A 71,463-nucleotide genomic window follows, 5' to 3' on the forward strand; every position below is an offset into this window, starting at 1 on the left:
ATGATGGATAATCCTTTTAACGTACTGTTGGATTCTATTAGCCAGGATCTTGTTGAGGATTTTGGCGTCCATATTCATTAGGGAAATCGGTCTATAATTTTCCTTTTTGTTGGGGTCTTTGCCTGGTTTGGGGATCAAGGTAATATTGGCCTTATAGAATGAGTTTGGTAGCTTTCCTTCTGTTTCTATTTTTTGAAATAGCTTTAGGAGAATAGGTATTATTTTTTCTTTGAATGTTTGGTAGAATTCCCCAGGAAAACCGTCCAGGCCTGGAGTTTTATTTTTTGGAAGACTGTTTATCACTGACTCAATCTCTTCATAATTAATTGGCCTGTTTAAAAAATCAATTTCTTTCTGTTTCAGTCTTGGTAGTTTATGGGTTTCCAGGAAGGCCTCCATCTCTTCCAGATTGCTTAATTTATTGGCATAAAGCTGTTGAAAAAGTTTCTAATAATCCTTCCAATTTCATTGGTGTTGGTTATGACCTCTCCTTTTTCATTCATAATTTTATTAATTTGGAAAAGCAGTATTTTTAATGTCTGCTTGAGAAGCTTCACTCTAGGGCCTATATTCAAACATGCATCATGATCTAAATTTAAACCAGGGGTTGGCAAACTTCTGCCTACAAGTTGGAGGTGGGGAAAAACTTTCCCTGTTTAAAAAAAAAAAAAAAGACTTATTGAGCAATTACCTCAAAGTTGCAGAATTCAAACACGGTAGTTTGGTATAAGAAAAGATGAGAGATCAATGGCCCAGGACACAGAGCCCAGAGACAGACTCAATCGCATGTATAACTTTGCATATGGTGTTAAAAAAAAAAAAAGTGGGAAAATATTTACAAGATCTGTATGGAGGAGTTTATAACAGAAGTGAAACATTGACAGCCTGGAGAAATTATATCACGTTTACAGATAAGAAGACTCAAATACCACAAAACTGTTGTCGGTTGTCTCTGAGTTGATCTGCATAAAGAATCAAAAAATCTCAACAGTTTTGGGGGGGGATTGACAAGCTAATTCTAAGATTGATATGGAAGTGCAAAGACCCAAGGATAAGGATGACATTCCTTAGAGGGAAAACTTTCCTAACAAGTATCAAGACTTCATATAAAACTTTAGTAATTAAGATGGGAATGTGTGGAAATGGCACAGACCAGTTGGCCAATGGAACAGAATAGAGTGCCCAGAAACTGAACATATATACAGAAACATGGGTAGGCTGTTTCTTACCTACAGGAGTACACGTCAAAATCACCTGGAAATCTTTAAAACCTAGGTCACAGCCCCACCTGTACGTAGAGGATAAGGCTTCTCCAGGGATGGTGCCCTTAAACACCCATGACTAGGAACCACCGTGAAATACTTCATGATACGGAAATAGTGGCCAGTGAAAAGTTACCTCTAAAACCAACCTCCCTGGGACGCCTGGGCGGCTCAGTCAGTTGGCGTCTGCCTTCGGCTCAAGTCCTGATCTTGGGGTCCTGGGACTGAGCCCTGCGTTGGGCTCCCTGCTCAGCGGGGAGCCTGCTTCTCCCTCTGCCCCTCTTCCCTGCTCATGCTCACGCATGCACGCTCTCTCTCAAAAACCTTCAAAAATTAATAAAACCCAACCTCCAACCTAAGGATGGACTCGCCTCTCTTCTGGGTGGCTGATGGAAGAAGCAGCTCACTCTTCAGGAAAGCCTTCACCTCCTACCCAGAGAGGTCTAGGCTTACCATCAAGGCATCAACAGGAAAACCGCGAAGATTCAAATTTCATACAAGACACACTTAGCTACTTAGAGTTGAGAAAGCAAAGAAGCCCATCAGCTGGGACCTGGTCTGGCACTTAGGGCAACAATGCCTGGTGGTGTGAGAAGCTGGACTGGCCCTCCCAGCCAGGCCAGCGTGTCCTCCCCTGGCACCCAATCTCACAAAACACCAACATCAGGCAAGGTCGCTCTGTGCCTATGATGAAATGAGACAACACAAGATCACTTGACAGGTCTGTCTAAATACAGAGACAAGACCACGTGCAAACCACTCAATCCCAACTCTGCCCTCTCCCAGCTAATAGGAGTGAATGCAGACTCACCAACAGCCAGGCTAGTCTAGCTCTGATCTGCCTCCTCCTAGATAGGATTGTATCACCCAAAGGCTTGTCCCTACTTCCAGACAGCACTGAACCCAGAGTGAAGCCCTGCTTCTCTGGACCCTCCCCAAATCACCTAAGCAGCCCCTAACACCCTCTCACTGAGCTGCCGTTCCCTGAGCTGTGCCCGCATGAGTGGTGTCCCTGTTGAAGCCTGTATTAAACCCTACACAGCATTGCTCAAACACAGGTGTGCTCCAGGACCAGTCTGGCTCGAGGGCATCAACGCAGTGCTGTCCCTGTCCAAAAACATGAGCCTTTTGCAAGGTGAACTTAGAACCAAGGAAGTACAGACATTTGCCTAAGGTTATATTACTTAAATTCTAAGCCTTGGTGAGGATGTAGACACTTCAAATAACTTTCAAACAGGTGGAGGAGGAAAACAAAAACAAATATCCTTCACCTAAGTGTGTGACAATGGCTTGAAGCTATTGCAACACGCCAAGATTTACAGTAAATATAAAATGAGGAAGTTCAGCAAATCCGTGTCCATTTCAGTCTACATTTCATTTCTGTTGTGCTTGTTCTGTAACTTGAACTTTCTGAAGAGTAGGTATTTGTTGTCAAGGGCAAAACCACCCTAAGCGAATAATTGCCTTATCAAAACCTGAAGTTATCACCAAAGCAGATTAACAGCACATACATAATTTTCCAAACTGCTCAAGATTAGTAAACTCGCTTGTCTCATTCATTCAAATTCACATACTCAGTTTTAAAAATTGTCCTAGCTCCTACTGACTTTACCAGCTTTCCTGTTTCCATTATTCCAACTTCTAAAGTCACTGCTGCTTAAGCTACCATCAATTTTGAGTGCTATTGGAAGTTGAAGCATGGGACAATTACCCAGAAAAAGCAGGAGATAAGGCTGAGCCTTAATATTTCTGAAATCCTAATGAAATCATAATACTAGAATTTACAGATTTACAATAGAGTCGCTGACTTCAGTTTTACGCTAATTCTACTTTCTCCTAAAAAAAATAAGTACAGAAAGAAAGAATAGATTTAAAAAAAAAACCGAAAGCAGGGTACCTGGGTGACTCAGTTGGTTAAGCCTCTGCCTTCGGCTCAGGTCCTGATCCCAGGGTCCTGAGATGGAGCCCCTCATTGGGGGGGGGGGTCCCTGCTCAGCAGGGAGTCTGCTTCTCTCTCTGCCTGCCACGCACCCCCCTCAGCCTCTCGAGCTCTCTCTCTCAAATAAATAAAATCTTCTTTTAAAAAATACTGCCAGTTAATGGGGCGCCTGGGTGGCACAGTGGTTAAGCGTCTGCCTTCAGCTCAGGGCGTGATCCCGGCGTTGTGGGATCGGGCCCCACATCGGGCTCCTCTGCTATGAGCCTGCTTCTTCCTCTCCCACTCCCCCTGCTTGTGTTCCCTCTCTCGCTGGCTGTCTCTATCTCTGTCAACTAAATAAATAAAATCTTAAAAAAAAAAACCAAACCTTTGATATGCATAGTGTAGTGTGATATGTAATGATTATACAGTTAAACATGAAAAGGACTACATATTTTAGAAAATAATTTGTTTCAGATAATTTTGAGACTTCCTCGAAAGATACCTTTTCTCTCATTCTTATATTGAGAAAGTTAAAAACCTACAGAAAAGTTATAAAAGTAGAACAATAAAACAACCATATATTCCTCCCTTTAGATTCCCTAACTGGTAATATTTTGCTATATTTGCTTTCTCTCTCTGCCAGGGTATTTACACACATTTTTTTTCCTGAGTCATTTGAAAATGAATTGCAGACATCATGACTCACCGCGTCACTTCTAAGAACAAAGGACAATCTCCCACATTACTACAATATAATTAACATAATCAGGAAAAGTTACATCAACACAACTAACTCATATAACTTATATTAAAGTTCCCCCAAATGTTCCAATTCTGTTCTTTAGAACAGAATTTTTTTGTTTTGGTTTTTTGTTGTTGTTTTTTTAGGGTTGTCTTTAATCCAGGTTTCAGTGAAAGATCCCACATTAAATGTAATTGTCATTCTCCAGCTCCTTTTATCTGATACCATTCCCAGGCTTTTTTTGTTTTTCACGTCAACATCTTTGAAGAGTTTAGGTCAGTCGTTTTGCAGACTATCCCTTAATTTGGATTTGTCTGATAATTTCTTTAGGATGGGATTCCAGGCAGACATTTTTTGGAGAGATCCTACATAGGTGAAGTTGTGTCCCCAGTGCCCCGATGACATGGCATCATTTTGTCCCATTATTGGTGATGTGAAGTTTGGTCATTTGGTTAAGGTGGTAATATTCCTAAGATTTCTCTACTGTAAAGGTTCATTTTCCTCTTTGTGATACTGAGACTATGTAAAATGTCTTTACATATATTAACATGTTTTTATATGTGTAAACCTTTAGCAAATGGTTTTAGGATCCACCCATTTTAGTGACATTTCTAATTAGAGAAAACTTAGTAAATTTGGAGGGACTTGCTGCCAGTGATTTGCAGGGTATCAGGTGGGAGATTGTGATACTTAGTGATGGAATCTTAATAAATATGTGGAAGGCAAATTGAATAGAACCTTCCTTCTCTTATTAAAGGACACTATATCCCTAATCACTAGTTGTACAAAGAATTTTCTCTGCATTTGAACTATAAGAAAGTTTTAATGAAAAACCCATAACTTTTATTTTTTTATATTTATTTTTTGGCATGTTTGGAGGGTGGCATATCTTTTTTTTCTTTTTAGACTTCAACTGTAAGATTTTATTACTATTTTTTTAATTTCAGAGAGTTTAGTGATTCATCAGTTGCATATAACACCCAGTGCTCATTACATCAAGTGCCCTCCTTAATGCCCATCACCCATGTTCCCCATCCCCCACCCACTTCTCCTCCAGCAACCCTCAGTTTGTTCCCTAGAGTTAAGAGTCTGAAAAACTCCATAACTTTTAAAGATCTGTTTATTTCCTCCACCCCTGTATCTCACTTTTCGGCATAATTCACTTTACATTCTCTTTCTGGTTTTTATTTTCTCCATTACAAAACACACAGTTTGGCTTAAGTTCATTAAGCGCCAACTTGAGATAAAATACATGTTTTGGCTCACCAAAACAATTCTATTTTGGCTTTAATTTTATGAGTAGCATTGCTTAATGCCACAAATAATTATTGAGTACCTCCTGTGTGCTAGGCACTATACCCAATGAGCAGCATTTTAATTTTTCTATTTGCTACTTGTTTTAAATTAATATCAACATTGAATTTCGTAGTAAATCTGAGCAATTGCACAGTGCCGTTCATCCAATGAGAGGACACCGCTAGAGTAGAACTTTTGATTGACAGGTAGTACAAAAGGCCAGAGCTCCAATTTCTCAATTATGAGCGAAGATAGACAAGTCCAAGTTCATCGAAGCAATTTAGAGATGTCAGTATGCAATATGAGAGAGTGTAGGTTACGTGACAGTCTGTGTAATTGTTTATAAAGGCCGTTGTGCCTGGCACTGATGGCCGCCGACTCAACAGCCTTTTCTCCAGCTTTCATCCTTACTGGCAGAGCCTGCTTTCCAAGATAGAAACTGAAAAAGACAGAAAATTTTTTCCAGCCACTTTTGCAGCTAGGTCATGGGCATACAACTCAATTCTGGCCAACGAAACAGAAGAGAAAGATGTTGCTTCTTGATAAAGAGATAAAACAAATGATGAGGGAGGGACACCCCTCCACACCCCTATATGGGACATTCCCCAGGCACGCCTGGCTGCTTTCCAGCAAAGAAAAGGGAAAAACAAACGGTTAAATGATAGAGATCACAGTCCTGCAGGACACGAGTCTCCAACATTTTGCAACTGTCTGAATGATTTACAAGAAAAAAGCCATCTCCAGAAACCTATAGACTCAATTTCATGGAGCCCTAACATCACCCTCCCCTCCACAGGATAGAAAATTATATATACAGTCACTTCTTACAACCCCAGTGCAGCTTTTCCTGCCCATGGGTCCTGTCCTCATGCTTTAATAAAACCACATTTTGCAAAAGACATCTCAAGGATGCTTTCTTGGCCGTGGGCTCTGAATTCCACCACCCCACCACTCCAAACCACATCAATAAACACTCACCTTCCCCCATCTGAACATGGTTTGGTGCAGACATGATGCCTACAGCTGTAGCAACCAAAAGCCTAGATGCTCGATGACATGGTAATACTTGGAGGCTTCCTGTTATGTGAAACAATAAAAAAAATCCTTAATGTTTAAGCCATTTTAGGTCAAGTCTTCTGTTATTTGCTGCCAAAAGCACCCCAGTTGATAATTAGCCCTAAAGGAAAAATAAGCCTTTAACTCAGGAACTATAACGGCAAAAAAATACTAGAACTGAGTTACTAGCTGTCAAACCCAAATCAAGTCCAATGCCCCGAGGTTTCCATTATATGCAATGTAATAACAACTTCTACACCTAGAACGGTACTCGCTCTGTATTGTCCTTGAGAGGATTGAAAAAATACTCAAATCATTTCCTGTAGGAACCCTGGGAAAAGGTGAACATTTAGTACTGACACAGTGCCTCACCTCTCCACCTACCTGAAACCACTTTATCTCCCACACATACCCTGCCCTGCAGAAAAAAGCAAACAAACCTTCAGAACCTAAGCCACTGTATACTAGAAAATATAGAAAGTCATCCTTAACAGGATTTCTTCCCAAATACTTTTATTTCTTCCTCCAAGGAAGATTCACTTAACATTCACCTCCTTTCATTTTGTGTAAGAGACCTTAGGTAATGATACCTGTTGGCTTCTCTACCCCCCTACTATATTCCACATCCTGTAAGTCCTGAAGACAACAGGCCTTGGGCATTTGAGAATCAAGGATTCAAAATTCTAGTTCAGCAATTTTCTAGATTGGAGGCCTTCGCAAGTTCTTTGGTTTCTCTGGGCCTAAGCTTCATCATTTATAAAATGAGAGAGGGAAAAAAAACCCATCTATCTCATGGGGTTGTAGACTGTCCCTCAGTTAGGATTTGTCCAATGTATAGGAATTGTATATTATTCCATTTTATATAATTATTATATCACCTGGGTATAAAAGTTATAAAACTATATGTAAGTGCCTGGCACAATGCTGGGTACACTGTATCCAAAAAACGGTAGCTTTTATTATCACTCCCTGTTCATTATCCAGAAGATGCAGGTGAAAAAAATCATCTGGTTGGTGAGAAGCTTTGATCTCAGTCAGAATTCTATTGGCTATACACACTTGTTGTGGGAACGTACTTTACATTTTTTTAAAAGTTTATAACCCTCAGAGCTTGCCTATGTATTCAGTCAGCTATCGTTTCCTGCATTCATTCAATTTAAAGTAACAGGAGAAAAGGAATAAATCTGAGGGTCAAACTGCAGTAGATGGTGAGAAAAACAGAACAATGGGAGACAGGGAGGTAGAGGGTGGGAAGGGGAAATAAAGTGATTTTTTTGTGATGGTGAACATGTTTTAATCATAGTTTTATTGCTGATGGTAGTATGGCTTATAAGAGTGTATACACTTGTGAAATTCAACCAATCTCAGATTTGCACATTTGGGACACCTGGGTGGCTCAGTGGGTTAAGTGTCTGCCTTTGGCTCGGGTTGTGATCCCAGGGTCCTGGGATTGGGTTCCGCATTGGGCTCCTTGCTCAGTAGGGAGCCTGCTTCTCCCTCTGCCTCTGCTGCTGCACCTGCTGTGCTAACAAATAAAATTAAAAAAAAACAAAGATTTGCACATTTGACTACATGGAAATTTTAAGAAAAACCATAAATAAATATTGACATCTAACAGAACCCAAGCCAAGTGTTCCCAGAGTTAAGATTTTAAAGATTGGGGGCACCTGGGTGACTCGGTTAAGCATTTGCCTTTGGCTCAGGTCATGCTCAGCGGGGAGTCTGCTTCTCCCTCTGCCCCTCCTCCAGCTTGTGCTCGTGCTTTCTCTCAAATAAATAAAATCTTAAAAAATAAAGACCACATTCACATAACTTTTTTTTTTGAGAGAAAGAGAAAACGAGGGAGGAGGGGCTGAAGGGGAGAGAGAAAGAGAACCTTAAGCAGGCTCCACCCCCAGGTGGGAGCCTGAACCAGGGCCCCATCTCACCAACAGGAGATCATGACCTGAGCCAAAATCATGAGTTAGAGGCCTAACTAGACTGAGCAACCCAGGTGCCCGTCGGGTAACTTTTACTACAGGATATTATGTCTTATTATTGCTGTTAATCTCATACTGTCCCTAAATCATAAACTTTATCATAGGTATGTACATAAAGGAAAAAAAACTTAGGGCTTGGTACTATCTGGTTTCGGGCACTGCCTAGGGGTCTGGGACCATGTCTCCCTCCCCTCCCCCCATTGGGCGGGGGAGACTACCGTATTAAGGTCTGCATTAGAAAAATAAAGTGGTTTGTTGTTAGAAGGACAGATGTGACATGGCAAATATGGCAAAATGTTCACTACTGCAGAATACAGGTGGTGGATGTATGGGTGTTCACTGCAGAAACGCTTCCAGTTCTCTGTATGTTAAAATGTTTTCATAATAAAAATGATGGATACCTTGCAAGAAGGCTACAGGAGCCTGAAAGCAAGAGTCCAGGGCAGGCAAGCCCTGAGGGTTCACAGAAACCTCCAGGCGATCCACCGCAGCCTCCTAGGCACAGAAACCCGCCCCGCGTCCCCGCGCCCCCGCTCTGCGGCTCTCCTGCTCGCCCGGTCTCAGCCCGTGCTCAGCACACACTCCATCACCTGGTTCCCAGAACTCAGATTGCGCAGTGGTCCTGTCATCATCGACCAGGGCTCACAGTTCCAGCGGCAGAGGCCTCCCTAACTCTCCCTCATCTCCCCGCCCCGGTCCCCAGCCACACTTCATCTGAAACGTTTTTATAATCCTCTCAGGCTCCGGGCCAGCGGCGCCGCCAGCAACGGGGCCCGATCATATAAGGAAAATACTGCGAGCTCATCTGGGGGCTACATTGGGGACTCGGGGACTCCCTGTCCCCCGACACTCGCTACATCCCTCGGACGCCCATCCCCACCCGCAACCCGCACCAAGTCTCGACGCCCCTCTCAGGCCCAGCGGCCTGGGCCTCTGCCCCTCCGCGCAGCCGCACCCCGCAGCCCGCGGCAGAGGCGCAGCCAATCCCCTCGCGCCGTCCTCCGCGCCCGGCCTCCCGGACTTCCGGCCCCCGCGCCAGCCCCCTCGCCCGCGCCCCCTCCCCGCCAGCCCCGGGAGGGCTGCCTTGGGATGAAGGGAACATTCGAGGCGGGATTACGGGGCGGGGGGCGGGTTGTAGAGGCCAGGGACAGGATGGACAGCGTGGGGTCAAGTCAAGGTCTCGCTTTGGAAAAGAGAGGTAAAGCGTGAGGAAGAAATGCGCTGGCAGGGAACGATCTCTTCTGCAGGGCCCGGCTGTTAGCGGACTTTGTGGTTCCCAGGTGAAGGCACGCGGAAGGCCGCGTCTGGCCGAGGGGGCGATGAGCTCGGACCAGCCAGAGGAGAGGTCGGAAAGTGGGTGAAAGGGCGGGGGCGGGGCCTCGCGGGGCGCCGCCCCCAGCTTTAAGGCCTGGAGTTGGGTAGGCGCCCTTCCTCATCGCTGGAGTGGAAGTCCTGCGTCGTTTCGCGCTGCGGCCATGGCCCTGCTCCGAGGTGAGCGTCGCTGGGGTCATCTGTAGGGGGCTTGATAAAAGCCCAACCCGGAAGGATTGTCGGGTCAAGGAGAAAACATACTTGTAGGGCACTAGCGACAGCGATTTTGGTGCAGTTTCCAGCTGAGGGTAGAGACCAAGATTTGCTTCCGACCTTGAAGGTCATTACCCTTCTTCGCGCAGACCACCCCACCCCCGCCCCGTTCTTTTCAGCTGTTAGGCAGACTGGCGGCGCCGGAAGCACCGGGGGGCCTGGGGAGGAGGGCTGCTTCGCAGAAGAGTCCCCCGCCTCTGCACAGGTCCGGGATGCCGAAGTTTGTGGGGGAGGAATTGACGGTCTTTCAGGGTCTCCGGGGAACTTCCGCCCCAGTGGCCTGTTCCACCACATGCGTGGTGGCATTCTGTTGGAAGACCAGCTCATTCCCTTTCACTACTTTAAGTTGACTCCAGGAAACTGCAGTCACACTAGTATATAAATTCTAGGGTTAGGAACTTAAAAAAAAAAAGTGTGTAAACTCCCTTCACCGAACAGATGGTCACAGTCGGTGGAATTTTAAGTTTAAGGAACAAGAACCGATCCCCCAGTTTTTTATTAGCATCCCTGTACAAGGTGGTTGCACCCAAGGAATAGTGCTTTTACCGTTATTTGGCTTTTTTGGGAATGTCTGTGTATCTTTCAAGACACCTAGGCGTGCCTGCCTAGCTATTTTAATCTAGAAACTGAGATGGATGCTGTAGCAGTGATGTGGGAAACAAAGGGAGGAGAAAAATTACTACATTTCCTTACTGCCTCCAGTCCATTGACAAGTCCTTGAAACAGGCAGAGTGACATTCCTCTAGGGACTTAAGTGCCTCAATATTAATACTTTGCTAAGGGCAAAAGGCAATCCTAGGCTGAGCCCCCCCCCCCCTCCCCAGGATCCTGTAAGTCCACTTTAACATAAAAATTCCTTGGGAGACTTCCTTTATCTCTAACCCCCCCCAAGATACGTGTTGGCAATCATCCCCCAAGCATATGGCCCACTGATATACATCCGAAGTGTGTCATGACTAAGGTTTTATTACACGGTAATAAATGACCTTTTCCCAACAATAGCTACCCCCTCAAGGTCCTGGAAACCTTGCTTCCAAAATTCCTTAGAGACTTATAACGCTATCCCGAACCCCCTCCCAACTTGAGGGTATATAATGGGCCCCGCCTCATGACCCTGGTGCAGCTCCTTCTGCCCACGGGTCCTGTCCCCGTGCTTTAATAAACCACCATTTTGCCCCAAAGGCATCTTAAGAATTTTTTCTTGGTCGTCAGCTCCAGGCTCCACCCCATCTCACCTCACCAGTGTCCCAAAACCTCATCAGCAGCGGTTTTCCTTAATTTGTTCTGGTTGCTGTCTGTAGTTGCTCTAATTAAGTGAGTTAATATTTAACCTAACTGGGACCTCCGGGAAGGCAGTGTTCCTGTCTGGCGTTCTAGTGGGAGGTTTTGTCTATGCTGTCACATCAGCACATCTTTGCCAAGTCCCTTGGCAACCACCGACCGTTATACTGTCTCCATAGTTTTGCCTTTTCCCAGTGGCATATAGTTGGAATCATACAGTCTGTAGCCCTTTAAGATTGGCTTCTTTCACTTAACAGTGTGCATTTAAGCTTCCTCCTGGTGTTTTCGTGACTTGACAGCTCATTTTATTGCTGAATGATGTCCTATTATATGGATGTGCCACATCCATTCACCTACTGAATGACATCTTGGTTTCTTACAAGTTTTGGCAGTTATGAATACAACTGCTGTAAACATTCGTGTGTAGGTTGTGTGGATATAACTCTTCAACTCATTTGTATAAATACATAGGAACAGCGATTGCTAGATCATATGGGTAGGGTCGGTTTTGTTCTGGTTTTATAAGAAACAGCCAAACTGTTTTGCAAAGTCCTTGTCTTTTGCATTCTCAGCAGCAGTGAAAGAGTTTTTTTGTCTGCATCCTCACCAGCATTTGGGGGCGTTGGTGTTTTGGATTTTAGCCATTCTAATAGTTGTGTAGTGGTATCTCATTTTGTATGTCCCTAATGACTTAGGATGTTGTATATTTTCAAAGGGCTGTTTGCCATCTTTATGTCATCTTTCATGAGGTGTCTGTTAAGATTTTTTACCCACTTTTTAACTGGGTTGTTGATTTTCTTTTGTTGAATTTTAAGATATATTTGTAATGAGGGAGCAGAAGGCTGGCTGAAGACAAAGCAGAAGCTGACACCCTGCAAAACCCCTCCCCTCCCACTCCTGGGCGGGACCTGTGTGACATCTTCCAGGAATCTCCCAACTGTCTTCATGTTGCTACCTCACTAGAGGGGGAAACAACCTTAACTTGACAATGGCTAGGCTTCTGGTATCTTGTAGGTATCTTGTAGGTCGACCCTCTTTAGCATATGAAAATTTCTTTTGAGGGGCACCGGGGTGGCTCATTCCGCTTTCCGCTCAGGCCATGATCCTGGAGTCCCAGGATCCAATCCCACATCGGGCTCCCTGCTCCACAGCAAGTCTTCTTCTCCGTCTGACCCTCCCCCCTCTCATGCTTTCTCATTCTCTCTCTCAAATAAATAAATAGAACCTTAAAAAAAAAAAAAGTTCTTTGGAAACCTCCCTTTTCCTTACTTCCCCAACTCCTGAGTATATAATCAGCCACTCCTCAAGATCCCGGCGCAGCAGCTCTTTCTGCCCACGGGTCCTATCCCCATGATTTAATAAGCCACCATTTTGCACCAAAGACATCTCAAGAATTCTTTCTTGGTCGTTGGCTCCGGGCCACGCATCACCTGTATTCCAAAACCACATCATTTGTGTATATTGCATATCAGTCATTAATCAAATAAGTGTTTTTTAAATATTCTGTCTCAGTTTGTGACTTGTTCTTTTCATTTCCTTTAATGTGTCTTTTGCAGAGTAGAAGTTTTTAATTTTAATGACATTGACCTTACCACATTTTTTTTTCATGGATCAGACCTTTGGTGTTGAATCTAAAAAGTTACCACCAAGCCCATGGTCACCTAGACTTTATCCTGTATTATCTTGTAGAAGCTTTATAGTTTTGCATTTTACATTTAAGTCTATGAGCCATTTTGAGTTAATTGTTGTGAAAGGTTTAAGGTCTGTGTCTAGATTTTATTTTTTAATTAATTAGTTTTTGCATGTGGATGTCCAGTTGTTCCAGCACCATTTGCTGAAAAGACTGCCCTCTCTCCATTGAGTTACCTTTGTTCCTTTGTCAGACTTTGAGGTTCTCTTTCTTGTTTTCTTTTTTTTCTCTCTTCAGATCATAAAATTTCCGTGTGCCTATGTTTAGTCACTGAATCTTTCATTTTCATTCTTCTGTTAAGCCCATTCAGTGGATTTTTTATTTCAGATATCTTTCAGTTTTAGAATTTCCATTTTGATTTTTTTTACAGTTTGTTTTTCTTTCTTTCTTTCTTTCTCTCTCTTTTCTTTTCTTTTTTTCTTTTCTTTTCTTTTCTTTGACAGAGATAGAAACAGCCAGCGAGAGAGGGAACACAAGCAGGGGGAGTGGGAGAGGAAGAAGCAGGCTCATAGCTGAGGAGCCTGACGTGGGGCTCGATCCCACAACGCCGGGATCACGCCCTGAGCCGAAGGCAGATGCTTAACCACTGTGCCACCCAGGCGCCCCTGATATTTTTTAAAGTTTGTTTCTTTGCTGAGATGGCGTAACCTTTATTATAAGCATATTTACAATAGATATATTTACAATAGATAACTGCTTTTAAAATCCTTGTCTGCTAATTCTAACATTTGGGTCATCTTGGAGTTGGTCGCTGTTGATTGTCTTTTCTCTTAAGAATGAATCATATTAAAAAATTTTAAAAATTAAAAAAAAATGAATAATATTGTTTCTTCATATGTGCATCAATTTTGGATTGTAGCATGGATGTTGCATGTGAAACATTGTAGAGCCCGAATTCTGTTGTGTTCTTCCAGAGCATGTTAATTTATTGATTGTTTGGTTGGCTATTTATTTTTGCAGGCAGTTAATTTGGCTGAACTCAGTTGGTTTAAACTCTGTCTCCCCTGTAGAGGGCGACAGCTCAAATCGAAGTTCAGTTCTGTTAGCCTTAGCTAAGGTGTTTGTAGGTGCATGGTTAAAGGGTCAGCCAGATATTTAGGCAGAGTTCGTATTATAGGATTTGGGCTCCTGCCTGTGGTCCTTTCCTTTCGCAGATTCATTCTCATTTACCAGTGGCTGTGGTTGCCATGAACTCAGTTCTCTTAAGTCTTCAAGCCAGTAAGACTGAGTTTTCTGTGTTCTAGCCATTCACGTAGTGTGAACTGTTTGCCTTCAAGTCAGAGGCTATAAATAAATTGGACACTCACCCAGTACTGTTCCCTTCTTCCATATCTCCTCCATATCTGCCTAGTTTTGTTCATTCTCCAAGGCCTTCCAGTAGTCATTATTATTTGCAGGAGAGTTGATCAGATAGGAGCCATGACCACACAGAGGCTGTAATGAAATTAGGAAGAGGACATGGGAAGGGGAAAGAAAAATGAAATAAAATACCAATATAAAAATAGGTAAACTATTCATCAAAGAGGTTTAGAGGACATTTGCAAAAACTGAGGAAGGTATAGTGGCACAGAATAACCCATCTATCAGAACAAAACATCTATAATGCACTGAAATAATATTTTTATGGTCTTGTAAATATCTGAATATTCATAAAAATTAATTGGATCTGTTCTAAATTATAGTTGTATATGTTAGGAGTAACATTCTTTTATTTTTTAATGTTTGGGTTTTTTTTAAGATTTTAAAAATTTAGAGGGAGAGAGCATAAGCAGGGGGAGGGGCAGAGGGAGAGAGAGAGAGACCCAGGTGTCCTAGCATTTTAGTTTTAAACAAACATTTCTAGCATTGTAAATCACCTGAGGACGAGAATGTTTTCTAGCAAGATGGATTTACATTGCAGCATGTAGTTTCTGGGGCCAGTGTATAGCTCAGACTAATACCCCTTCATTAAAAGACTGCTTTTGGGGGCGCCTGGGTGGTTCAGTCGTTAAGCATCTGCCTTCGGCTCAGGTCATGATCCCAGAGTCCTGGGATCGAGCCCTGCATCAGGCTCCCTGCTCGGCGGGGAGCCTGCTTCTCCCTCTCCCACTCCCCTTGCTTGTGTTCCCTCTCTTGCTGTCTCTCTCTGTCAAATAAATAAAATCTTAAAAAATAAAAAAAGACTGCTTTTGTGAGCATAACTTGTTCCACATATTATTATGTGACAAAAATTGTCTGAGTTCTAATTGAAAATAGTACCTAATACTAGGTTACATAGTGAGATTATTTAAAGCATGTTAGGGACACTAATCTGTCACTGCTTACAAGTCTCTCTTCATTACAATAGGTGTGTTCATTGTTGCGGCTAAGCGAACACCCTTTGGAGCATATGGAGGTCTTCTGAAAGACTTCACGGCGACCGACTTGACTGAATTTGCTGCCAGGGCTGCTTTGTCTGCAGGCAAGGTCTCACCTGAGACCATTGACAGTGTCATTGTAGGCAATGTCATACAGGTTAGTAGGGCAGAAGGGAGGTATTCGTTCTTGGTGCTTTATGTTATTAAGAAGGTAATTTCTTTAATATGTCTTAATGTGAATTCGTTAATAATGGTTAAAGGTATTTATGATTTCAGTAATCCTGTGACTCTAGAAGCAATGGCATACATAATTCAAAGCCACATATAATCTGGAAGCTGTATATCTGTCCCATTGGGGTTATATTTCATTGCTTCTTAACATTAGATTCATTTCCTTGACTTTTTTTCAAGTTAATTGGTTCTCTCTGTGTACCAACTAAGGAGGGTAGAAAACCCAGTCAATATAACACATCTCCTATAATTTCTTAAACAGTAGGAGCATGGTCAGTATTTGTTATGGGAAATAAGTTTCTTTACCTTCTATCTTGCTATGTTAAGGTTGACAAAATAGATCATTCATTTGCAGATAATGAAAGCTGTGTATTCCTTTGAAGTGTGGCCAATAAGTGGGAGCTCCCTTCTTTCTCCCAGCTCTTGAAATAGGCTCAACGTGGAGTGCGTTGCCACTGCGAGTACTGGGGCCCTGTCACTGTTCGGCTGGCTCAGAAAGTGGTTGTTCCATACTAGGAGAGGCGGGCTGAGAAGACTGGAGGCTGCTGCCACCCCGTCCCCCAAGTGCTCAGCTCCTGGGGCAGGGAGAAGGCTCAGAAAGGGGTGTGCAGTTGTTTCCACCCCCCAAGTTCCAGAGCCGTGACTCAGATTTTGCTTCTACCAGGAACTGATTTTGTTTGTAGTGGAATCTAAAGGACTTCATTTTTTTTTCAGTGACATTTTTCTTTGCTTTAATATTTTTTGTCCTTTTCTGCTTTCGAAATGAGCTCTCAATCACAGAATATCAAAGTATGCTCAAAAATGCAAGGCATCGGCACACTATGGAGAAGCTCACAAGTAAGGACAGATAGCAGCACGTGACAAGAGGTGGAAAGTGATCGAAGAAGTGGTTACAAATGTTCACGAGACACTAAAAGTATCCAACAGGTTGTGCCGTAATGTCAGTCACTACCTTGGTGTGTGGCCTCAGCGTGTTTGGCTTCAGAGTCTACTTGGCAATACGATTTCTTCCAGTTAAGAGTTCTTGGCTTGCACCAGTCACAGGGTGGCCGGAGGGCACCGGACCCATCTGTTAGCTTTTCAGAACTGCTGTTATAGACCCGATAGATGTCCTGAGAGACTTCGGGAGCTCTGCATTTCAGCAGCAGCATGTAATTTGGGGTTCCTGTAGCTCACCCAAAATCCGGATGCTGTTATGGAGCTTCCAGGATTGGTACAGCATGTCCTCCCCCTCCCCATTCCTCTTGGTAAGAGTGTAAGCATTGTCGTTTTGCAGTTTGCTGTAAACTGTCAGCATTTAATTGACATTCCTTAATCTGAAACTGAAGTTCTCTTTCCTTGGGAATAGCCTTCCACGTTTCCAGAAGACCTGGCGCTCCCTTTTGAAATCCGCAGAAAGCACATTGAGTGGGGTGAGACAGCTGAAGTAGAAGACGAGACTATTGTTTTTTACAGCCGCCTGCAGGTTATTCAGAGGTTGCATCTTCATGACCGGATCGAAGGTGTTCAGAGGCAGGGAGACATCCGTACGCTGGTTTGGCATCAGTGGTGTATGGTTGACCAGAGGAGTGCTGGGGATCACACCAAAGCTGCTACTCTGGTTTGACTGGATTGCAAAGTCTGTCACGTGCTGCAGAGCTTTGTTGGTGAAGTTCATTTCCATATAGATGTGCACTTGGTGGTGAGTGAATGTTCTGAAAACCCCCAAGCTGTTAGCTTTTACTGCAGGCAGTCAGACAGCCTTAGGAACCACATGTCCAGCAGGTCACATGCCTATCCCCTGGAGGGTGCTGACAGGTCATTGGGACCCCTGCTGACCACAGGGGGCAGGGGAGTAGGTGGAGGAGCGAAGGTTAGAGGCCCTGATGATGGGATGGAAGGGTCCCACCAGACCATCTAGTCCTCCTTCCAAGAGGTATGCTGTTCCTATCTGTATGGAGGACACCTGAAGCACATTGACTGGGGGACCGAGGTTAAGGTTTAAAAGGTCTAGAAGGTCACCTTGAGAGGGGTAACCTGAGCCGTTCCAGGTTGGTGGCAGTGGTGGTGCCAACAGGGCTGTCACCTGCATCATGGCCCCCATGATGTATTGGCAAGTGTTTGTGACAGATTCCATGGCTTCCTTCCACAAAAGCACTGGGAGGCTTATGGGACACCAAGGTCAAAGATCCAGTGTGGCAGATGAGCTCCCCCAGCAGAGGTGGCACAGTAAGATCTGTCTCCTCAGACATCAGTGGCTTCTCAGACAAGACTACTGCTTTGCCTGTGTCGGGTCTGTTGAGAGAAGACACCAGTAAACATAGCCCCGGTCTCGAAGGTCAGGTTTGTCAGAATCCTGCGTTGCCACACTCAAGACTTAGCAGCTCCTTTGTTTCTGATGGTTTGTTGAGAAAGAGCTTCACTGTGGCAGTAAGCGGAGAGCTGCACCTGGGCTGTCGTCATGCAGACCCTCCAGGAAGCACTCCAGGGACTCATCTGCATTGTCAGTTCTCGCAGCGTATTCTCCCACCATCCAAATCATAGGAGCGTCTGGGTCATCCAGCGAGTCTAAGGTCTCACACAGAGTGGCAATGATACTTTCATACTTGTTGGAGTATTTGTGAAAGATGTCCCTGATGGCAACAGTTGCCTCTTGGACCACAGAATTCCCTTGGGTCTGGGTGAGATCAAGCAGTGTGCTTGCACTGCACTCTGTGGATTGCTGCACTTTGATGGCCCGCGCAGCTCTGCAAGCAAAGTCAGCATCCACGTCTGTGGCATAGCCCTTTAATTCTGCCAGAACCTGAGCCATGTTGGCTTGGGATGCCAAACAAATCATGATGTCCAGTTCCTCTGATTTATCATAGATGGGATCATTGTACTTCGCAAAGAAGACTTTGATTTCTTGCTTCAAGATTTTGGGTCTTTCTTGGACAATTAGATTGAGATCCCTCAGGGTGACGTGCTGCGTCTCTGTCTCGCAGACAGCGAAGTGACAAGTGGAGGGGCCAACTCCTTCAGCAGCATATTGTAGTACTCAGAGTCTTGGGTAACAATTCTAGAAACTTCATTAGGACTTTTACTGCTGAAAGCACCACTGCTGAGTTGGCTTGAGGTAGCCGGGGAGTTACACGCTCACAGATGCTGCAAGCTTCCCGTCGTCTTTAGGGTTGTAATTCGACAGGCAGCCCACAATGAAAGTCTGGCCCCATCCAGTGCACTCCTTCCGGGCTGTCAGCAGCTTGTTAATGTTCTGTGGGTTCAGATTGAGTAGGTTGCTGTTTGGGTGAGATTCACTGACTTCAGGTAATGCTGCTACAGCATTAGCCACCACCATTGGATTTAAATCTACTATGACATCCCACAGAGAATCCAGAAGTCCGTGATCTTCTGCCATTTGGGCATTGATATCATGGAGTTTTGGCACACAGACTGCTGCTGTTCTCTGAAATAGGGATGTTTACCCTTCAAGCACTTGCGGAGGGGGTCACAGAGATACTCTGTAATCTTGTCCACCTGGATGCACCCCGTGGTCCTGACTGCCAAGACCCAAATTAGAGGATTGGGACCTTCACAGTGCTTCACGAAGCTGTTGGCAGCCATGATGGTCATGTCTGCCTGACTCTTGGCCTAGTTCATCAGATAGAGATATGTGAGCTTCTTTAATTCTGGATTGTCAGTTTGCATACGGTTCACTGCATCTGGAAAGTGAGAGTGGACATCCTTGCCCACAGCCACAGCAGCAATCACTTTCTTCACGGCCATCATCCTTTTTCTTGTTGAGTTCAGCCTTAAATTCAAAGATTGTTCCTTTTTCATTGGTTGTGAAGTACTTGGAGTCAGTCATGGTGAGGGATCTTTAATGTGCACCATCGGCAAGGGTGGGGGTCGGCAGCAGCCAGAGAGCACGGCGTGAGTGGTGGTGTAATGGTTTCCTCGGACTTCTTTCATTTCTGTGGCTGAATAATACTCCATTGGAGGGAATACCACATTTTGCTTTTCTCTTACTCTGTTGATACACATTTGGGTGGTTTCCACATTTTGCTATTATGCGTAGTACTGCTTTGAACATCATATACAAGTTTTTATGTAGACATAGGTTTTCATTTTGGGGGTGTATACTTAGGAGTGGGATTGCTGGGTTATATGGTATCTCCATGTTTAATTCTTTTGGGAGCTTTCAGACTGTTTTCCAAAGCAGCTGCAACTTTTTATAATCCTACCTGCAGTGTTTGAAGGTTACATTTTCTCCCCATCCTTGGCAACACTTGTTATTGTCTGACTTTTTGATGATAGCCATCCTAGTGTCTGTGAAATAATATCTTATTCTGGTTTTGATTTCCCTTTCCTTGGTGACTAATGATGCTGAACATCATTTCTTATGCTTACTGGCCGTTTCCATATTCTCCTTGGAGAGGTATCTATTCAAATCCTTTTCATTTTTAATTGTGCTGTTACTAAATTGTAAGAGTTCTTTATATATTCAGGATACAAGTCCTTTATCATATATATGATAAATTGTCTTGTATTCCATTCTAAATTGTCTTTTCGCGTCTTGATAGTGTCCTTTGAAACATGAGAGTTTTTCATTTTGATGAAGCCCAATTTTATTTATTTTTTGTTTCTCATGTTTTTGGTGTCATATCTAAGAATCCATTTCCAAATGCATGGTTATGAAGATTCACCCCTGTTGTTTCCTCTGAGACTCTTTTATAGTGCTAGCACTGACACTAGGTCGATTCATTTTTATTTAATTGTTGTGTATGTTTCGAGGTACAGGTTCAACTTCATTCTTTCCATGTGGCTATCCAACTGTCCCAGCACCCTTCGTTGAAAAGACCATTCTTTCCTCCGTTGAATGGTCTTGGCCCTCTTGTTAAAATCAGTTGACCGTATCAATTACTCTATGACAAAGGAGGCAAAAATATGTAGTGGGGAAAAGACCGTCTCTTCAACAAATGGTGCTGGGAAAACTGGAGAGCTACATGTAAAAGAATGAAACTGGACCATTTTCTCATACCACACATAAAATAAAATGGATGAAAACCTGAATATGAAACCCAAAACCATAAAGATCTTAGAAGAGAACACAGGCAGTAAATTTCTCTGACATCAACCATGCAGCACTTTACTAGATGCATCTTCTTCGAAGGCAAGGGAAACAAAAATAAACTATTGGGACTACATCAGAATAAAAGGCTTTTTTTTTTTTTTTTTAAGATTTTATTTATTTATTTGACAGAGCGAGACAGCCAGCGAGAGAGGGAACACAAGCAGGGGGAGTGGGAGAGGAAGAAGCAGGTTCATAGCAGAGGAGCCCTATGTGGGGCTCAGTCCCAGAACACTGGGATCATGCCCTGAGCCGAAGGCAGACGCTTAACGACTGTGCCACCCAGGCGCCCCCAGAATAAAAGGCTTTTGCACAGTGAAGGAAACCATCAACAAAACAAAGAGACAACCTATTGAATGGGAGAAGATATTTGCAAATGGTATATCTAAAAAGGGGTTAATATCCAAAATACATAAAGAACTTACACAACTCAACACCAAAAATATCAAATAATCCAATTAAAAAATGGGCAGAGGACCTGAGGAGACATTTCTCCAAAGAAGACATACTGACGGCCAACAGATGCATGAAAAGATGTTCAGCATCATGAATCATCGGGAAATGTAGATGAAAACCATAGTAAGATAGCACTTCATACCTGTCCGAATGGCTAAAATAAAAAACACAAGAAATAACAAGTGTTGGCAAGGATGTGGAGAAAAAGGAACCCTCATACACTGTTGGTGGGAATGTAAATTGGTACAGCCTCTGTGGAAAACAGTATAGAGTTTAAAAAATTAAAAATAGAACTACCATATGATCCAGTAACTCCACTACTGGGTAATGTAACCAAAGAACATGAAAACACTAATTCGAAAAGATACATGCACCCTTGTGTTTACTGCAGGATTATTTACAATAGCCAAGATCTGCAAGCAGCCTAAGTGTCCATCAGTAGATGAATGGCTAAGGAAGATGTGGGGTGTGTCTGTGTGAGTATATGTATACAATGGAATATTATGCAGACATAAAAAAAGATGAGATTGTGCCATTTGAGACAACATGGATGGACCTAGAGGGTATTATGCCAAGTGAAATAAATCGAACTGAGAAAGACAAATACCATATGATTTCACTCATGTGGAATCTAAAAAAACAAATCGATACACAAAGAAGCAGAATCAGACCTATAAATACAGACAGCAAACTGATGGTTGCTACAGGGGAATGGGCAAAATTGGGTGAGGGAGGGTGGGAGATAGAAGCTTCCGGTTATGGAATGAATAAGATATGGGAATAAAAGGCACAGCATAAGGAGTAGAGTCAGTGGTATGGGAATGGGATGCTAGCTAGCTACACTTGTGGGGAGCACAGCAGAATGTAGAAAACACCGTGTTCTACACCTGAAACTAATGTAACATTGTGCGTCAACTAAATTCAAATATAATTAAAAAATAATTTTAGGTTTGCATTGAAAAAATAGTACACTGTCCTCCTTCACTTAGAAAATTAACACGAAATATCCTGGAACACACATAAAAAGGTATATATAATAAAAGCCCTGTTTACAAAATGGAAAGGTAAAAAATAAATAATAAAATAGGGCAACCAGGGGCACCTGGGTGTCTCAGCCGCTTAAGTATCTGCCTTTGGCTCAGGTCATAATTCCAGAGTCCCAGGATCGAGCCGCATGGGGCTCCCTGCTCAGTGGGGAGTCTGCTGCTCCCTCTGCCCCTTACTCTGCTCATGCTTTCTCTCTCTCTCAAATAAATAAATAAAAATCTTTAAAAAAGATATTAAAATAATAACAAATAAAATAGGGGCACCTGGGTGGTGCAGTCAGTTGAGTGACCGACTCTTGGTTTCTGCTCAGGTATGATTTCAGGGTTGTGGGATTCAACCCCATTGGGCTCTGTTATAGTTTTATAGTTAGTTCTCTGAGAACCATAAACACCTCCACCCAAGATACATGTTAGCAATCATCTTTCAAACATGTGGCCCACTTACATACATCTGAAGGGTCTCAAGACTCTGTTTTACTAGACGGTAGTAAAGAACCTCATCTGAATGGCCGCTGGCCCCTCAAGGTCCTGGAAGCCCTGCTTCCAAATTTCTTAAAGACTTAACGCTCTAACACCCACTAACTAAAAAGTATAATCAGTCACTCCTCACAATCCCAGTGCAGCTCTTTCTGCCTACAGGTTCTGTCCCTGTGCTTTAATAAAACGTCTCAAGAATTCTTTTCTTGACCATTCACTCCTAGCCTCACACAGTCCTCCTTGCAAGAAAAAAATTTTTGGTAACTATATGATGTGGTTTTGGAATATAGGTGAGGTTCGGTGGGGTGGGGTCTGGAGCCGACGACCAAGGAAGAATTCTTGAGATGTCTTTGGTGCAAAATGGTGGTTTTATTAAAGCATGGGGTGTCCCCGTGGGTAGAAAGAGCGGTTGCACCGGGGTCTTGAGGAATGGTGATTACATACAAGAAGGAAAAGGGAGGTTTCAAAAGGGTTTTCATATGTTAAGAGGACTGACCTACCAGATACCTACTAGATACCAGAGGCCTTGCCCGGGTCAGGTTAAGGTGGTTTTTCCCTCTGGCAAGGTTTTAACAATATATAGTTGGGAGATTCCTGGAAGAATGTCACCCATGTCCCACCCAAGGTGGGGGTGTAGGGGGAGGTTGCTGTCAGCTTATCTTTGTCTTCAGGCAGCCTTTGGCTCCCTCATCATATATATATGATGACAGATGTTAACTAGACTTATTGTGGTAATAATTTGCAATATATACAAATGTCAAATCATTATGTTGTACACTTGAAACTAGTATTTTATATGTCAGTTATGCCTTAATTGAAAAATAAAACAAGAATAGGAACTTTTTTAAGGGGGCGCCTGGGTGGCACAGCGGTTAAGCGCCTGCCTTCGACTCAGGGCGTGATCCCGGCGTTCCGGGATCGAGCCCCACATCAGGCTCCTCCACTATGAGCCTGCTTCTTCCTCTCCCACTCCCCCTGCTTGTGTTCCCTCTCTCGCTGGCTGTCTCTATCTCTGTCAAATAAATAAATAAAATCTTTAAAAAAAAAAAAAAAGGGACTTTTTAAAGAAGGTCAGTTCTGACTAAGATTTATGGAATGTTAAAAAGCCAGAAGAAACCCTAGAGATTTTGTAGAACTCCAGGCCTCTCTTAACACATGAGGAAACCTCCAGAGAAGTTTCAGAGCTGAGACGGGTAGTCTGTAACAGTCCTGGGCTAGAATGGGGATCCCCTGACTTCTAGTTCAGTATTCTTCCTCCTGTACTAAGCTGGTCGCACAAATCTTGGTGTTAAAAGGGACGTAAAGTCATTTCCCTGGAGCACTTAGAGAATATGTAACCAAAAAAAAAAACAAAAAAAAAAAACAGTTACTTTCTGGAATACAGTGACCAAAGTAGAAGACATCTGGTTTATATGTATCAGGTAGGACCACATTCAGAATTTACATAAAACTAAGTGTGTATTGTCGTAAGATCTCCAGAAACTACCTTTATTCAGTCAATTGGGCTAGAATTTAACAACTCAGTCATAACTACTCCACTCCTTTTATTTACAAATGAGGCACTTGTGAATCCATTTGCAGATAACTTCCCAGAGGAGCAATTTGAGGTAAGCCAAAATTCACACTGCTAGTGAATGAAGAGTCTAGATTAGATGCCAGTCCAGACCCCCTGACTCCTGGCTAATATTCTATTACCTCAGGCTACTGCTTGATTTTATGAAGCACCTATTTTACCGGTCTGGACATTAGAGACTATTAGAAGTGTCTCCAAAACAGAAAACCCTGGCAAAAGAATATCCCCTGACCAACAATCTTTTTAAAAGATTTTATGTATTTGAGAGAGAACGAGCAAGCCAGCTTGCCGGCACGCACATGCCTGGGGTGGGGGGTGGGGCAGAGGGCCTAGCCCTGAGCCTGATCTCACAGCCCAGAGATCGTAGGAAAAGTGCTTCTTACAAAAGGGCAGTTGCCAAATACAGAGACCTCTGCAACATTTACTTGTTTTTTCTTAAAGTGAAAGGGGTGAGATCCAAGGAATCAAGGCAGTAGATGTGATGTAGGAAAGATGTTAAGGTTCAAAGCCAATGGCCAAGAAAGAATTCTTGAGACGCCTTTCATGCAAAAAGGTGGTTTGATTAAAGCACGGGGATGGGACTTGTGGGCAGAAAGAGCTTCACTGGGGTCATGAAGAGTGGCCTATTATATACTTGGAAATTGTGAGGGGGTTATTCTAGGGAATTTGGAAGCAGGGTTTCCAGGTCCTTGAGGGATCTAGGTATTGTTGGTAAAAGGTCATTTATTACTGTCTAATAAAACCTTAGTCATGAGACCCCTCAGATGTCTGTCAGTAGGTCATATGCTTGGGGGATGATTGCCAACATATGTATTTTGGGGGTTAGAGAAAATGGAGGTTCCCAAAGGAATTTTTTATATGTTAAAGTAGACTTAACAGGATCCTGAGGGTTGGGCTACGATTGCCTTTTCCCCTTGGGAAACTGTTAACATTGAGGCAGCTGAGTTCCTAGAGGAATGTCACTCTGTTTCAAGGACTTGTCAGTGGGCTGTAAGTAGTAAGGAAATTTAATTTTTTCTTCTGCCTCTGTTTCTCACATCAGATGGACCAATGAAGAGCACCTCCAAGTTATTTTAGGAACTAGAGCAGGGGCGCCTGGGTGGCACAGCGGTTAAGCGTCTGCCTTCGGCTCAGGGCGTGGTCCCGGCGTTATGGGATCGAGCCCCACATCAGGCTCTTCTACTATGAGCCTGCTTCTTCCTCTCCCACTCCCCCTGCTTGTGTTCCCTCTCTCACTGGCTGTTTCTATCTCTGTCAAATAAATAAATAAAATCTTTAAAAAAAAAAAAAAAAAGGAACTAGAGCAACAAAACTCAAAGCTAACATTTCCAACAAAATTCTTCTAGCAACTTAACTATGGGTTGTCTTGTGGGTTACCACCACCCCCACTCCCCCCTTAGTGGAGAAGCATGACTTAACTCCTGCAAACCTCAACAAGAAACACCTTAGAACTCCTCAGCAAGACTCCCTCTTGTTGAGGGACTCCTCAACAAGAAACACCTTAGAACATAAGTTTTGAATCACACCTGTCTTCCTGCAAAGCTCAGAGATGGAATGAGGCAAATACCCACAAAAACCCAACAACAAAAACTTCAAACGAGGACAACGATTTGTCCGAAAGTGCCGGGGCTGGAAAGGCTGGGAGACCATAAAACATAAAATACAGCTGTGTATTCAGGTCCCAGTTCGTGTTAATATATGGGACAACCAGATAGTTTAAACCTCTCTGGCAAAGCCCGTTTCTCTATTTATATAGACAGAACCTAGCACTGCTCTGTTTATAGCCGTCAATACACTGCTTTATCCTTTACGATCTATTTGCCACATTGGGCTGAAACCACCAAACCAAGTTTTTCCACTAAGGCTAAGAACACTGCATCCATGCCTGGATGGGAAGCTTATCGCACATTTACACTCACACATACCAAGCCTGTCAGCCCTTGGGAGTCCGCTTCCAGCTCTCCACTTATTCTGTGCCACTGTGTCTTTTATATGTATTCTTGCACAGTTTTGCTCTCATTCTAAACGCAGTAAGAATCTCAACACATTCAGACCTGGTTCTGGTTACCCGGTAGTAGTATTTGTGTGCTATTAAACAGGAGACCAGGGGCACCTGGGTGGCTCAGTCAATTAAGCGTCCGCCTTAGGCCCAGGTCATGATCCCAGCATCCTGGGATTGAGTCCCACATCAGGCTTCCTGCTCAGCAGGAGGTCTCCTCCCTCTGTGCTTGCTTTCTCTAAATAAATAAAAATCTTCTTAAAAAGATAAAAATAAACAGCAAAATCACAGAACAAGTGCACAGGCTGGGGTTATAGGGTAGGAAACAGATAGAAAAACACTGATGTGCAGATTTCACCAGAAACCTGAAGTATCCACCTCGTAAGTCTGTAGCAGGCTACCTGCCATCACCGCTATTCTTAGAACCCAAAGCAGGGCCAGCGGTGTTACTTTTGAACTGGGGTCCTTGTTTATCTCTCCCCTCCCTAGGTCAACAGGTCGCAGCCTCGGTTTCATCTTATAGTCCTTCGGGTGCTTTTAAAAGTGTCTGCTGATACCCATGCCTTGCCTGCACCTTTCTGGTTTAATTGGTTTGGTTAGACTCGAGCATTCGTATGTTCATCAAGCTTTCCTGGTTACTTCAGTGTGCAGCCAAGGTTGAGAACTTCAGCTTTGGATACTTTCTCTGTTAAGGAACGTACTATTTTAAGATAGCCCATTCTATTTTTAAACAGTTCTCATTGTTACACATTTCTGTCTTGTGTTGAAGACTTAATATAAGGATTTTCTCGTACTTCGGATGTTTAAAAACCAACTAACCAAATTATAGTTTTTATTCAAATGATAAACGTGTGTATTACATAAAATATATGCTGTGCCTATATGCATTGTGTCCTACCTTAGAGCCATATAGTTTATCATTTTTAATAGATTGCCAAAATTTCCCTGTATTTTGTCCTTCTCCTTATTGCTAAGATTTATAGAGGACACTCTTTTTCTTTTCCCCTCTATTCCAGAGTTCCTCAGATGCTGCCTATTTGGCCCGGCATGTTGGTTTGCGTGTGGGAGTCCCAAAAGAGATCCCAGCTCTCACTGTTAACAGACTTTGCGGCTCTGGTTTCCAGTCCATTGTGAGTGGATGTCAGGTATGGGCAACGTTTTACTGCTCTGAAAATATGTTAAAAGCTGTAGGAGGAAATGCCCCCACTTCAATAAAACACTGTAGGTTTTTGTTCTATAGTGCTTTATTAGGAAAGGTCAGTATTTGATTTTTCTTGGAAAAGTATTCACAGGAAGAAAATAGTTTCTTTTTTTTTTTTTTAAGATTTTATTTATTCGACAGAGATAGAGACAGCCAGCAAGAGAGGGAACACAAGCAGGGGGAGTGGGAGAGGAAGAAGCAGGCTCCTAGCGGAAGAGCCTGATGTGGGGCTTGATCCCATAACGCTGGGATCACGCCCTGAGCCGCTGTGCCACCCAGGCGCCCCAAGAAAATAGTTTCTTAAAAGCTATTCACAGATCTTTGAAGACATGTTAAATGGAATAAGTGAGTCACAGAAGGACAAGTACTGTACGATTTCATTTACACGAGTAGTCAGATTCATGGAGACAGAAAGTAGGATGGTGGTTGCTGGGGCTGGGGGAGGAGAGAATGAGGAGTTCGTGTTTAATGGGTACTGAGCTTCACCTTGCAAAGCCGAGATGATGTCTGGAGATGAGCGGTGGATGGTCACACAACAATGTGAATGTACTTAATGAACTGTACACTTAAAATTGGTTACAATGGTAAATTTTTAGTTACGTATATTTTATCACAGTTTTTTTTGAAGTTAATAATGACTGTCATTTTTATCGAGTGCTTCCTATGTACCTGACCTATGCTAGATTTACATTCAGTATCTCACTTAATCTTCACAACTATCCAGTGAGGCAAGAACTATCACTATTCCCATTTAACAGGCAAGGAAACAGACCAGTAAGGTTACTAAGTCATAGAGGCAGAACTTGAACCCAGGTCTGAGAGTTCCCTGTGTGGCAGTGTGGAACACTGAATAAAGACTATAAGGCTAGGAAGAGAGTTGAAGGATTTAGGGGATGATAAGAAATGTATTCCTTTTTAAGGGATGGATACTTGGGCAAATACATTTGTTCCCTTGAGTACAGGGAAAAGGGATACAGTGAAATCCAATTTTATTTGTCCAGGTCTTAATTTTTTTTTTTACAGAATGAAGGACATGGACATATGGTAATGAATAAATCATTTTCATGTTAATTTATTTCTATAACGATATATCTGAAACAGTGGTCCTGATTTTCCTAGCAGTCACTGTGAACACTGGGCTCTGGAAGCTTGTTACTTGCTGCTTTTCTGAGAAATGCAAATAGTGGAAAGCGTTAGAAGGATGAAATGGGTCTCTTTTTATGAACCTCCTCAGTTAACCCAGTTCTTGGAAGTCTGTGGTCTGCTTCAGACTCCTCCATTAATGGGATAAATTCTACTTCTGTCTTTTTAAAGGATTTATTCTTTATCATCAGCTAACAATCTGTATATTATGCCAAGCATTAATACCTCTTGCTGATTTTCAAGATTTATATTGAGGGTAAGAATTATCATTCCTTGCCAAAACGTAGGTAGAATTTGTCACTTTTGTGCACACGATTGAACTCTGTTAGGTTTTTGTCCCCTTGTCTCTTGGGAATGGATGCTGTGGCGTTTGCTTTACAATCACTTGACAGCTGTTTCCTTCTGAGACTGTAAATCTCTAAATTTACCATTAGTTTACTGCTTAATATGTACCTCTGCCACAGTAAAAGGTTTTTGGTTGTTGTTGCTCATTTGTTTTCAAACAGGAGATTTGTGTTAAAGATGCTGAAGTTGTCTTGTGCGGAGGAACTGAAAGCATGAGCCAGTCTCCCTACTGTGTCAGAAACATACGTTTTGGAACCAAGTTTGGATCAGATCTCAAGGTTGGAACCATTCAAATGTTTAAATATTGTTGTGCTATTATGCTAATAATTGCAATAACACCATTTTGGGAGAGAGAAAACAAATTTCGTTAATAGGGGATTGACAAGATACGAATGATTTGAAATTTGTAAGATATTTCAAAACCCCAGTTTGGTTTTTAGTTTTAACATTTTAACCCACATTTTAAAATCCACATAGACTTTATCTCAGCACGCCTCTCCCCAGGGAGAGGAATTAATACCTGGGGAGACAGAGGAAGTGAAGAGGCAGATCAAAAAGATAGGCAGAGGTTAAAGTAATTAATTTCTCTACTGAATAAATGGCAAACCAGGTAATTAAATCTTTACCATGATTTATGGAAGTTTTATTACTGGAGCAATCTCCATTAAATAGATATTTCTTCATCACAGAAAATGTTCTCGTCTTGTTTTGTTTTGTTTTTAAATTTTTTTAAAAAACATTCTCTTTGAATACAGATGATACTGTCCTAAATCAGTCAGATGAAAACTGATCTTGACATCTTTGAGAGCTACGGCAAGGGAATGACGGTACTGATAATAGAACGCTAGTGTGCTGTCCCTCCCATGTGAAAGGGCTAATGACATTGTCTGTTAGCATTTTCCAACAGGCAATGACTGGTTTACACTGTTCACCCAGTTCGTCCCCTAGCCTTTTTGAAATTTGGAAAGAATAAGACTTAGAAAATACGAGATAGTATTTTGGACACCAAGTATATATGAGAACACGTGGAAGAGATAGGTCAGTGACTCAAAGGTGAGGAGGCAGTGGAGAAGACACGCAAAGGGCATACTTACCAAGACTCACTCACTGGATAGTAAGTAACAACTTTTCTGTTCCTCAAGGAGCCAGTGCTGGCTTCCCTTCCACCTCACAGTAGCTGACGGAACCGGCTGTTCCTGTCCCTGAAGGAGCTCAGGCACACTCTTCCTGGACAGCGGTGGTTCACAGAGGTGGCTACAGGAAAACGTTGCATGAGGACCCGGCGTTTGGTTTCTTACCAAATGTAGCCTTCGGGGTTTCGTTTCTGATTGTAGGATAACTTCCTGTGTCCTTTCCCTGCACATTTAGCACTATCGTCTCTCTTTAGAGCCCTACAGATAGAGAGAGAGGAGAATGTGTGCATTTGCTTATGGCATTGGGTGTTTTTAAAAATGTCCCAGAACCAAAGATGAATAGTAGTAATAGTAAATGCTATCAGAAAATCTAATTTTACTTTCATTGATTGGAACTATTAATTATTTAAATGTAAAGATACTACGGCATATTACTTTCAGAAGATATGCTCTATTTTATTTTTTTAATAATTTATTATGTTAGTCACCATACAGTACACCCTTAGTTTTTGATGTAGTGTTCCATGATTCATTATTTGCGTATAACACCTAGTGCTCCATGCAATACGTGCCCTCCTTAATAACCATCACCGGTCTATCCCAGTCCCCCCACCCCCCTCCCCTCTGAAGCCCTCAGTTTGTTTCCCAGAGTCCATAGTCTCTCATGGTTCATTCCCCCTTCTGTTTACCCCCCCTTCATTCTTCCCTTCCTTTTCCTACCGATCTTCCTATTTCTTATGTTCCATAAATGAGTGAAACCACATAATTGTCTTTCTCTGCTTGACTTATTTCACTTAGCATAATCTCCTCCAGTCCTGTCCATGTTGCTGCAAATGGGTAATCGTTCTTTCTGATGGCTGAGTGATATTCCATTGTATATATGGACCACATCAGAAGATATGCTTTAACGAATCACTTTATTATTCATGTCTGTTAATAGATGGAAGATGCTTTGTGGTCAGGATTAACAGATGAGCATATCCGACTCCCCATGGGAATCACTGCAGAGAATCTTGCTGCAAAACATAATATAAGCAGAGAAGACTGTGACAAGTATGCCCTCCAGTCACAGCAAAGGTGGAAAGCTGGTCAGTGAGATTGGATGTTAGAAATACCTACAGAAGAAAACTAGGGAGGGGGGTGGGTGAGATGGGTGGAGGGAGTCAAAGGTGATAAAATAAAGTAAGTCCTAAAATAAAGGTTTTAAGCTAAGTCCCGGGGATATAATGTGCAGCATGGCGACCATAGTTAATAACACTGTAGCACGTATTTGAAGTCACAGTAGAGTAGATCCTAAAAGTTCTCATCACAAGAAAAAAAATTTGTGCAGCTATGTATGGAGACAAATGTTACTAGACTTAAGTGGTGATCATTTTGCAATCCTGTATACACAAATATCAAATCATTGTGTTGCATACCTGAAACTAATATAATGTATGTCAGTTATACCTCGGTCTAAAAAATAGAGAAGATTTTTGTCGTTTTCAGATGATAATATTCATATAATAATATTTGTTTAAAATTATACCTTTTGAAAAATCACATTTTTTTGTCATTCCTTTGTTTTTAGATGAGTAGATATTCTCTTAATGATTGCAAAATTAACCAGAAATTTCTCTTTTGAAATATAGTAATGCTACTTAAAAAGTGGCATTGTTAATTGACCGTTATCTGGCCACTTGAATTTTGTCCTGAACTGGTTCTGATGTCAGTAGAACACTCTACTCTGAGGGCTCTGATACGCTGTGAGAGACGACGGCTCATGGGGGCTGCTGGGACAGAGAGGGTGTTCTCTGTGCGGCATGTCCTGTTCACAAGGAAGGGATGCTGTGTTTGAAAGGACCCACTGGGTATTCTTTTGTGCCTTCCTCCTCCCATTCCTAATTGAGAATCATTGCACCCTGACTCGAAGACTCAGAACTGTCCATAGCCAGAGCTCCAGTGCCCTTGGGGTAACACTCCCCACTACTGCCAGACCAGTCCAAAGTGGGCAACATGACAGTGTGGTGAGTTGAAGACATTTGTTAGTCTCCTGAAAAAGATTTTTTATTTTTTATTTATTTATTTTTTAAGGATTTTAAATTAATTAATTTATTTGAGAGAGACCACGAGCAGGGAGGAGGGGCAGAGGGAGAGGGAGAAGCAAGCTCCCCGCCGAGCACAGAGCCTGATACGGGACTTGATCCCAGTGACCAGAGCCGAAGGCAGATACCCAACCGACCGAGCCACCGAGGAGCCCTGAAAAAGATTTTTTAAATTAAACTATTATAAATGAGCAATAACGCTTCTATAGGGGTGTTAAATACTTGGCATAGTGAGAATAAAGTCCATCTTAGCATTTCAGAGGGAGAAGTGGGATGCAGCCGATGCCAGCCAGCTCATCCTCTGTGTTTTTCAGTTACACATTTAAAGTGGGAGGGTGCTGGTCCAGAGGCCAGGAGGCATCAGTTCTCTTTGTACCTTGGCCACATGCAAGTTATCTGACCTCAGCCAAGTCATTTATTCACTGGGCATCTGTACAATAGAAATAAAAAAGATTTGCCTCCCCTTTTCCCCTAAGAGTTCTTGTGAAAACCAAATAAGGGAAGTGTGTAGCCTGCTGTAAAGGGATATCAGGAGTAAGGTGGTCTCACTCCTGGCGTATCCTGTTTTTGAAGTGGTAGGTTACTGTAGTCCATTCTAGTCAGTGGAGGTGGAGGTAGGTCAGCTGTTTCACTTAGAACTATGTCCGTAATCGTTCATAGAATTTCTTCGGTTTGCTTTAAATTTCTTCGGTTTGTCATTAAATTTCAGTCATAGATTACTTGGTGACCTAGATCGGTAATTATTCTTTTAGAGACAACTTCTTTTTTCTTACTGTGGTAAAGACATTTAACATAAACTCTACCCCCTTAAGAAAATTTTAAGTGTACGTTATTATTGTACAACTTGGTAACGTTTAAATTACTTATCTCACCCAGAGAAGTTTAAATGAGACATTAAAGTTATTTAGTGCTATTAAATCTGTAACTAACAGACAAGGACTGCTAATAGTCTAGCAATACCTTGTAAAAAAAAAATTGTAGTAAAAAAAGATCAAAATTATAATTTTAAAAAGATGCAGAATGCATTTGCATAGGTTCATGGCAGTATATTAAATTCTCCAAGAGGCAGCGTAAGTTGTACATGGAACAAAGACTTATATTAAAGTAGGCTGTGAGGAAAGGGTAGAGTAGAAATTAAATTGAAGGATGTGTTTGATTTCGTTTCTTGTATCTTCTTTTTCCCCCATTCTTACGATGGTCCTCCTATTTCAGCTAATGATGCTGGCTACTTTAATAATGAGATGGCACCAATTGAGGTGAAGACGAAGAAGGGGAAACAGACAATGCAGGTGGACGAGCATGCCCGGCCCCAGACGACCCTGGAGCAGTTACATAAACTGCCCCCAGTGTTCAAGAAAGAAGGAACCGTGACTGCAGGGAACGCCTCGGTAGGTGGCACCACAGATCATTTTGGACTCCTGCTGATGCGCTCAGTGCAAAGTTAGTCTCAGTGCAAAGTTAGTCGTGTGGTATCTTTTGGACACTTCCCATGCTAATCTTCAGCTCTGTAGCTTAAACTGGCAGTGTTCATATTCTGTTCATTGGGGTTTTCATAGTCCCAAACAAAATATTCCAACTCTCATATAATACTCTTCTAGTTTCGTAGTCTTTTCACAGTATTACGAAGAATCTAGAAGGAAATCTGCTTGGTTATGATTTCAGTTTTCATGGGTTGGTGTGCTGGTTTGTTTTGTCTGATGTCTACAACTCCTCAGCTTTCTTACATCTCCCCACATATGGACATATGCTTTTCCTGGACGTGGTTTCCGGTGTTCCCTTGGTGAGGGTGGGTTCTGTGCCTAAAACAACATGTGATCCCCCAGAGTCCTGCCAGCACTGGTTATCACCCAGACTGGTGCTGGTGCTTCCTGTCGCCCCAGTCCTGACTCTGCTCCATTAGTTCAGTCCTTGATGAACTGGGTCCTTTTGCCCTCTAGTTAATTTTCTGTTTTTGTTTCCAAGGGGGTATCTGATGGTGCTGGAGTGGTTATCATTGCTAGTGAAGAAGCTGTTAAGAAACACAACTTCACACCACTGGCAAGGATTGTGGGCTATTTTGTGTCTGGATGTGATCCCTCTATCATGGGTATTGGTAAGTTTGTAGTGACACAAACTGGTTGTGTTATGTTTCTGGAGAGAAGTCTTTGGCATTCAGATACCTGAAACAGTAGCCAAATCAAGGTCACTTATGGAGAAAAGGAGATTAGTAATCACTTACACGACTCATTTTTATGAATACCTTTGCTGGGCGCAATAGGAAAACCCAGGACTGTGTAAGCTGCTCGTGGGCAGTAATCACGTCTCAGTGTCCATTTGAGATATTTAAAACTGGCCCCCAGCGTGTAACAGAGAAGAGTTACAAGGTGCTGACCAGATGAGAGAATAGGCAAGGAGAGATCCCAGGGCCAATCGGAGATGACTGAATGCTGGGTGTTCTGCATGTGGTCGCTGGTGTGTCTCATTTCCTCTTCCCACAACCCCTTTGTGAGGGAGGAAATGGAGGCTTGGGGAGGTTGCCTTGTCAAGTTCCAGATTGGTAAGTGATGGAGCCAGGATGGGAACCAGGCCTCTCTAATTCAAGTGCTCTTCTCACCGTGTTGTCTCAGAAGTCAAAGTCACAACCACCTGGCACAGCTGTAGCTTAATAGGAAAATGAATTATAGTGTATACTGACTGGCAAAGATGAGCAGGAGAACTCCCTACAAATGTGTATAGTTGACCCTTGAACAGTGTGGGGGTAGGGTTGCCAACTGTCACACAGTCGAAATCCAAGTATACCTGCTGCTTCCCCCAAAATGTAAGTCCTAATAGCCTACTTCCCCAGAAGCCTTACCCATAACATAAGCTTTTAACACGTATTTTGTATGTTATACGTAGTATACACTGTATTCTTACGGTAAATTAGAGAAAAGGAAATGTTATTAAGAAAGCTATAAGAAGGGGTGCCTGGGTGGCTCAGTCGGTTGAGCATCTGCCTTCAGCTAAGGTCTTGATCCTGGGGTCCTGGGTTCGAGTCCTACATTGGGGTCCTTGCTCAACAGGGAGCCTGTTTCTCCCTCTGCCTGCTGTTCCCCCTGCTTGTGCACTCTCTCTCTCTGACAAATAACTAAATCTTAAAAAAAAACTGTAAGAAAATACATTTATAGTATTGCACTGTATTTATCAAGAAAATCTGCATGTAAGTGGACCTGCTCAGTTCAAACTTGCGTTGTTCAGGGGCCAGTGGTGTACTCTTTCTTGGTTTGAAAATATGGATTAGAAGAGAACAAAGACCTTTTTGCTGGATGCACTCCTAGGAACCTCAGATGACACTGAATTTTAATAATTTCTGTCATCATTCTCCAGGAAACAGAATCGATGAAGAGCCTCACTTACAAAAATATTAGTGCCTGGAGGCTTTGTAATATCCCGCCTGTGCCCTCATACCCCGAAGAAAAGCCTACCCTACAGCTAGATTCAGATTCTCGGTGGGTCCAGAGATTTTTCTATGAGCTTAGGTAGGCCTTTTCCAGCTAACTAATTGGGTTTGAAAGTAGGTCCCAAGGTAAATGGGAGATAACCTGTTGCTGAGCTGAATTCTCAGAGATCCTTCAGTGTTCGCCTCAAGGTTCTCAAGTAATACCACTTGTGCTCATTTGGAACTAAGTTAATACCCAGCCATATTTGCTGGCATGTCCATATTTTGTCGCCTTCACTGTGTTTCAAATTACTTTAACCAAAACTGCAAGCTATGTAACCATCCATTAAAAGTGAATTTTTTCTGTGTTTCAGGCTTAAAAGCTTACTAGCTTTTAGCTACTCACTATCAGCAAAACACCGCTTTTGTTTTAGAGATGGAAGGTAGCTTAAAATTAAACCTCTGTATATTGGTATGGCATTTCTCACCTCAGTGTCTGGAATAGTGATTTCCCAGACCCCAAATGATCATCAAAATCTACCTATAACCCCACCCCAAAAGATTTCGTTTCAGTAGCTCTAGGGTGGAGCCTGGGGAGTATGGGTTTTTTTAAGTGTACCTGCATCGTTTTGATGATTAATCAAATTCATCTGATATAGGTAGGTAGTTATTTTTTGGTTCTTTTTCAGTTTAACCTCATTGAATAGATTCTGATACATTAACATAGTGAAGAAAATGTAGTTTTCCTTCCTTCTCTTCCAGGGTCTGGAAGTTGGCCTTATAGTACAATGAATACCATTGTAGGGGGATTGCTTTTTTCCTCAGGGCTTGAACAGAGCCATAAATGCCAAATGTCCCAGCGTCAGATGTCCCTTCAACCAGACAGCTGTCTGTCAGTTGTATGGGATTAAACAGGTAACTACATGGAGTGCCCCAAATGAATAAATAAGGGAGAGTGGTTATTGAGAGTGGGGATTGATACATCAGTCCGATTTCTAAGAATAGTGTCCTCGGTTTATAGTTATCCAACATTAAGCAGTCCTTAACCTTGCAAGAGTAGCTGCTGACCCAGAAAACGGGGGAAAGCCAGGACTTGAGACTAGTAATGGCTCCCAGGAAGGACACGTATGGAAGGTCAGCACTCCCTGGAAATCCTCAGTGGCGGCAGCGGTGGGGGGAAGCTTTGAACCTTTGCAGCTGTAGCAGCTCTGGTTTTATCTTTTATTGGGCTTTACTTGTGGAAAGGACTCCAGTGGTTAAAAAGAAAGTTAAGAACCAGTTCAAAGCACTTCTGATGAGAAGCTCATAGCCCAAAAAAAGGTGCCCAAGGTCACACAGCTATTAGTGGTAGGGCAAAAATGAGGTCTCCTTTCCCCAGCATGAATAGTGTAACTTTCTGAGTCCCAGTAAATAACAGTGTTACGGGAACAATCCTTAGGAAATCAGGTTGTGGCCCAGCCTAACAGTTGACTGTAACTAAGTTAGCAGGAATGCACTGAGTCATGCTTACCATGGATTTGAAGACAAGGAGGTGTGTTGAGTCAGCTTCTCGTTCTGTGTGTCATTGGGCCCTGTAGGATACTCCATCCCCTGACCATGCTGGCCACCTGATGCTCTAGTGTTGACTGTCTATCCTATTTTTGTGCCATAGACATAACAAAGAGAGTCTGGAACTAGATTCTATGTTAAATCGGTAGCGAGACTGAAAAGTGCTAACTGGATGTCCTTGACCAGTAGGCCGACTGTTGTCTAAAGAACATTTTAACTAGGTGACAAAAATTCCGTTGTCTTTAGATTGCATTATGCTTTTCTTGTAAAGACTGATCTCCCATTTTACCTTAGGCATGTTTATGAAATTTACTGCAGAATATTTGACTACTTAAATGTAATAGAACATACCACATATTTCTTTTTAGACATTTATGGCAATTTCATTCTCTAAGAATAGATAGTGAAGTAGTCTCTTTTGGGAAAAAATATCAGTATACTTAAAAATTACGAGCAGCATTAAACTGTTATTGGTGATCATCAGTGATCTGGGAGCTAAAGTTTCAGAAGTCTTACTAGGTAGATTTGCATTTCTGCAGTGGGGGTTTTGTTTTGTTTAAAATCTCTGCTGGTGGCATTATAAACACTTCTTGGCTTCAGCTATCTTTTCCCTAAAGTGCATTGTGGCTTCCTGTCTTGCTGTGCCCGCGTGGAGATGCTGCTGCTGTTTTTGCCTTTTGTCCAAATGGGCCTGAAAATTCAGGGAGTGGCCGCAGTCACTTCTCTACTAGGAATGCACGTGATTTGTCTGCTTTGATGTTTGGTATGAAGCATGATCTGTAAATGACTGCAAAACCCCATAGAGGACTCCTTTGACTGTCTGAACTCTTGTTTTGTTTTTAAGATTTTATTTATTTATCTGAGAGAGAGCAAGAGAAGGAGAGCACAAGCACCAGCGGGGGCAGGGGGTTAACTCGGGGCTCAAGTCCAGGACCCTAGGATTAATGACCTGAGCAGAAGGCATATGCTTAACCAAGGGAACCACCCAGGCGCCCTAGATGTCTGAACTCTTAAAGACATTTCTGGGAGAACTTTCCATGTGAGCCTCTCATTTACAGTTTTGCACAACCAGCTTTTCACTTTGGTTCTGTTTTCTGGTTTTTTTTATTGTCACATCATTGAATAATGTTATCAAGGTAGTAAGATTTGTGGCTACTAATAACATTACATGATCTTCCTTCCTTGTTTAGTAAAGAAGGAGAAATTTAATACTTAAGATGAAACTGATTTTGTTCTTGTATAGGTCCTGTCCCTGCTATCAATGGGGCACTGAAAAAAACAGGACAGAGTCTTAAGGACATGGATTTGGTAGAGGTACGTGTTACACTGTTTTACATGAATGAATCACCAGTGTCTATAGCATAAATGGCTTTATTTTGGTGTTTTATAGCTTTCTTGTTTCCACGTATTAGCCTTTCCAGATAATGTGCGTCAAAGCGTTACTTTCCTTATGTGCTTTGGGTTGGTACTTTCCTCTACCTGATTAAGGTGCTCTATGTATATTCAAATAATTAAAGCAGCTTGATTTCTCCTACTAAAATATGAATTCCTGGAAACTTCTTAGAACCTTGGGGCACCTGGGTGGCTCAGTTGATTGTGTCTGCTATCTGCTCAGGTCATGATCCCAGAGACCTGGGATCAAGCCCCGCATCAGGCTCCCTGTTGGGAAGCCTGCTTTCCCCTCTCCTGCCTGCCACTTCCCCTGCTTGCGCTCTCTCTCTCAAATAAACAAAATCTTAAAAAAAAAAAAAAAACAACCTTAGAAGAATATTGCATTTTAGACTGCCAATGCGCTTGTTGAATTGAATTGAATATTATAGAAGGTGGTTGAAAAAGAAATAACTTTGACCTTTTATGGATTAAAATGAAAAAAATACAAGCAGAAGATTTGACATAATAGAAAATGAATATCTGGTGCCAGATCTAGAAGTTTCTTGCCCTCTCCCCAAGTTAAAACTCCCCCTCCCCCAAACTTACCTTTGGCTTTTACGCCATAGTTGTGGCTAGTTTTGGGGTGTCATAATTTTTGGTATAGAAAGCTTAAGTTTATTATAAGTATGGTGGTTTTTTTTTTTTTTTTAATGTTAGTTTAGAGCAAAGGCATCTTAAGCATTTAGCACAATTAAAAGGAAGAGTGGAAAAGAAAATACTTAAAGCTGGATTATATACATTTTACGTTTGGGGACTGTTAAAATTTTGGGTAATTAAGCATCTATGCTGCTTGACATTGGGAAATAACTAATACAACAAAGGAAATCTCTATTTAAATTGGTAGAGAAGGGCCTTCTCACTCAGCACATGTGTGATCTCCAGTGTGGTTTTTCTCATCCAGGAAACCATGGTTTTAGACAAACAGCTTATCCTTAAATGTCTTCTTCCATTCTTAAAGCCTCAGAGGGGCTGCTTAATATTCATACTTATATTTGCAAATAATGTCCCTGAATTTCTGACTCTAGATTTCACACTTAAAATTCTGTTTAACTATGTCAGCTCTTCAGAGCTGTTCATAATCATTTATAGATATATATGTACTCAAGGACATAGCTCTCAATACTTTGATATGATTGTCTGTGGGACTTCTGATGATCACGTGGTAGTTTTTCCATGGTTCAAAAACCTAGTTTCACTAGTTCATATTCCAGGTCTCTTAGTACCACCTTAAACATGACCATATAAAATGGAAAACTAATGTAGGACCTAAGGACAAACAAAACACCATCTTGAAAAACACAAAATATAGTAGGAAAGAACACAAGGCTGGATTTTGATCTTAACTCTGTAAAAGTTACCTTTCTTAAAATCAGTTTTCTTACCTATAAAATTTTCTAGCTAATATCACATGAAACTATAGTGCTATGAACTTGAAGGAAGGTAATTCTCATAGCCAACCTTGTTAAGTAAATACAATATGCTACTTTCCAGATCTGCCATATTTCAGCACGGTAACCATTCCTCTAGGTATCTGACTCTGAAGGTTATTCTTGGTTGTGTGTCAGTTTAATCTTGGAAGAATGGCTAGTAGTACTGGGTAATAATAATAGTAGCAACCATCTACTGAATGATTGGTAGTGTTTTACCTATAATACACTAGACACTTAATACTTGACTTCATTTACCTTGGACAGTAACTCCTAGGATGTACTACAGTCACATTTTACTGTTGAAGTAACAGTACTTTACTCGAGTGTCAAGAGCTTAAAGAACATGCATACAGCAAGATTTGAGCCATCCCTCTGGCCCCAGAACCTGTGGGCCGTTTCCCACTGCCTCTACTAGGTATCTGCTTAGAACATTGCTGAGGATTTCTTTTCTCCAAGGGACACAGTTGACTTCAAGTATCAGTTAGTAAATACACTCATTTTCAAACCTGATATCTTTACAAAGAGTGTGAGATAAAATAACATTGTAAGGTAGTTTAAATAGGAAAAAAAGAGCAAAATTAGTCATCAGTAGGACTGGACAGTTCTCAGTTAAAAATCGGCTTATGAACAAGGATCTTTATCTGTGTTTTGGTTATTTTTAGGTGAATGAAGCTTTTGCTCCTCAATACTTAGCCGTCGAGAAGAGTTTGGGTCTTGACCCAAGTAAAACCAATGTGAATGGTGGAGCCATTGCTTTGGGTCATCCCCTGGGAGGATCTGGCACAAGAATTACGGCGCATCTGGTTCACGAATTAAGGTATTTGCTAGAAATTGTTGCGCTTCATATTTGCCATCTTTGGTAAAAATGCATGGATTTGGGTTTCCTCAGAACAGTCCAACATTTTTCATTCTTCCTCATATCCCCCTGTACTGCTGCTTACCAGGAACAAGTTATCTGGCGGCGTCCTTTTTCGGCTGACGTTATAGATGGACTCAGTTGAATCAGTGGCTCTATGCTTGAGATGTGCACGCTTCCTGTTTGCCTTATGCTCACAGAGCGTCTGGCCCCTCTCCAGCGCTGTCCCCCACCCCCAGTACTGCACTCCCCCACTCCCCACCCCCACCCCCTCCACCCCCCGCCCAGCACTGGTGCAGAGCAGTTAGCACTACCAACACCTTGACCAAGGCCACTGTGGTGTGCTTACACACTAGTGGCAGTTACAGGAGTGAGATGCAATTCTTCAGGAGAACAAATAAAATATTGGGAGGATTCTGAGCTAGATGCTGTCATTTAAGAAACCTGAGCAAACTGCTAGTTTGTGTCTGAGCTAAGTTTGTCCTTCACTCATGCTAGGGTTCCAGGAGGAGCCCTTCTACACGGCTGATACTTCTCAGTTTTAATACAAGAGCTCCTCCATCTGGTACTGTGTATTTTGGACCATTTTGCTCTGTTAGGAAGAAGCAAACAAAACCAAATACGTCAGGCCAAAAAAATCACTCTGGCTCCTATTAGGTTAAGGTAAATGGTACTCATTTCATTTTTTTCTTTTTTTTTTAAATTTTGTAAAGATTTTATTTATTTATTTGACAGAGAGAGAGAGAGAGAGCACAAGCAAGGGGAGCGGCAGGGAGAGGGAGAAGCAGGTTCCCCACTGAGCAGGGAGTCCGACATGGGGCTTGATCCCAGGACCCTGGGATCTTGAGCTGAACTGAAGGCAGCCACTCAACTGAGCCACCTAGGCGCCCCTTGTTTACTAATTCATGGAGTTGAAATGGGTGATGTGCACCAGAAAGTTCTAGGTGCTTCTCTCTCAGAGTGAGGAGCGAGAACACGTTGTGGTCTAGAGGGGCCTAATTTTTAGGAAAGGGACATGAAATGCTTCTGAATCATCTGCCCTTTCACATGGGCAAACTCCACTTGTCGCACTTACTTAGAGGTGCCACGAAAATCTGAAACTATATAAAAATCAGAGAGGCTGCCTGCTCACTCCTCCTTCGTCAGCTTCCTCTTTATCCCTGTGACCTCGTGGCCTCTCTCCTTTCTCACAGCACACCTCAACTTCTAGATCTGTTCCAGCCTTTCTCTTCTGTGTTACCACTTTCTTTTAATAAAATTCAGTTTCTTGAATTCCTTGTGTTGTAACTATAAACCAATACTGAGGACTGGGGAGAAGATTGAGACGTGGAGCTGAATGAGGATGAGTCATGCAGATGTGACCATTATTAATTCTGTTTCATTAATTTTCTAATTAGCTTGGTTTTTTATTTGAGTAGATTTCAGCCACTGCTTTCTCTTCTAGGCGTCGGGGAGGAAAATACGCTGTTGGATCAGCCTGCATTGGAGGTGGCCAAGGCATTGCCGTTATCATTGAGAGCATGGCCTGAGGGGCAGGGGGCTCAGGGAGGCCCCCTGGTACTGTGCTGGGCCAGGCCACAGCAAAGCAGGTGACCTTCGGAGTAGCTGCGAAATCAGATGTGCCCTCTACTGCAAGTGGCTGAGTGTGATTAAGGGATAATGAGGCAAAGATGTATTTCTGCACAAAAATCCAACTACAGGGGCGCCTGGGTGGCTCAGTCGTTAAGCGTCTGCCTTCGGCTCAGGGCATGATCCCGGTGTTCTGGGATCAAGCCCCACATCAGGCTCTTCCGCTAGAAGCCTGCTTCTTCTTCTCCCAGTCCCCTGCTTGTGTTCCCTGTCTCGCTGGCTGTCTCTGTCAAATAAATAAATAAAATCTTAAAAAAAAAAAAATCCAACTACAGAGGCCTTAAAAGAAATTGTATTCTCCTGCCATATAATTACCACGTATGCCTTAGACAATATGATTGCAAGAAAATGGAATAAATACCACTTTAACTTCAGCTGATCCTTTCCTGTCATTTCTTGGATTTTTAAAAATCTTTAATTGAGGTTAAATACACATATCATAAAATTTACCATCTTAACCATTTTTAAGTGGCATTAAATACATTCCCACTATTGTGCAATGGCCAGTAGCCTCTATCTCCGGGACTCTTCATCTTGCAGAGCTGAAACTCTGCCCCCGTACCACACAGACTCCCGAGCCCCCCTCCCTGCCCCCACCCCCCACCCCAGCAAGCACCATTCTTTCTGCCGCTAAGAATCTGACTACTCTAGGCCCCTCACAGAAAGCAAATCATACAGGAGCTGTCCTTTGGTGCCTGGGTTATCTCACCCAGTGTCCTTGGGGTTTGCCCACGTCCTATCACGTGTCAGCACTGCCTTCTTATCTAAGAAGAATATTCCATTGTATGTATGGACCATGTTAGTTTATCCTTCCATCCATCCGTGGACCTTGTGTTGCTGCCGCCTCTTGGCTGGTGTGAAGAATGCTGCTGTAAACAAGGGGGGGGGGGGGTAGAATATCTGTTCACGGCCCCGCTTTCAGTTCTTATGGGCATGTACCCAAGAGTGGAGTTGCTGGATCCTACGGTAACTCTAACTCTAATATTTCTAGAACTTGCCAAACGGTCTTCCATAGCGGCTGCACCATTTTACACTCTCACCAGCCTTGCACAAGGGGTTCCAATTTTTCCAAATCCTGCACTGATACTTGCTCTTTTCTGTTTTTTGTTAGAATAGCCATCCTCATGGGCGTGAGGGGGACCTCACTGTGGTTTTGAGTTGCATTTCCTTCATCAGTGATGTTGAGCATCTTTTCCCATGCGTGTTGGCCATTCCTACACCTTTTTTGAAGAAATGTCTTACTTAAAGTCCTATTCCCATCTTTTAAGTTGAATTATTTATTTTTTGGTGTAGTTGAATTGTTAAGTCTTTGTTAAGTGATATTCATAATTCATTCTGAGATGTATGTCCAAGGAGCAAATTACTGAACTTAGTCTATACTAATAAATGATGTATTTATTATTGTGAAGTGAAGAGGATGCTATTATTACAACTCTGGGGCAAGAAGTGTGAACTAGGACTATTCCAGGCAAACTGGGACATAGAGGCACCCTACTTTTAATTAACCAAAGTACATGTCAGTGTCCACCTCAAGTTCAAGAAAGCTGAGCAAATACTGTTTGATTACTGGATTTGAAGATTATAAAGGAGTTGGTCAGGGTAGACCTCACTGTCCTGACAGTTGAGCAGACCCTTAAAGGAGGTGATTGTTGGCCATGCAGATACCTGGGAGAAGAGTAGGTCCCAAAGCAGAAGTACACATGGTGTGCAAAGAGCCAGTGTGACTGGAGCAGAGGGAGCAAGATGGAGAGGGGTTGGAGATCAGTCAGAGAAGCATCTGGATGCATATCATGTGGGGCCTGAGAAGCCACTGTAGGGACTTTGGCTTTTATTCTGAGTAAAACAGACCCACTGCAGGCTTTTGAGTCAAGGAGAGACATCACCTTATAGGAAGGATGCCTCCTTGGTCTGCCCTACTGAAATGAACTGTAGAGGGACAGCGTGGGAAGCAGGGAGGCCAGTCAGGATGCTACCGCAGTAATCCAGGCCAAGAAATAGCACTGTCTCAGACCTCGAGCCAGCAGCAAGGGCCGTGAGAAGTTGCCAGACTCTGCTTATATTCCGAAGAGGGAAATTTGAGATCTCCTCCTGGCTTAGCTGTTGGTTGGGAGGGAAAGGAGTCCGGGATGACTCCTGGGCTGCTTAGCCACAGGGATGGGAGAGCTGCAGGCGGAGCAGGCCAGGGGCGGCTCAGTAGTTTGGTTCAGGCATCCAAGTAGAGATGCGAGTGGGCACTTGAGGGAAGGAGTCTGCCGCACGGGATGGCGCCAGATCAGTAAGTCTAGGGCATTTCAATGGGACTTGATCAAGAATGACTGGCCTCCACCCTAGAGGGATGCAAATAAGGGAAGAACGGGGTTTCCTTCTATTGACACTCCTTGGTTTTCATTTGCATGACAAAGAAAAATTTAAATAAGAATGAGTAATATATAAAACCAAGTATATCTGCGTTGCCTTTCTGAAGACTGATCCAGTTCTTTTAGTTTTTCCTCACTCTACATAATAAGTGCCGTCTCTTCTACCTTCATGGGAAAAAAACTAAATTTTTTACTAAATTATAATTTAAAATGGAGGCTGGGAGCATTTTTAAAGATACTCTAAAAGGAATGCCTTTATAAATGAGAAATAATTGAAATAATTTTTATGAAGTGAACAATGGCTCCCTTTCCCTTCACCTCGATTCTTTTTTTTTCTTAGATTTTTATTTGAGAGAGAGAGAGCATGAGCAGGGGGAGGAGCAGACTCCCCTCTGTGCAGGGAGCCTGATGCAGGACTTGAACCCAGTAAAGTGAATCCTGGGTTTTAGAAATTGGGTTGATTTGCAGTGAGGAGTCTGTGCGCACCAGCCGTGAGCCGAGGGACACTTGTCCCCTAGGTGGCACCACAGGTCTGTGCTCCTGGTCCCTTTCTCAGCAGCATCTCACAGATGCTTCTCTCAGCAAAGCTGGCCACTGGCAGGTCCTCCTGACCTCCTGGGAATAGAGGGAGAAGAACTGGCAGTACAGAAACCTCAGACTGCAGGTGGGGGACAAAAATCTCACCTGCTGGCCATTGCCAGTCCCAGTGCAGGAATTTGGAAGTCCCTGTGGCCAAGGACGCTGCCCTTTATCTCTCGGCAGTGAGAACAGCAGAAGCAAAGCCCCAGAGCCAGGGAGTCCAGTATTCTACCTCCTCTGGGCTGGTACCGGCAAGCCCCCTTGAGACTCCGGGCCTTGCCCCAGCCCCTGGCCCTGCGAGGTGGGGGTGCAGGGAGAACCGGCTGGGGACAGAGACTGGAGCAGCAGAGCAGGCAGCAATCATGGTACTCCCCACCCTTCACCCTCGGAGACACTTGGAGCCCACGGGGCTCCTCTTCTCCACTCAGACCCTATGTATGTCAGAGGCCCCGGCTGCCCCCAGAGCAGGGCCTGCAGGGAGCTGCTTGCATTCTGCCACACTTCCCCGCCCTCAGCTGATGGGTCCGGAACCAGTGCGGCCTGAGGGCTGTGGGGAACAGCTGGGCCACAGAGACAGAGCAAAGACGCACGGGAGATCTGTGTCCTGGGCCCTAGCCTTGCTTCCCCGGGGACAGGAATGCTGCCTTGGACCCCTATATACCCCAGCGCCTCTGGTGTGAGAGCCTCGGTCAAGAAACAAGCATCTGACGGATGCGGAACTCTTCGGGGACACGGCCGGTGTGGAAGACAAGGCCCCGGCTGCCTAGCTGCCACAACATCCGCCCTCCCACCGTCCGCCGCGCTCCAGGAAGTTAGAGCCAAGGGGACTCATGCAACAGGGTGCGCGCAGACACATTCAAGAGGCCCGAAGCCGCTGTAGAAAGAAGGAACTCTGACAGAAGTAAAAGCCAGACTTGTGCTTTGAACTACATATGTAGTTTCTCAGGAGCCTTTTAGATATCAGACGAGATAAAATCCGAAACTACAGAATGAGGGAACACGCTGATACCGAGAGCAGGAGCAAGCTGTGCAGCACCCCAGCCTGGTCATGGACCGACTGTCCGCACGGGTCATTCCCCAGCCTTCTTTCGGGTCCCGGTACACAGCTTGGAGCCTGACAAGGGGCGGATTTGCCCAGCTGCTGTGTGTCCATCACAGGTGTGAGCTGCCAGACGTGAGCCTGGACCCACTGCTCTGTTCTCACTGGACATGGTCAGTGGAGAGAACGAGACCTCCGGCTGCAGGGATGATGGCCGAGTGAGGACAAGCCAAGTTATGAAGGATACAGTCGTCTTTAGCCCCTTTGAGCTTCCTAAATGACAGTTTCAGAACACATTGGAGGAAGAACTGCCCACATGGGTGTAAAGCGACTCCAGCAAGTTTTCTCCGGGACAAGTCTACCTCCAGTAGAGGGTGAAAAGTGAAATGCCCATAAAACCAGAAATGTTAACTATAAAGAGACAAAAACCTGTAAGCTCTTGTACACTGCCTTATAACTAGGTTTTAAAATACACATGCAGGGGTGCCTGGGTGGCACAGTGGGTTATGCATCTGACCCCTGGTTTCACCTCAGGTCCTGATCTCAGGGTGGTGGGGTAGAACCCTGCGGCAGGCTCTGCACTCAGCGGGGAGTCTGCTTGAAGATTCTCTCCCTCTGCCCCTCCCCCTCTCTGTGCTCGTCCTCTCCCAAATCTTAAAAAAAAAATATATATGTATATGTATTTGTATATGTATGTATGTATGTTATATATATATATGATACGTTGTTCCATTAAAATGCTAGTGGTGGTCATGCCTAGATGGCGGGGGTGGGGTGGGCGGGGGAGATAATATGTGCAACAGAAGTCCGTAGCAATGACACAAACTGCTGAGAGACACAGATGAATCTCACAGGCATGTTTTTGAAAAAAGACCGCAAACAATGCATACTCTGTAATTCCATTGACATGACGTTCAAAAGATAGGCAAAACTAATCCGTGATGATAGAGGTCAGAACAGTGGTTACCCCTGGAGGGAGTAGCTCCTGAGAGGGACACGAGGGAGTGCGTTAGGGTGCTGGAATGTTCTCCATTTTTATCTGGGTGGTGGTGACACAGATGTACACATATGTCAAAATTCACTGAGCTCTTCACTTAATGGGTCGTGACAGTGGGTTCTTAAAGTGAACCAAGGGTATGTGAAGGAATATTTGAGGAAGCGGGAGTGGCCAGCATGCACGGCCAACCAGGCCTTCCCACACATACGCGGCTATCCCTCATTTCAGTCACATTATTCTGGGTGCATCGTGGACCTGATACGGCGAACCCATGACAGTGCTATTTATGCCATTTTTCAAAATGATGAAGAAGATGCCCACGGACATGAGTGCTGTGGGATTTACAGGAGTACTGGTTCCCAGCCAAGGGACTGAAGAAATCTAAGGAGAGCTGAACAAGAACGGCACGTGTGCAATGTGTACAAATACTGAGTCATGATGTTGTACGCCTGAAACTCATATTGTTATATGTCAATGATATCTTAATTTAAAAAAACAGAAAATTAAACAGTCCTCATGGTGAACTCGATCCCTGGTTATGACCCGGAGCACTTAGGGAGGGCGATACGTGAGTCCTCCTGGGACTCGGGTTTACACCTTAAGGTAAAGCCATTTCCTGAGCAGTGAAGCCAGCCGTTCTTGAGGAAAAGTGCTTACAGGAGTTCTGTGCTATGTATCGCGTGACCCAGGTCACAGCCGACTGACCAGAAATGGGTGCCCAAGCCGACAGAGCCATCGGTAAGCCAGCCTGTGGCCCTGAGGGTGGGAGGGCACAGGAAGCCCGCCCGGTCAGTACCCTCTGCACGGATAGTGACCGACTGACCTACACGTCCACTTCTTGCTCCTGGGAAGCCAGGTGGGGAGCAGGTCATGACAGGGAATGAGGGATGAGTCGGGTCACCCCTGCGTAGCTGACTACATGGCTACGGAGGTCACTCCCAGAGCTTTCTCACCAGCCCGGTAAAGCCCCAGCACTGGAGGTGAGCCAGGTGTGTCTCTGCTCCCTGAAAGTTTGCAACTAATGCAACCATCCTCTTGGCCTCATCCTGAGCCTCCTCTGGGCGGGGCAGGCGCTGCGCCGACGCCAGACTCACGGCCTGGTTCTGTGGCCAGTCCCCGAGGGTCTTGTCTGATGGGACTCTGTCTTAGCCACCAAGCCCGAGGGCACTGCTGGGAGGCACACCTGGCTGGCCTGGGACTGCCCCTTAAAGTCTGTGAAGCGGTGTAGCAAGTTCACGGGAGAATCCTCAATGACCACAGCCATTCTGGAGTGCACTAGGAGAGTAAGCAGTCCGCTCCCAGGAATTAACCAGACGGATTCTGGCTAATAGAAAACCCACAGGCCATACTGTTTCCAAATCAAAGCTACCGGGAACTGTAAGAGAAACGTCTTGTGTCCCTGAGAAAGAAAACAGGCCCCAGACTGAGTGCCTCTGACAGACTTCTGCATAAAGCTAAGACACCCCAGGGCTCCGTGTAGTGGTGCCAAGCAATGAACTTGCCTCACAGTCAGGGACACAAGGACACTTTCTATTCAACCTTGTCACTGGGTGGAGGGAAGGGAAGAAATCTCTGAAAACATGAATGAACCAGGCTCTGCCTCGCACCAATCTGCAGTCTGCGTACATACCACCCATGTGCTTCCAAACACCAAAAGCCCTGAAGCTGAGAATTTTCAGTGGTCCACAGGTGCCCAGCAAAAGGGACGGCGATGTTAACTAGCTCGAATTTAAATAAAATCTTGAAAGAAAAAAAAAGGGGCTGCAGCCCTGTCTGGGAGAGCTTGCCTTCAATTAAAGAAGAGGCATCCCAACTTCAGAGATACTCCCAGAAGGAGCCTGGGCACATGGATGAACGAGGGTGGCTCTAATTTTAGAATTCAGCAGTGCTCGAGTGTCTCTGAATGAGTGTGAGCCCGCCGAGGTCACTGCGGTCTCCCAGGGCTCTCCGCGTCCTTACTCAAGGGGTAGACAGCAGCCAGGCAGAAAGCAGAGTAGCTCCGTCCTTGAGCGGATGCAAGAGAGGAAATGCCTGTGTGTGTGAAACTTCCAGCAAGAAGCCAGCAGAGGCAAGAAAAAGGTGAGCGCGCGGCCCAAGGAAAGGCACGTACTGGGAACAGCAGAACGGGGTGAGAAGCGCGAGGGGTGGGCAGGACACACAAGTCAGGCCTCTCAGGGCTCGGGGGCGGTGGGGAGTGAACGTGTGTCATCACCAAATCCACACACATGCTCCCCCCTAACCCCTGTACTTTTTAAGGGGCTCCCTTGCTTCTCCTACAGGCAGGGGACATGAAGCCCCTGGAGGGATCATATCCTCTCTGGGAACCCAGTGGAAAGGCCCTGAAACTATTAAATGCAATTCAGTAGAGAATCTTAGGCCAGCTGCTCTGGACTACGTGAGTCGGAGGAGAGTTCCTGTCAAGCTGAGAACTAAGGAGGGGTTGCTTTCCCTCCCTTTTTTCCTTTTTTTTTTTTTTTGCTTGCACCGAGTTTTGCATAGAGGAGGAGGACTCCGAGATGAGCCTCACAGGATTAGAGTGGTGCTGCGCCCGCGGTCATTAAATCTCCATCTCCTGCTTGGGGTGCTGTGCCCGACACCGCCGCTGCGGCCCCTCCGTGAGCCATCCATCGCACCCCCCATCCATCGCACTTTGCTTCTGGAGCCTCCCCTCCCTGCCTCTGGGAGGCTTTGGCTGGTGCCCCCTGGGTTCCCCCATCTGGTGAGGATGTGGGCAGTGCCGGTCTCAACAGCCGCTCCTCCCTGCATCAGGCCAGGGGAAATGCCAGAATGCCCCATAACACACAGGCCCAGTGATGGGAGGCCCAGCACCCACGGCAGGCACCAAGGTCCCACAAGAAACCAGCTCTGGGCTCAGTCCAACACTGAATCTGACCCTCCAAGTCGTGGACATCTGCCAGGCCTCATTCTCCAAACACTTAGTGAGCATCTTTAAGTAACAATAAAAACAGAGAGAAGGGTAATTATCAGTAACATTCCTAGGAGTTTAGTTAATTCTAAAGGAAGACAGACTGTGCACACAGATGCAGAGGACTGGCCAGGAGAGGCCATTAGAGACACCCACCCCCCACGGAATCCCATCGTCTGAAGCCTGGCAGGCCTAACCCCCACCTTATCTGGGGACCCTGAGACCCAGAGAGGGAAATGGTTTGCCCGAGATCACGGCTCCCATCAACGGCTGAGCTGGAGAAAGCAAGTGCCCTGACCTGCCAGCAGTAGGCAGCTTGGTCTCCCCAGCTCTGGATGCCATTCCAAAGGTCAAGCCCCACACAGGGTGGTGTTTTATCTCTTTCTCTTTTGTTTTGTAAATTCCCAAAGCTCATCTGCTGACCTCCCAGGATGCCTTTTACAGCTGAGCCAAACAAGCTGAAATACAGCCCCAGAGGTTCCCAAAAGGAATCTCCAGGGACCTCACTCCTGAAACTCCCCACAACTATCCTCCCAGAACATTCCGACCCTGGACACCCCTCTCCCAAAACATGCGAACTCTGGATTTGTGGCATTAAGACCTTAAAAAGCTCTGTCTACTTCCAGACGAGCCTGATCCCGCTCTGCCCAGAGAAGTCAACCCGATTTCTGTCAAGCCTCATGTTAAAAAGAAAACCACGGGCCCAAGATGGCATCAGTTAGGTTAAGGCCCCGTCAGAAAACCAAGATTTAACACATAAGCTAACTGCAGTGACAACTCCCCAGGAATGTAATCTTTAACGAGTCAACAGGGAAATGTCCCCCTCAGCACTAGGAAATTTACTGATAGGCCCCTTTACTGATAGTTCCCCGTAGGAGGGTGACCTTGCCTAAAATAATGGATTCTTTACTAATAATTCCTTTTTTTCTGCTCCCTCTCTACCTTCAAAAACCTTTCCTCTTCTGGAGCCCTTTGAAACTCCTCCTACTTTCTTGATAGGATGCTGCCTGATTCATGAATTAGATTTTTAACGTTTATTTGGGTGAATTTTTGTTATTTTACAGATTGGCTGCAGCGATGAGATCCAAAACGAATTTCCTGGAGGCATTTGGGAACAACGAGAACACAGGAATGGTATCCTGTGAACTCTCTGAGTTCATGGTCTTGCCGGCCATTTCCAAGAGCCGTGGGTAAGCTCCTCTCGGTTCAAGATCCGCTCTTTCTGCATTCAGGCTCCCGATCTAACCGGCCTTCCTTTACAGGACAGCTCAGCTTGCACTGGCAGGTGGCTCTGCCCGGAGCCCAGTTGATAAGCTGGCAGAAGGGTCTACCGGAGCCAAGCCCCCAGCCTTTCAGACCACAATTCCCAGGGGCAAAAAACCCCAACCCTCACCTCTGTCCCTGGATTCCACACTGGGAACTGCTGGTGGCAGCTGGAGTTCTCCATGTTGTTTGGAATCAGTCCACAGTCCCCATTCCTCAGGGTTTTTTGGTTCAATCCCTCCCCCACTCCCAAGTTCCAGGAGAATCAGTGCCCATGCGCACAGCACCTTACTGTGGCCAGGAGTCAGCGACATCTCTTGGTTACTGCCCATTTTTAAGGTATATGTGTTTGTTAATCTTATCTTGTGTAGATAAAGCTATTATCTGGCTATTGCTAGCTTTTGCTAATGCGAATCTCGGAGGTCAGAAAGTTGAAAAAGTTGGCAGGCACTGGTCAAGCGTTTAAAGGCGATTAGAGCTCACCACGTCGAGAACACCATTGTGAAGCGTAAACTGGTCGTGGACAGGTCAGACTGAGACTAGGTCCCCAGCCAACCTCAAGAAAACTTCCGAGCAAGAAGGTACACTCTAGAACAGGCACAACCCCACCCAGTGGCAATGCCTTGTAGGTGTTAGTCTAGCTCCAAGAAACCCCAAGTCTTGGGGCGCCTGGGTGGCACAGCAGTGAAGCGTCTGCCTTCGGCTCAGGGCGTGATCCCGGCGTTATGGGATCGAGGCCCACATCAGGCTCCTCCGCTAGGAGCCTGCTTCTTCCTCTCCCACTCCCCCTGCTTGTGTTCCCTCTCTCGCTGGCTATCTCTATCTCTGTCGAATAAATAAATAAAATCTTAAAAAAAAAAAAAAAGAAAGAAAGAAAAAGAAACCCCAAGTCTTTGCTAGTAGGATCCTTAAACTCTAAAGAATTTAGAATTTAGAAGGCCACCTTCTGCTTATTTTACGTCTAAGAACTAGAGCCCTGGAAGTTGCGCGTATCTCACAAGCAATGGCAGAATCTCACTAAGCTTGTTTTGTGTCCTGAAAAACTTGGCTTGGTAACTGTCAGGCTGGGGGCCCCAACATAAGGCTGGACAGAAATACGGGGTAACTGCATTTGTGGCTAGGGTCCTCCCAAACTACGGGCAGGCCTCAGGGGAATTATAACCCAGCAACACAAGGGTTAAGGGGAATGTCCCAGTTAGATAAGATCATTTCAGAACATACTTGAGGCAAGGCTTCCCAAATTAAACAGAACAAGGTAGTTGTTTTAATTGGCAAGCTGAAGCCTCCAATAGTTTTCAAAATTCCAGAGAAGTTTCCATAAAATGGAAAGATACATTGAAAAAGGCTAATGAAAAGTTAAAGACGCAAGAGGTAGCTAAAACAAAAGACTTCTAGACGTAAGTCCTCCTGCTCCCCTCTTCCCTCCTTTGAGCGTTCATTCTACTAATCCCCTAGCTGAACTGTCTTCCCACTCGGAAAAGACTACACAACTGCAAACAAAGGTCCACCAAGTTCATGGCCTTACAGCCAGCCCCAAATCTACCTTCAAAGGAGGGCTCCCATAAGGGAGCGACCCTCCTAGAATGGACGAAACTAAGGAATTTTCTGGGGAACTGCTATGTTATCCCCTTCAACAGCCAGGGTGAACCAGCAAAGGATGAAAATTCTTACCAGAATCAGCTCTTCCAAGTCTCTGTCTGTAGTGCCCGGTCAAGAGAGGAATATAGAACTGCACGCTGTCCCTTGCTTTCCAAATCCAGACGCATTGTCTACAGATCCTTTCTGTCCCGGAGACAGCTTGTGACTTCTTAGTTGTACCATTTACACAACCTGCATAACCAGGATTGGCTTTCTAAAGCCTGCCTCGGACCTGCTGGTTGTTGGTTCTTTCTTTGGCTCTCACTGGGAGGGACTCTAGATTTAGGAAGGTAAGTATCATTTGCACGCTCTTGGGGGGCCCCTCTTACACCAAAGAGGGGGCTCTTCGATACTGCCAGAAATATTTAAAAGCAGAACTATGTAGCCAGAGGGAAAGAAGCACATTGAAAATAATGTCATTTAACTTACAACCCAATTCTCTGAGGAACTGAAAGCAACTAACTGACCCTTACCTTACACATTTTTGCAAAATGAGAGAGGCAGCTCTAGAGGCAATTCGAAATTCACCTATTCTTTACCAACCCAAATTTCCCCTGTTTAGCTCAAACAGTTTAGTATAAATTCTTGGCCTTAGGAAACCAAAGTCCTTCTTGAACTTTCATTTCCCTCTGTCCCTTGAAGTTATAAATGTTATCATGTCATTGAAATGTAAACACAGCCTACAATCACCTGAGATTGAAGGGCTCAAAAAGGGAAAGCGGCCTTTGCACCCAAACTCCAGCACAACTTCCTTAAGATTGGTTCCTGGGGCAAATACAAATCTGAAAAATCTTCTCCACAAATATTAGTAACTATGGGGTCTTTGCATGTCTGTGTGCTTATGTGTGTGTCCAAATATATTGTTGAATGTTGTAATACACTGTATTATAATGTATATGCGTGTATATACATAGTACGTTGTATGTATATGTTGTAAATGTGAGGTTATTTTCTACCTCGATGATATTGCTAAAATTAATTTGTGAAAGAGCTCCATTTTTAAGATTTTATTTATTTATTTGACAGAGAAAGAGAGGCAGTGAGAGAGGGAACGCAAGCAGGGGGGGTGGGAGAGGGAGAAGCAGGCTCCCCGCCGAGCAGGGAGCCCGATGTGGGGCTCGATCCCAGAACGCCAGGATCATGACCTGAGCCGAAGGCAGACGCTTAACGACTGAGGCACCCAGGCGCCCCAAGAGCTCTGTGTAGTTGGTTTGAAGACAAGTGCTTGTAAGGATAGGGCATTCTAAAACTCTCAGGAAGATAGAAACTAACTCAAATGTTTTTTCAAGTTCATGTGATCTGGAAAAAGAAACAAACAACTCTGTTTAATTAAAACAGACATGTCTTTAAGGTTACCAGCATTAAAGTTTAAGCTTTTATTCCTCCTGGGTTTACTTAAAGTCAAATAAGTTGATGTTCTCTGTTACAAAAGGTTTTTTTAAAAAATTGCTGGGGAGAATGACAGACTTTGATGTCTTGTAAGGATTTTGTGGGTATTCTAAGCATAATTTTTACAAAAAAGTAGATATAGGTTTAAATAAAAGTAAAATTTTATTTTTTATTTATTTTTAAAGATTTTATTTATTTATTTGACAGAGATAGAGACAGCCAGCGAGAGAGGGAACACAGGCAGGAGGAGTGGGAGAGGAAGAAGCAGGCTCCCAGCGGAAGAGCCTGATGTGGGGCTCCATCCCAGGACCCCGGGATCACGCCCTGAGCCAAAGGCAGACACGCCCAACGACTGAGCCACCCAGGCACCCCAAAAAGTAAAATTTTAGACAAACTTTTTTTTCCTCAAGTAATGTCTACACCCAACGTAGGGCTCGAACTCAGGACCCCAAGGTCAAGAGTTGCACACTCTGACTGAGCCAGCTAGGCACCCATGGGCAAACTTAAAAATTGTCTCCCAGATCTTTCTTGAAATCTAAAACCTGGAAGTTTTGCTGAGTTAGGTTCAGTGACGCGTGAAGTTAAAGTCATTAAGTATATAGATCACTTCTAAATCAGACAAAACACTGAAGCATTAATTACTGACCGTGGATTTATCTACTTTTGGCTTATTACAGATAAACTAAAGATAAATTTGGGTCTGTTAGTAAACATGTTTTGTGTTTTGTTGAAAGACTGTACTATGAAGAAGCATGTTTCTAGAAATGATGAAATGTGTTTCTAAATTTACCAATCTAAGAATGCTAGTGTAATAGTTCACAATTGCTTACTCACTCTCACAAGAAATTAAGGTTTCTAAGAGTTAAGAATTCTAATAAATGTAACTAAGCCTACTAGAAATCATAGGGGAAACAACTGTCTATACAAGAAAAGTAGGATATGTGTTTGCTGTAAGAAAAAGCATGAGGGATGGATGTATATTTTTGTTGAGGGAAAAGCAAATAATTTTGTCTTAGAGGGAGGTTAGTTATTTAAAAAGGAAACATTTAGGACAAAATCTGAATGTAAGAAAGAAAGTTGTAAAAGGCTTGTGGAAAGGGAATCTGTGAGGAAAAATAATGTTAATATGTGATCAAGCTGACTTTTCATCGAGGCAACACAACCGAGTATGTAAGATTGTGTTGGAAGTGGATCAAGTCTATCTTGCTTCTGCAAAAATGGCCCCTGATTGCCAGACTTTTGCCACCCTCCTGAATCAGAGAAATGAAGGTGGGTAAATCATGGCTGTAAATTAAATGAACAAATCTGGGCTATGGGAAAACCAAGATGGCTGCTTGGTTCTTCCTGACTTCCTGGCATACCCCACTTTTTGGTTTCTACATTCCTTCACCCACCACAGGGCATTTTAAGACAATTCCAGGGCGCCTGGGTGGCTCAGTTGGTTAAGCGACTGCCTTTAGCTCAGGTCATGATCCTAGAGTCCCAGGATCTAGTCCCACATCGGGCTCCCTGCTCAGTGGGGGATCTGCTCCCTCTGATCCTCCCAGCTTTCATGCTCTCTCTCTCCCATTCTCTCTCTCAAATAAATAAATAAAATCTTAAAAAAAAAAAGATAATTCCAATTATAAATAGACATTGGTGGGGAGACTTCTATAACATTGCAAAAACAGTCTATTAGCAATCTGCCTGTCAGGTCCACAATCCTGGAAAACCTGTTTTTGTTCCTCGAGGCCTCAGAACTCTTCCTTATGGACCTTTGTACACCTTACTCAACTGTCACTTGGCGTGGGTTACCAGTATGTCCCTGGTATTGAATGATTTTTGGATGGGTTGAAACTTCTCCCTGGGTGATGCCCTCCCAGTGGAAAAAAATAGATTTTAGAAAATGTGTTTTCCACTTGGGGTCGACCGTCTATAGTCTCCAGTGCTCCAGGCATCTACTTCACCAGGCAAATCAGACAACCCTCAATGAAAACCTTGGAAACTTCTCGGAGTTTTTGTCTCATGCTGGTATGAGCAGCTGCTGTCTCTAATGTCTTCTGCTTAAGCCCGTCATCATCAGGTTAAAGAAGCCTTCCTGATGTCAATTCCAAGGATCCTGTTGGTCATAGATTAGAGCCTTGTAATTATGTATTCTGGAAATGTCATCAGAGGAAGACAGCCCTCAAGCCCCATTGGAAGGGACCTTACCAGGTGTTCTTTTTTTTTTTTTTTTTAAAGATTTTATTTATTTATTCGACAGAGATAGAGACAGCCAGCCAGAGAGGGAACACAAGCAGGGGGAGTGGGAGAGGAAGAAGCAGGCTCCCAGCAGAGGAGCCTGATGTGGGGCTCGATCCCATAACGCCGGGATCACGCCCTGAGCCGAAGGCAGACGCTTAACCGCTGTGCCACCCAGGCGCCCCTTACCAGGTGTTCTTGACCACTGACACCGCTGCAAAACGGGCAGGTATGGGGCTTCGGGTACACATCACACAGCCGAAGAAGGCTCCAGCTAACACCTGGTCCGCTATAGATGCTGGCGGCCTCCGAATCCAAACGGGCCGGAGGAGAAGTAGCTGACTTCGAAGCAGACTGCTTCTGCCTAAGGCAACAGATCAAGACTTGGCACTTTAACAGAACAGGAAACCCTTTCTCCTGCGTTTCCTTTCCTTTCCTCTGGCATTGGCCTGCAAAGACAATACCCTCAACTCGACCTCCCAGGCCCTGGCTAGAGGGGGTAACCTCTGGAATTTAGAAGAGCGTTTTAAGTCAGCCTAGGAGAAAAGCTAAACAGGACCTCTCATTGGTCGACTCCCCTGCATGGACCTGGGGGACTTAGGAAAGACCCACCAGGGGCTTTCAGGATCCAGGATTCAGTCCTTTTTGGCAGATCCCTAATTCTCTCATTAAAGATAAATAGAAATGAGGCTAGGATCGGCACGTCTCTTGAATTCTTGAAATCACTGCGGAACCCACTACTAAACAGTAACTGCCCAGCTGAGACCCCTTAGGCTCTCGGACCAAAGCGGCTACTAGAACAGCCTTGATTATCTTGTGGCTGAGCGAGGAGGTATCCGCTGTACCCAACACCATCTGCTATCACCTGGATTAACAGTTCTGGGGACACTGAAACCCCATTCCGGAAGATCACTGAGCAGCCCACTTGGCCTAAAAGAGTGACTCCTTCAGCAGGGTCTTTCTTTGACTTTTTTGATTTTGATCGGTTTGGGTCTTGGGGACCACGGCTCCGAAGGGCACTTTGAACCTCGGGAATTATCCGGCTTAGAGTCATCATCATAAATCCCGCTCGTGCACGATATGCTCTCCGAAGCTTAAATCATGTTCACAGCTGCTAACCGCTAAGCAAATTCTCTAAGACTCGAATGTCAGAAAAGGAACAAAGAGGACAACCGTCTTAAAAATTATGAACCTGAGGCTATAATCTGTGACCATCACAGAAAAGTTGACCAAAAGCCCCAAGAACTAGAAAGCACAGCTGAGGGCCACCCTAATGCTTTCAATTTTGATTCTCTCAGTAAAGCTGAGAATCTGATCAAAACGGGGAAACTGTAAAAAGAAAACCACGGGTCCCAAACGGTGTCACTTAGGTTGAGGCCCATGTCAGTAAAGCCAAACTGAGAACCTTACCTAACTGCACTTGCGACCCCTGAAATGTAACATTTATTTAACCAGTCAGCCTGTGACTGTCCCGGTCAGCACTGGGAAATTTACTCATTAATTTAATGGCCTAAAATAATGGTCTCTTTGCTAGTAATTTCCTTTTTTCCTGCTCCCTCTCTACATTTAAGAAACTTCCTCTCCTGTAGCCCTTTGGAGCTCCCCTCTACTTGCCAGATGGGATGCTGCCTGATTCATAAATCCATTCATAAAGCCAGTTAGATCTTCAATGTACTCAGTTGAGTTTTTGTTATTTAACACCAGGAAAACCTAAGCTTGATGGATGTCTCTTTGTGGTCCCTAACTCAGGGCATGTCACATTCTGAGCCTCTCAAAGCAAGCCCCCAACCCCACCCCACTCCAGGGCCCCCAGACAGAAGAGGGGGGTTGCCATCCCCTGAGGGGGAGCTGGGAGAGTGTTGGGGAGGGATGTGGGAAATCGCCCTTTCGGGGACAGGACAAGTAAGGGAAACCTTGGGCCTTGGGTTTGCTGGCTTGAAAGGGGGGTGGGGGAGGAGATAAGCAAAGGCGGAAAGCAGCCAAGGAGAGCAGGGAGGCAGAGGAGAGAAGAGTGCAGAAGGGAGGAGTGGGTGGGGGAGTTCTTTGGAGTGGGCGCAGAGGTGAGGGTTCCCAGGAACCAGCCCTCCATGGCACCCTAGGTGCGGGAGGGGTCAAAGTGGCTGAAGTCAGAGGCCCTCTCTGAGCACACTGCTCCTTCAAAGGCGGGAGATGAAGGCCTCTTGCCCCCACTCCTGCCCTCCCTCTGCTGTCCCTGCACAGCTCTGAGGCCCCTGGGATGGCAGCGGGTCCCACAGGTGGCGGGGAGGCTCTTGGACAACGTCCATACGTCCTGCCCAGTCTCCCCAACCTTTTTCATCTTATTCAGAGCTGACCAGGCCCAAGTAGGGGATCGGGGAGGGCGGGACCTCCCGGAGAGGGTGGTAGGACGATGGGGGCGGGGTGCGCGGGCCGAGGGAATGGGGGAGTGTGGGAGCAGGAAGGGGAGGGTGAGCGGGGGAGGGTGGCAGGCCGTGGGGTGCAGGGCGGGGCCAAGAGAAGGGCCGGGGAGGCGCAGGAGGGGAGCGGAGCACGGAGATTGGCCGCCGGGCATCGGGCCACCGCTCACCCCGGGAAACCTGAGTCCCCGCTGCCACCACCACCGGGAGGGGCTGGCCTTCGGAGCGGCGCGGGGGCGGCCCTGGGCCCAACGCCAGGGACTCCAGGGCCGAGGAGCCTTCTTTCCCTCCGGCCCTGCAGGGCACTGTAGTGCTTCATTGACCCTGCGCGCTTGGGGCAGCAAAGAACCAGAAAACCTGGAAGTTAACCCAGAGAGTCCTTCGTGAGGCCTAATTCACGGTGGACCTCGAGGACAGCCTGAACTGCTGCCTCAGTGTGCCCAGGAGGGACTCCCACCTTTGACCCATAGGGTTGCGTTTTTACCCTCACAAGAATGGCCTAGCTGGAACTGGAATGCTGGCCTCCGAGCCTCTTCCTTGGCCTCCGGCTATTCCAGCTTGGCCTCCGGCTATTCCAGCAACTCCCGCCCTTGGGCCTCCACCACCTCTGACTCTTGCGCACTAACTACCCGCCTTTCTTGAGCCCGTAGTGATGCTGTGCTCACCCCTACTCGGGCTCAGGCGCGTACTTGCACACTGAGGGCCTGTTTGGAGGCCCAAGGACTTTAATCCAAAGAGTCTTTCAACAGTAGAGTTCTGGGCCTCCTGGGCGTTTGGATGAAAATGTGTTTTTGGTGGGTGCTCGGGTGGCTCAATCCATGAAGCGTCTGCCTTCCGCTCAGATCATGATTCCGGGGTCTTGGGATGGAGCCCCTGGGGCTCCGTGTTCAGAGGGGAGCCTGCCTCTCCCTCTGCCTCTGCCCCCCCACCACCTCGTGCGTGTGCCCGTGCAGGCTCGCGCGCGCGCGTGCTCTCTCTCTCTCTCTCTGAAATAAATAAATAAAATCTTAAAAAAAAAAAAAGAAAATGTTTTGGTCAACAGAGCCTTTGGGCCCCTTTAGCTCCTCCTGCTTCAGTCCAGGGCCGCCCCAGCTGCCAGAACCACAGAGGAGCCCTCTGGCCATTCTCCTGGCTCCTTATCCACAGGTCACTGGTCAGAGGCAGCGAAAGAGGCCCTGGAGGGAGTGAGAGAGAGAGAGAGAGAGAGAGAGAGAGTGTGTGAGGGATGAGGGAGATGAGGTCAAGCCGAGCACAAAGCACAAGCTGACACCCCACAAATCCTGTTCTTCCCACAGGTGGGATATGGGGGACCTTCCTCAGCCACTCCTGGCTGCCCTAAAGCTAAGGGAAGGAAAAACCAACGGTTAACTGAGAGAGATCACAGTCCTATAAGACAGGAGTCTCCCTCCGTTTACAAATGTCTTAGTGATTTACAAGCATAAAGCATTCTTATCAATAACCTAACTTCCAGAAGGAAATGAAGGTAACATTAAATGTCCTCATAACCTGTAGCCCATTGACAGATACTTGAGGCAGAAAGAGTATAAAGTTCCTTCAGGAAGCTCCCAACTGTCTTACTGTTAGTATGCCTTGCTGGAGGGAAAAACAACCTTCACTTGACCTTGGCAAGGCCTCCAGTATCTATGAAGTCTTCTTTAGCATATGAAAGATTTTTTGAAAACCTCCCTTTCCCCTTATCTCCCCCAACTCCAAGTATATCATCAGTTGCTCCTCACAATAAATAAATAATAAGTAAATAAATAAATAAAATAAAGGAGCTGCTTCCGTCCTGTCCCCATACTTTAATAAAACCACCTTTCTGCACCAAAGACGTCTCAAGAATTCTTTCTTGGCCGTCGGCTCCAGACCTCACCTGCATGCAAAAACTACATCGTGTGTGTGTGGAGAGAACCTGTCCGGCTAGGGCTGTGGGTTCCGCCAGCCTGTCCAAGGGAAGCTGCTCCATCTTCCCCAACCCCACTTCTGACCACAAAGCCTGTGAGAAGCTCTTTGAACAACAAAACTCTTTCCTAGCCAGCGCCTCAGAGCAACACAGGTGACCTAAACCAGACCGCAAGGCCTCCTGAGGGGCAGCTGGAGCAGTCTGGGAAGAGGCCGAGTAAACCTTTGCCTCACACTTGCTTGCTGACCACATTGCGCACTAATTTCTAAAATGGCGCCTCCCTCAGCCTCCCCAGATGGGCCGACTTCAGTCATTGGCGCCTGAGAAGGAGGGAGCTTTAAAGGCGAGAGAGAAAGAAAAAGGGATTCACATATAAGTAACAGCTGAGGTTTACTGGAAGCTTGTGCTCTGGCAAGCCTTCCAGACTCCCACCACCTTCGGGGGCAGGGATTATTACTATTATTATTATCATTCCCTTTTTTTTTTCCAGATCAGGAACAGTATCACAGCTCATGGTGGTGGAGGCAGGATTGGAAATATGCAGCCAGACTGGCCTCCAAGACCCTATACCTGCCACAGCGACACCCTCCCCCGCCCCTCCCCCCACTTCAGCCCCTGCCTTGTCCTGGACAAACCATCTCCTGGGCCACTCACTCCAAGCCCTCCCTCCACCCCCAGGAGACCCCCTGCACCCAGACACAGGCCCCCACAGTTGACGTGAAGGTCAGTGGTCTCTGGCCCGACTATAAGCTCCTTACAGCTGGAGGCGGTCATGTGCTCATTGAGCCCAAAGGCCCGGATTTCTCAACCAAGTCTGACCCTAACTAAGCTGGGTGGTTGTTAAATCCTATGCCTGCAGCCGGCTTCTGCTGCCTCAACAGACACGTTCCCCATCCTATAGCAGCTCTTGAGGTGGAAGAAGGGCTGGGGTTCATGGCAAAGTAAGTTTGGGAAATACCAAGCTAAAATTATATGTGGTTTCTTACCTCTGGGGCTTCTCAGAGCCCTGAAAAGGCTGAATGCGCACTGGTCACCTGTAGGAGGATGAGATGCCTCGGACGCAGCCGTTTCCCAAAAGGATGTGACCAGGGAACCACTGCTTTCTCACTGAGTATCCCAAGGGAACCCACACTGAGAACTACTTCCTAGAGCAATGTAATTCATCCTGGCCCAATAGGGAGGCTGTTTAAACCATCTCCATATCTAGTAGCAGAAGGAAGCTTTGCAAAGATAGCATAAACCTCCTGAGATCTCATATCCTCCTGTCCCCAGCAAGTTCGATTCAGTGCCCCCCTCCCCTTCTCCCTTGTTGGTGATCAGCTCGAACTTGTTTACAGCCTGTGGGCAGTTCACATTCTGGAAAAACACCCCAGATCAGCCAGTAGAAGAAAAGACCAAGTCAGGTTTCTGGGTAAAATAAGAAGCAAGATCCTCCTGTGGGAAATCCTGAGTTGATTTTAATGGGGCCGGGGCAGGGGGAGGGGTGGGGAGAGACAGTGAAAACACTGGCTCAGTGCCATCTGGCACCTGAATAATGAGGAAACGCTGTACAGTGTGTGGTTTGCAGGACGCCTTCACATCCATTTCTTGATTTGAGCCTCGCAAGAGCTATGTGTGGTGACAGGACAAACACTGTTGCCATTTGCTGGTTCTAGAAACTGAGGCCCAGAGAGGGTAAGTGATGTCTACAAGCCACACAGCTCTTTGTGTGGTAGCCAGAAGCACTTTGAAGCTGAGTCCAGGGCTCATTCCTTGGCTCCATTTCAAGGTTTTTGTGGGTGTAGTATTTCCTTCAAGGGAATCTGAGCAAATGTGCTCTCGTTGAGGATGGGGACTGTGGGAGATGCTCGCTCAGGCATGACGGTGCCTCCCTGCACCCACCAGCCTGTGCGAGGTCAGGGAGGTCCGTCTGGAAGCCTACAGGTCATGCAAGCTTGTAGCCTCCTCCTCCAAGAGCTGCCCGCTCAGCGCAGTGAGTTCCTGAAGCCCAAAGCCATACGCCATGTCCATTTTAACCAAATCCTCTGACATTCCTGTGTCCCGGGGCTGGCACGTGTGGTACAACTCGCCAGGACAACTGTCTTCAATGGTTTGCAAACTCCACTTAGTCCTCAGGGCACTTGCCATCCTTGATCTGACCCGACGGTTTAGAGCAACCCTGTGAGGTAAGTGGACAGTGTACTATGAGGTCACCTGTCTTGGGTTGCTTAACCTCCAGGAGCCCCCGTTCCATTGTCTGGAATGTGGTGAGAACGTCCGTAGAAGGCACGGACCCAATGAGATAAAGTGAGAAAGGAAGGCACAGGTAATACGGACCAGATCTAAATAGAAATTATCTCCATTTTACAGACGGTGGTACTGAGGCTGGAGTTGCCCGGCCCACAGCTCCCCCCGCACACACCCCCACCCCAGCCCCGGTGATCTCTCTCCTTCCTTATCATCCCAGATAAATCTGGCCCTTGTCCTCTTTTCTTCACTGTCACTGTTCAATGTTATTTGCTAACACACACGTGTGCATTTGTCACGTCGCAGTGTTTGATTATATGGTCATCAAATAGTGAGACTTTCCGCTTTTCCTTTTTGCCTTATTTGCGTGTGCCTTCGTGCCTGTCTGGTGGAAAAGGCCTTCCCTTCCCCGAGGTCATCAACAGAGTTTATATTTTCTCCTCCTGTACTTACACTGTTTTAAAATGGCTTTCAGGGCACCTGGGTAGTTCAGCCGGTTAAGCGTCTGCCTTCAGCTCAGGTCATGATCCTGGGGTCCTGGGATCAAGTCCTGCATCGGGCTCCTTGCTTGGTGGGGAGTCTGCTTCTCCCTCTACCCTCCCCCCTTCTCATGCTTGCACTCTCTCTCTCAAAAAAATAAAATCCTTTAAAAGAATAAAAATAATTTAAAATGGTCATCTTTAATTGTCTCCCATTTATTTGTATGACTGGTATGAGGGGGGGTTACAACTTTTCCCCCCATAACAGATAACCAACTAACATACCATCAAATCGTTATTTTCTTACCTACTGACTTGAAATGGTATTTTTTAGCAAACGTTGAATTCTCATACGTACGTGAGCTCGTGTCTATACTTCCTATTCTGTGTCATTGATCCAGGTGTCTGTTCCTAGGCCAATAAAAGGGCTTCTTTCTCATATATATATAATATACATATATTATATATATATATATAGTTTGATGTTCTTTCTTTAAAGTGACTTGGCTAGGGGCACCTGGGTGACTCAGTCGGTTGAGCATCTGCCTTCAGCTCGGGTCATGATCCCAGGGTGGTGGGATGAAGCCCTGCATCGGGCTCCCTGCTCAACGTGGAGACTGTTTCTCCCTCTCTCTCTGCCTCTCACCCCTGCTCATGCTCTCTCTCTTGCTCTGCTCTCTCTCTCAAATAAATAAATTTAAAAATTTTTTTTAAAAAATAAAAATAAATTGACTTGGCTATTATTATGTATTTATCTTTCCACCAGACTCAGAATAAATTTCTTATGATACTGAATTTTGAAACAAGCATCCCAAAATTTATTAACCCAAGTGGTTTTTTTCCCCAGTATAGATTATGCTATTTTTTTTTTTTTTTACCAGTTGGCTTTTACAGCCTGTGAAAATCTTCCTCTTGTCACTATTCATTTTTACAAACAAAACAAAAACATGTCACAACCCAGCTCAAGGACCAGGGCAAGACAGCCTGGAGCCTGGTGGCCCACATGGGAGATGATCACCCAGGTACTGCTGACATAGGCCCACACCAGGGTGGGGTGGAGGTGTGGAGAAGGGGAAAATCAAAAGACATTTTTTAAAAACATTTTATTTTATTTTTAAAAAGATTTTATTTATTTATTTATTTATTTATTTGAGAGAGAGTACCAGCGGGGGAAGGGAGAGGGACAAGTAGACTGTGCTGAGTGTGGAGCCCGTCAAGGGCCTTGATCTCACGACCCCGAGATCATGACCTGAGCTGAAAGCAAGAGTCAGATGCTTAACTGACTGAGCCACCCAGGTGCCCCTCAAAAGAAATTGAGAGATGAACTCAGGTGAGGACAGACTGGACGTCAGGAATGTGCTCCTTGTATCACAACTTCCCCTTCCCAACCACTTTGATCCAATCCCCATCTTTCTACAACATGAATATATTTATATGACATGCCTACCTCCTGGGATTCAAGCCCCATAGTATTTGGCCCCAACTCACAGTCCCAGTACCTGAGTTTCACAGCCAAATCCCCAAACCACCCATGTGGTTCCAGCAGGGGCCTCCGGTCCTTGGTTCCTTGTCTCCTTGACCACGGCAGCTGGGCCAATCAGGGTTCTTCTTTGAAGTTTTACAAGATGGAGTCAGGGGAGGTGCTCAGCTCCATGAGGACAATGAGAATAGCAGCCGCATTACCAGACCAAATGCCAGCAGCTTGCTGGATGAATCATCTCCTCTAATCCATGCGTCTCCTGAGGTAGATTCTATTCTTTCTAAAACTTTTATTTATTTATTTGACAGAGAGAGCTAGCATAAGAAGGGGGAGCAGAAGAGAGAGAAGCAGGCTCCCCACTAAGCAGGGAGCCCGATGCGGGGCTCAATCCCAGGACCCTGGGATCATGACCCGAGCCCAAGGCAGACACTTAACCAACTGAGACACACAGGTGTCCCGAGGAAGATTCTAGTACTGCCCCTGTTAGAGATAAGGAATCTGAGGCTCGGAAAGGTTAAATAATTGGCCCAAGTAAGCGGCAGAACAAGGAGTTGAACCCAGGCAATCTGTCTCCAGAAACAGCACCCTTGGGCACCTCACCCTACTGCTTGTCTCATACCTGTACTTTGTTGGATGAAGCTTCTGGTAAGTCACCCTATTCTGTTTGAAAGGGGGGAAAACACATGATTCCCTGTGTTTTGGAACAGCTGATGAAAAACAAGGCCCCTCGTAGTTAAGATCTCTTCGGGAATCTACAGCCAAAGATGGGTCCCACCTGGTGTGAATCTCCTTCTCCACGTCCCCTGCAAGCTGCAGCTTCCTAGGTGTGTACCTTCTACGGACCAGGTTCCTGTGTCTTTTTGGAAAGTGGGCGAAATTTTGGATAATTTGGAACTGTGGAGCTCACTTTGGGGAATCTTTAATTTAGATAAGATCATCCATCTTAAGGGACATCCTTGGAAAGAGAGGATCCCAAACCTCTCGGAGACAATGGAATAAATTCTTTGCTTGGTATGCAGAAGCGTCTAAAAGATAAAATGACTCCAAAAATAGCTTCTTTAAAAGAATCCTTACAGTGCACAAATAAAGAAAGCTTTAGTAAAAAGCTTTGGCTGTCTGAACGTGTAACCTGAGTCCATTTTCCAGAAATACAATTTGAATCAGCTGTTCTCTTGAGTTTTGTGTTACCGTAAATGAGACATGGCTAAAATTTTTAAGAGAAAGCTATAAGTAATTTTTAAAAAAGCTGTAAGATCTCTGTGTTTATTAATATGCTTTTGTGTATGTATGTGTAATATGTGCATGTGGTATTTCTTTAAACAAGAAATATTTAATTGGCTTAAAGAAAAATAAGCTTTAGGAGGCCTGGGTGGCTCAGTCGGTTGGTCATCTGCCTTTGGCTCAGGTCATGATCCCAGGGTCCTGGGATCCAGTCCCGCATCAGGCCCCCTGCTCAGCAGGAAGTCTGCTTCTCTCTCTACCCTGCCTCCCTGCCAGTGATCTCTCTCTCTCACACTCTCTCTCTCTCAAAACAATAAATATTTAAAGAAAAAAAAGCATCATAATAGGCATGTCTTCAGAATTACCAACGTTAAATATAATGCAAACAGGTCAAATAAGCTCTTACTATCTCTATGTTACCAAATTTGTGCACAAAAAAATATAATTTAAGATGATGGTTAGCTGTTTAATGTCTAATCGAAGCATGACTGTTAAAAGCAACTAATTTAAGTAGATGCAAATAAGATCAAGGTTTGTATTAAGTGGAACTAAATAATGGGTATTCATCGGCTATGTAAATAATTTCCAAATAAGATAATATACTGAGACATTAATTGCTAAACATAAGTTTATTTACTTTTGGCTTCTTAATTTTTTACAGAGATGCAAAAGATATTTGGATCCATTAATGAATTAGGTCTTATGCTGCCTTAAAAAATTGTACTATAAAAAACACTTCTAAAGAATGATGTTTTTATAATTATGTATTTATGAATTTGCTAATCTGCTGCAGGATAATATGTTAGTTTACAAATGCCTCCTTCCTAGTTTTCACTAGAAAACAGAGGTTACTGTTGGTTAAAAGTTATAATCAATAGGTAAAAATAAAACTATCAAAACAAAGGGAAACAACTCTATATGGGAAGAAAATGGGTTTGTGTTTTTCTATGAAGAATATGCAAGGATTACAGCATGTGTTTTTGTAGAGAGTAATTTGACCCTAAAATAAAATGACTAGCTGTTTCAGAGTAAGACAAGAAAAAGAATAAGACAAAACCTAAATAGATACAGGAAGTTGCAGGTTTGCAGAAAGGAAATTTTATGTTGTAAGGAGAAAGCTGGCTAAAATTGAATAAATTTATTTATAAGGGTTTTTTAAATGAGCTTGATAACGTACTAATATAAAACTAGTATCAAATTAGAGTTTAGTTTTCTCTATGTTAAAAAAATCACAAAATTTCTTAGATTATTAGTTTTCTCTTAGTAAAAGATTATAAAAGGTTTTCTTTGTCAGGAGATAGGGGATTGAGGGGGGGCTTTAATGTAATCTGCCTGGAAAACAAAGATTCTGTGTCCTATGAAAATATGTCCTCTGTTTCATGTTGTCTTTTCTCAGGTCATTGATTACTTAGAAAAATGGAGTCTTTTCAATATTAAGAGAGCTAAGGCTTTTTTTTTTTTAAATAACTGTGTAACTTTCTGTATTTGCCTTTAAAATCATTAAATTGTCAGTTTGTTGGGATGGATAACTATCGTTTCACAGTGACTTCTGCTCTTGCTTGATCAAGTGTTTTAAATATTTTCACATTTGTAACAAACTTTCCAAAATCAAATTCCGACTAAAGTCTTTTTGACTTTTTTTTTCTTTAAAGATTTTATTTATTTATTGGAGAGAGAGAGACAGAGATAGCAAGAAAGATCAGGAGCAGGGAGGAGAGGGAGAAGCAGGCTCCCTGCTGAACAGGGAGCTGGACATGGGGCTCAATCCCCAGGACTCTGGGATCATGACCTGAGCAGAACAGAGACGCTTAACTGACTGAGCCACCTAGGCACCCGGGAAGTCTTTTTGACCTTGAACTGACTTGGGGATTTTTCCAGAGGGTCTCTGAACAACCTCAAAGATGAGCTCTCTCTCCTTATAGGAGGAGAAATATTAATTTATTTAGGCTCATTGGGTATGTTAAATTGCTTGAGAAACATTGTCCAAAAAAGGTAATATTTAACCTTCTTGGATTCTATTTATGTGGATATATATTATTAATATAAGTAATTCAGAAATTATATGAAATTCCTAAAAAATCTTCATGTCCTCGTATAATGTTATTGGTCATAATTCCAGCTATTAAAATAATATATATCACAGAAATAACCAAATTTACTTGTCAATTACAGATAGAGTTTTTTTCTTTTCTTTTAAAATTTTTTTAGTAAACTCTCACCAGATCTTTAACTATGGCCATTTTTAATCTTTCGCCGTCATTCACGGACTGTATTGCTGTATTACTTTTCATTCTTCCCTGAAAGCATTTACAATCAACTACAGGCAAAAATGTGTCATCTTCAAAGAGATTCATGTAAATGACCCTGACAAAACCTCCGGGAAGCTGATTGATTCATAGAACGGCTAACCTCAAATCAAGCAAAACAAGAATTCATTACATGGAAATGAAAGGACTGATAAAGATGATTCTTTTTTATAACTTAATTTAAAACACTGCTGGTTCTTTAATGTCTTGTTTTACAGAATGAAAGAACTCGCTTTAGTCCTCTCTTTTTAGCTGTCTATAACTCACAGCAATTTGGTAGAACATATCTTTGTAAACTAAAGTTGAAACATTTATCTTTCTCTCCCTACCTGATCCCTCCAGAATTGAGAAACTATTCTCAAATAATCTATTCTTCATGACAATATATGTATTTATAAGATTATTAAGATTCTGGTCTTCTTGTAACAGAGCACAATTGGAGAAATCCTTAGCTTGACTTCTTAGCCAAAACATACTTTTTAAAAGATTTTATCTATCTATATTTGAGAGAGAGAGAGAACAAGAGAGAACACAAGGGGAGGAGGGGCAGAGGGAGAGGGGAAAGCAGGTTCCCCTCTGAGCAGGGATCTGGACATAGGACTTGATCCCAGGGTCCTGGGATCATGACCTGAGCCGAAGGCAGACGTTTAACCAACTGAGCCTAAACAAACTTTTAAAGATGGAATCCGAGATTCCTAATTACCAGACAAGTAAAGGTAAAGGTTGACTTTATGGAACCAATAAAGCCCCTTGGATATTGTCAAAGCTTTGGCTGGAATGTCATATTTTGAGAATATGCATAGAACCATTATTCTTATTACAGTTGTGTAAATGATCAAGCCAATTTTATTTTATTTTATTCTAAGATTTTATTTATTTATTTGGGAGAGAGAGTGTGTATGCACAAGTGGGGGGAGGGGCAGAGGGAGAGGGAGAAGCAGACTCCCCACGGAGCGTGAAGTCCTCACTCTAATAGCCAGTCATTGCAAAGGTTAAACACCTTTGTCATTTTCACTGTGTTAGCCACCCTGTACCTCACGACCCCGAGCGCCATGTCATCTTTGAATTCGAAAGCTCCCATTGGTAAACTGTTCTTATAGGCACAATAAACCCTTAACTAAATAGTGGTCATTGATTGGGTGGGTTTTATTTAGCTACCTCTGGATTTTTGACACCTGTCAGTCCCATTCATCTTCTCGTTTGGACATCACTATTATGACCCTCAAATGGGGACCTCGGTCCCAGACCCCCTCCAGCCTGATTCCACAGTGGCCCTGCAGGTAGCTTCACCTGCATGTTCCATCCACACTTCAAACTCAAAAGGCCCAAACAATGCCCCAAGAGTTAGGAAAAGATAACATTGGACCCATCCCTCATACCATATGCCAGAATAAATTCCAAATGGATGAGAGATCTGTATTTAAAAAGTGAACTCATACGAACATGGGAATAAAGACTAAATCTGCAAGATTGAAAATACATACCATTTCAGAGGAAAAAGCTATAACAGTAAAACTTCAGACACATTCTGGCTAAATTATTAAACTTAGCATATAAAAAGTATATATATTTTTCATGTTCAGGACAAAAAGAAATTCACCTACAAGGAGAAAAATAAGGCAGGTTTCAGATGTCTTTCCAGCAGCAATCAGTGCCAGAACAAAGGAGAAATGTCTACAAGGAAAAGAGAGCATGACCCAAGTCGATTCTACGCAGGCAGGCAGGAGCTTAAGTATAAAGGCAAGATCTCACGTTTCAGACATGAAAGGACCCAGAAAACACAGCATCTGTGAGCCCCTTTGAGAAATCTGCTTGATGGCGAAATCTCACTCACTGAATGGTGAGTCAGAATAAAAGAGGCCTCTTCTGAAACCATAAGGCCGTGGAGCTAGGCCTGGTTGGGAGCAGAGAGTCCACCTACATATAAAAATGCTGGTAAACATCTGAGATAATTATGGTTACAGGATACAAATGTTGCTAAGTCCAAGAAAATTAAAACAATATAAGCATGACAACCGGGAGGAAGGAAAGGGCAGCATGGGGGATATATTTGTGTTAATCCTTTATCCTTTCTAAGGGGTAATCAACCAGTCCTGTCTATATAGAAACTTACATTTTAAAAAAACCCACGACTCCAACTTCTTAAATTCCCTTACATTTAGTTGCTTTTTGAAGAACTTATTCCCCTTATCTAAAGAAGTTTGATTTACGCATGTGTTTCTGTTAAATTAATTTAAAATTAAATGCAGTATTAAGACGCTAAATGAGAAAAGTATGCAGCCAAGAATACTTTATGTGTCTAGGATGTCGCTCAAAATAGAGGGACTGATAAACAGCTTCCAGGACAAACAGAAACTAAAAGAATTTGTGATCACCAAACAAGCCTTACAAGAAATATTTTAAAAGGGATCCTTTAAGAGAGAACCCAAAAGTAACATAAACCAGAAGGGACCAGAGACAATATACAGAAACTGTCACTCTACAGGTAATAGTGTGGCGCTAAATTCATATCTTTCAATAGTTACTCTGAAGGTAAATGGGCTAAATGCCCCAATCAAAAGACACAAGCTATCAGATTGGATAAGAAAACAAGACCCATCGATATGCTGTCTGCAAGAGACTCATTTTAGACCCAAAGACACTCCAGATTGAAAGTGAGGGAATGGAAAACCATTTATCATGCTAATGGACATCAAAAGAAAGCTGAAGTGGCAATCCTTATACCAGACAAATTAGATTTTAAAAAAGATTGTACTAAGAGATGAGGCAGGCACTATATCATAATTAAAGAGTCTATCCAACAAGATCTAACAGCTGTAAATATTTATG

General features: G+C 44.1%; 1 protein-coding gene, 1 long non-coding RNA gene, 2 other non-coding genes and 1 pseudogene across 5 annotated transcripts; 1 reads left to right on the plus strand and 4 right to left on the minus strand.

Moving 5' to 3' along the window:
* Window positions 1-5,027: 5,027 nt before the first annotated feature.
* On the minus strand, window positions 5,028-9,221 carry LOC103664113. The gene is made up of 3 exons (XR_568935.2): window positions 8,658-9,221; window positions 6,200-6,298; window positions 5,028-5,660 (listed from the first exon to the last, which is right to left on the minus strand). It is a non-coding gene; the product is annotated as an uncharacterized LOC103664113 (long non-coding RNA).
* On the minus strand, window positions 8,812-8,894 carry LOC121103308. Its single transcript, XR_005835462.1, has one exon.
* Window positions 8,947-9,088, minus strand: LOC121103311. The gene has a single exon (XR_005835465.1).
* Window positions 9,222-9,376: 155 nt separating the features above from the next.
* Window positions 9,377-42,589, plus strand: ACAA2 (acetyl-CoA acyltransferase 2). Of its 2 annotated transcripts, XM_008691927.2 has the most exons (10): window positions 9,381-9,747; window positions 15,138-15,304; window positions 27,035-27,163; window positions 28,869-28,985; window positions 30,781-30,928; window positions 33,137-33,312; window positions 33,887-34,016; window positions 38,113-38,183; window positions 40,393-40,547; window positions 42,031-42,589. In XM_008691927.2, exons 1-10 carry the CDS (start codon window positions 9,732-9,734, stop codon window positions 42,113-42,115), a joined length of 1,194 nt encoding a protein of 397 aa, XP_008690149.1. In that variant the 5' UTR covers window positions 9,381-9,731; the 3' UTR covers window positions 42,116-42,589. The 2 variants fall into 2 exon arrangements, with proteins under 2 accessions (XP_008690158.1, XP_008690149.1); XM_008691936.2 differs by lacking the exon at window positions 27,035-27,163 and having other exon boundaries at window positions 9,377-9,747.
* Window positions 15,312-20,611, minus strand: LOC121103249 (annotated as a pseudogene).
* Window positions 42,590-71,463: the final 28,874 nt, after the last annotated feature.

Source organism: Ursus maritimus, unplaced genomic scaffold (genome assembly GCF_017311325.1).
Source record: "Ursus maritimus isolate PB19 unplaced genomic scaffold, ASM1731132v1 scaffold_18, whole genome shotgun sequence".
Taxonomy (NCBI): domain Eukaryota; kingdom Metazoa; phylum Chordata; class Mammalia; order Carnivora; family Ursidae; genus Ursus; species Ursus maritimus.

Coding starts and splice junctions, on each gene's coding strand:
- ACAA2 (XM_008691927.2), top strand. Junction 27,164..28,868: donor CCATTGTGAGTGGATGTCAG/GTATGGGCAACG, acceptor GTTTTCAAACAG/GAGATTTGTGTTAAAGATGC. Junction 28,986..30,780: donor AGTTTGGATCAGATCTCAAG/GTTGGAACCATT, acceptor GTCTGTTAATAG/ATGGAAGATGCTTTGTGGTC.